This window comes from Pseudophryne corroboree, unplaced genomic scaffold (assembly GCF_028390025.1).
Source record: "Pseudophryne corroboree isolate aPseCor3 unplaced genomic scaffold, aPseCor3.hap2 scaffold_823, whole genome shotgun sequence".
Taxonomy (NCBI): domain Eukaryota; kingdom Metazoa; phylum Chordata; class Amphibia; order Anura; family Myobatrachidae; genus Pseudophryne; species Pseudophryne corroboree.
In genome coordinates, this window is record NW_026970402.1 from 1 (window position 1) to 66,325 (window position 66,325).

General features: G+C 45.1%; 44 non-coding genes and 5 pseudogenes across 44 annotated transcripts; 6 read left to right on the forward strand and 43 right to left on the reverse strand.

Annotated features, from left to right (window-relative positions):
* Positions 1-3,223: 3,223 nt before the first annotated feature.
* On the reverse strand, positions 3,224-3,386 carry LOC135042397 (U1 spliceosomal RNA). Its single transcript, XR_010235537.1, has one exon. It is a non-coding gene; the product is annotated as a U1 spliceosomal RNA (small nuclear RNA).
* Positions 3,387-3,538: 152 nt separating this feature from the next.
* Positions 3,539-3,702, reverse strand: LOC135042363 (U1 spliceosomal RNA). The gene has a single exon (XR_010235506.1). It is a non-coding gene; the product is annotated as a U1 spliceosomal RNA (small nuclear RNA).
* A 674-nt stretch (positions 3,703-4,376) lies between these two features.
* Positions 4,377-4,539, reverse strand: LOC135042398 (U1 spliceosomal RNA). The gene has a single exon (XR_010235538.1). It is a non-coding gene; the product is annotated as a U1 spliceosomal RNA (small nuclear RNA).
* Positions 4,540-4,691: 152 nt separating this feature from the next.
* LOC135042373 (U1 spliceosomal RNA) lies at positions 4,692-4,855 on the reverse strand. The gene has a single exon (XR_010235515.1). It is a non-coding gene; the product is annotated as a U1 spliceosomal RNA (small nuclear RNA).
* A 694-nt stretch (positions 4,856-5,549) lies between these two features.
* LOC135042332 (U1 spliceosomal RNA) lies at positions 5,550-5,690 on the reverse strand (annotated as a pseudogene).
* A 152-nt stretch (positions 5,691-5,842) lies between these two features.
* Positions 5,843-6,006, reverse strand: LOC135042375 (U1 spliceosomal RNA). Its single transcript, XR_010235517.1, has one exon. It is a non-coding gene; the product is annotated as a U1 spliceosomal RNA (small nuclear RNA).
* A 668-nt stretch (positions 6,007-6,674) lies between these two features.
* LOC135042294 (U1 spliceosomal RNA) lies at positions 6,675-6,837 on the reverse strand. Its single transcript, XR_010235450.1, has one exon. It is a non-coding gene; the product is annotated as a U1 spliceosomal RNA (small nuclear RNA).
* Positions 6,838-6,989: 152 nt separating this feature from the next.
* LOC135042365 (U1 spliceosomal RNA) lies at positions 6,990-7,153 on the reverse strand. Its single transcript, XR_010235508.1, has one exon. It is a non-coding gene; the product is annotated as a U1 spliceosomal RNA (small nuclear RNA).
* Positions 7,154-7,827: 674 nt separating this feature from the next.
* Positions 7,828-7,990, reverse strand: LOC135042399 (U1 spliceosomal RNA). The gene has a single exon (XR_010235539.1). It is a non-coding gene; the product is annotated as a U1 spliceosomal RNA (small nuclear RNA).
* A 152-nt stretch (positions 7,991-8,142) lies between these two features.
* Positions 8,143-8,306, reverse strand: LOC135042378 (U1 spliceosomal RNA). Its single transcript, XR_010235520.1, has one exon. It is a non-coding gene; the product is annotated as a U1 spliceosomal RNA (small nuclear RNA).
* Positions 8,307-8,980: 674 nt separating this feature from the next.
* On the reverse strand, positions 8,981-9,143 carry LOC135042303 (U1 spliceosomal RNA). Its single transcript, XR_010235458.1, has one exon. It is a non-coding gene; the product is annotated as a U1 spliceosomal RNA (small nuclear RNA).
* Positions 9,144-9,295: 152 nt separating this feature from the next.
* LOC135042381 (U1 spliceosomal RNA) lies at positions 9,296-9,459 on the reverse strand. The gene has a single exon (XR_010235523.1). It is a non-coding gene; the product is annotated as a U1 spliceosomal RNA (small nuclear RNA).
* Positions 9,460-10,133: 674 nt separating this feature from the next.
* LOC135042400 (U1 spliceosomal RNA) lies at positions 10,134-10,296 on the reverse strand. The gene has a single exon (XR_010235540.1). It is a non-coding gene; the product is annotated as a U1 spliceosomal RNA (small nuclear RNA).
* A 152-nt stretch (positions 10,297-10,448) lies between these two features.
* On the reverse strand, positions 10,449-10,612 carry LOC135042379 (U1 spliceosomal RNA). Its single transcript, XR_010235521.1, has one exon. It is a non-coding gene; the product is annotated as a U1 spliceosomal RNA (small nuclear RNA).
* Positions 10,613-11,286: 674 nt separating this feature from the next.
* LOC135042305 (U1 spliceosomal RNA) lies at positions 11,287-11,449 on the reverse strand. The gene has a single exon (XR_010235460.1). It is a non-coding gene; the product is annotated as a U1 spliceosomal RNA (small nuclear RNA).
* Positions 11,450-11,601: 152 nt separating this feature from the next.
* On the reverse strand, positions 11,602-11,765 carry LOC135042391 (U1 spliceosomal RNA). Its single transcript, XR_010235532.1, has one exon. It is a non-coding gene; the product is annotated as a U1 spliceosomal RNA (small nuclear RNA).
* A 670-nt stretch (positions 11,766-12,435) lies between these two features.
* LOC135042339 (U1 spliceosomal RNA) lies at positions 12,436-12,598 on the reverse strand. Its single transcript, XR_010235485.1, has one exon. It is a non-coding gene; the product is annotated as a U1 spliceosomal RNA (small nuclear RNA).
* A 152-nt stretch (positions 12,599-12,750) lies between these two features.
* On the reverse strand, positions 12,751-12,914 carry LOC135042338 (U1 spliceosomal RNA). The gene has a single exon (XR_010235484.1). It is a non-coding gene; the product is annotated as a U1 spliceosomal RNA (small nuclear RNA).
* Positions 12,915-13,585: 671 nt separating this feature from the next.
* On the reverse strand, positions 13,586-13,749 carry LOC135042309 (U1 spliceosomal RNA). The gene has a single exon (XR_010235464.1). It is a non-coding gene; the product is annotated as a U1 spliceosomal RNA (small nuclear RNA).
* Positions 13,750-13,901: 152 nt separating this feature from the next.
* On the reverse strand, positions 13,902-14,065 carry LOC135042286 (U1 spliceosomal RNA). The gene has a single exon (XR_010235442.1). It is a non-coding gene; the product is annotated as a U1 spliceosomal RNA (small nuclear RNA).
* A 694-nt stretch (positions 14,066-14,759) lies between these two features.
* On the reverse strand, positions 14,760-14,901 carry LOC135042321 (U1 spliceosomal RNA; annotated as a pseudogene).
* A 152-nt stretch (positions 14,902-15,053) lies between these two features.
* Positions 15,054-15,217, reverse strand: LOC135042326 (U1 spliceosomal RNA). Its single transcript, XR_010235478.1, has one exon. It is a non-coding gene; the product is annotated as a U1 spliceosomal RNA (small nuclear RNA).
* A 671-nt stretch (positions 15,218-15,888) lies between these two features.
* LOC135042299 (U1 spliceosomal RNA) lies at positions 15,889-16,052 on the reverse strand. The gene has a single exon (XR_010235455.1). It is a non-coding gene; the product is annotated as a U1 spliceosomal RNA (small nuclear RNA).
* A 152-nt stretch (positions 16,053-16,204) lies between these two features.
* LOC135042360 (U1 spliceosomal RNA) lies at positions 16,205-16,368 on the reverse strand. The gene has a single exon (XR_010235503.1). It is a non-coding gene; the product is annotated as a U1 spliceosomal RNA (small nuclear RNA).
* Positions 16,369-17,062: 694 nt separating this feature from the next.
* Positions 17,063-17,204, reverse strand: LOC135042322 (U1 spliceosomal RNA; annotated as a pseudogene).
* A 152-nt stretch (positions 17,205-17,356) lies between these two features.
* LOC135042315 (U1 spliceosomal RNA) lies at positions 17,357-17,520 on the reverse strand. Its single transcript, XR_010235470.1, has one exon. It is a non-coding gene; the product is annotated as a U1 spliceosomal RNA (small nuclear RNA).
* A 671-nt stretch (positions 17,521-18,191) lies between these two features.
* LOC135042302 (U1 spliceosomal RNA) lies at positions 18,192-18,354 on the reverse strand. The gene has a single exon (XR_010235457.1). It is a non-coding gene; the product is annotated as a U1 spliceosomal RNA (small nuclear RNA).
* Positions 18,355-18,506: 152 nt separating this feature from the next.
* LOC135042380 (U1 spliceosomal RNA) lies at positions 18,507-18,670 on the reverse strand. The gene has a single exon (XR_010235522.1). It is a non-coding gene; the product is annotated as a U1 spliceosomal RNA (small nuclear RNA).
* A 615-nt stretch (positions 18,671-19,285) lies between these two features.
* Positions 19,286-19,448, reverse strand: LOC135042312 (U1 spliceosomal RNA). The gene has a single exon (XR_010235467.1). It is a non-coding gene; the product is annotated as a U1 spliceosomal RNA (small nuclear RNA).
* Positions 19,449-19,601: 153 nt separating this feature from the next.
* Positions 19,602-19,765, reverse strand: LOC135042310 (U1 spliceosomal RNA). Its single transcript, XR_010235465.1, has one exon. It is a non-coding gene; the product is annotated as a U1 spliceosomal RNA (small nuclear RNA).
* Positions 19,766-20,448: 683 nt separating this feature from the next.
* Positions 20,449-20,600, reverse strand: LOC135042333 (U1 spliceosomal RNA; annotated as a pseudogene).
* A 152-nt stretch (positions 20,601-20,752) lies between these two features.
* Positions 20,753-20,916, reverse strand: LOC135042356 (U1 spliceosomal RNA). Its single transcript, XR_010235499.1, has one exon. It is a non-coding gene; the product is annotated as a U1 spliceosomal RNA (small nuclear RNA).
* A 671-nt stretch (positions 20,917-21,587) lies between these two features.
* Positions 21,588-21,750, reverse strand: LOC135042319 (U1 spliceosomal RNA). Its single transcript, XR_010235473.1, has one exon. It is a non-coding gene; the product is annotated as a U1 spliceosomal RNA (small nuclear RNA).
* Positions 21,751-21,902: 152 nt separating this feature from the next.
* On the reverse strand, positions 21,903-22,066 carry LOC135042368 (U1 spliceosomal RNA). Its single transcript, XR_010235511.1, has one exon. It is a non-coding gene; the product is annotated as a U1 spliceosomal RNA (small nuclear RNA).
* A 615-nt stretch (positions 22,067-22,681) lies between these two features.
* LOC135042313 (U1 spliceosomal RNA) lies at positions 22,682-22,844 on the reverse strand. Its single transcript, XR_010235468.1, has one exon. It is a non-coding gene; the product is annotated as a U1 spliceosomal RNA (small nuclear RNA).
* Positions 22,845-22,996: 152 nt separating this feature from the next.
* On the reverse strand, positions 22,997-23,160 carry LOC135042382 (U1 spliceosomal RNA). The gene has a single exon (XR_010235524.1). It is a non-coding gene; the product is annotated as a U1 spliceosomal RNA (small nuclear RNA).
* Positions 23,161-23,832: 672 nt separating this feature from the next.
* On the reverse strand, positions 23,833-23,995 carry LOC135042323 (U1 spliceosomal RNA). Its single transcript, XR_010235475.1, has one exon. It is a non-coding gene; the product is annotated as a U1 spliceosomal RNA (small nuclear RNA).
* Positions 23,996-24,147: 152 nt separating this feature from the next.
* LOC135042357 (U1 spliceosomal RNA) lies at positions 24,148-24,311 on the reverse strand. The gene has a single exon (XR_010235500.1). It is a non-coding gene; the product is annotated as a U1 spliceosomal RNA (small nuclear RNA).
* A 671-nt stretch (positions 24,312-24,982) lies between these two features.
* Positions 24,983-25,145, reverse strand: LOC135042320 (U1 spliceosomal RNA). The gene has a single exon (XR_010235474.1). It is a non-coding gene; the product is annotated as a U1 spliceosomal RNA (small nuclear RNA).
* A 152-nt stretch (positions 25,146-25,297) lies between these two features.
* On the reverse strand, positions 25,298-25,461 carry LOC135042364 (U1 spliceosomal RNA). Its single transcript, XR_010235507.1, has one exon. It is a non-coding gene; the product is annotated as a U1 spliceosomal RNA (small nuclear RNA).
* Positions 25,462-26,132: 671 nt separating this feature from the next.
* Positions 26,133-26,295, reverse strand: LOC135042331 (U1 spliceosomal RNA). Its single transcript, XR_010235482.1, has one exon. It is a non-coding gene; the product is annotated as a U1 spliceosomal RNA (small nuclear RNA).
* Positions 26,296-26,439: 144 nt separating this feature from the next.
* On the forward strand, positions 26,440-26,555 carry LOC135042345 (U5 spliceosomal RNA). The gene has a single exon (XR_010235489.1). It is a non-coding gene; the product is annotated as a U5 spliceosomal RNA (small nuclear RNA).
* Positions 26,556-26,825: 270 nt separating this feature from the next.
* On the forward strand, positions 26,826-26,941 carry LOC135042344 (U5 spliceosomal RNA). Its single transcript, XR_010235488.1, has one exon. It is a non-coding gene; the product is annotated as a U5 spliceosomal RNA (small nuclear RNA).
* A 286-nt stretch (positions 26,942-27,227) lies between these two features.
* LOC135042347 (U5 spliceosomal RNA) lies at positions 27,228-27,343 on the forward strand. The gene has a single exon (XR_010235491.1). It is a non-coding gene; the product is annotated as a U5 spliceosomal RNA (small nuclear RNA).
* A 278-nt stretch (positions 27,344-27,621) lies between these two features.
* On the forward strand, positions 27,622-27,737 carry LOC135042350 (U5 spliceosomal RNA). Its single transcript, XR_010235493.1, has one exon. It is a non-coding gene; the product is annotated as a U5 spliceosomal RNA (small nuclear RNA).
* A 275-nt stretch (positions 27,738-28,012) lies between these two features.
* LOC135042353 (U5 spliceosomal RNA) lies at positions 28,013-28,128 on the forward strand. The gene has a single exon (XR_010235496.1). It is a non-coding gene; the product is annotated as a U5 spliceosomal RNA (small nuclear RNA).
* A 5,361-nt stretch (positions 28,129-33,489) lies between these two features.
* TRNAN-AUU (transfer RNA asparagine (anticodon AUU)) lies at positions 33,490-33,563 on the reverse strand. Its single transcript has one exon. It is a non-coding gene; the product is annotated as a tRNA-Asn (tRNA).
* A 20,951-nt stretch (positions 33,564-54,514) lies between these two features.
* On the forward strand, positions 54,515-54,693 carry LOC135042337 (U1 spliceosomal RNA; annotated as a pseudogene).
* Positions 54,694-57,945: 3,252 nt separating this feature from the next.
* On the reverse strand, positions 57,946-58,108 carry LOC135042330 (U1 spliceosomal RNA). The gene has a single exon (XR_010235481.1). It is a non-coding gene; the product is annotated as a U1 spliceosomal RNA (small nuclear RNA).
* Positions 58,109-66,325: the final 8,217 nt, after the last annotated feature.

Below are 66,325 nucleotides of genomic sequence, written 5' to 3' on the forward strand. Positions count from 1 at the left end.
ATAATGACGGACCTGGTGGACACTGTCAGCAGACTCCTAAACTACTAGTATGAAGAAGATAGAAAAAAAAACCCCACCACAGTTAGGTATACAATTATGGACGAGTGACGACACAGAGGTAGGTACAGCCGTGGACTACCGTACTGCGTCTGCTAGTATAGATAATATACTAAATATATTACTACTGTAGGTATATAATATAATGACGGACCTGGTGGACACTGTCAGCAGACTCCTAAACTACTAGTATGAAGAAGATAGGAAAAAAACACCCCACCACAGGTAGGTATACAATTATGGACGAGCACTGACGACACAGAGATAGCCACAGCCGTGGACTACCGTACTGCGTCTGCTAGTATAGATAATATAATAAATATATTACTACTGTAGGTATATAATATAATGATGGACCTGGTGGACACTGTCAGCAGACTCCTAAACTACTAGTATGAAGAAGATAGAAAAAAAAAACCCACCACAGGTAGGTAGGTATACAATTATGGACGAGCACTGACGACACAGAGATAGCCACAGCCGTGGACTACCGTACTGCGTCTGCTAATATAGAGATGATAAAGATGATAGAGATGAAAAAAAAATATAACACTACTGCAGGTAAATATTTATATAATATAATGTATGACCGACCTGCTGGACACTGTCAGCAGAATGCGTTTATAGAATAAAAAAAAAAACACCACAGGAGTGTTTAACTTTTTCAGGCAGACAATATACTGGTGGTCACACTGGCAGCAAAAGTGTGCACTGTACTCCTGCTATAACTGCTCCCCAGTCTCCCCCACAATTAAGCTGTGTGAGCAGTGAGCACTCAGCACAGTCAGATATACATAGATGATATATCATGCAGCACACTGAGGCTGAGCACATATATGGTATGTGTATCGTTTTTTTTCAGGCAGAGAACGGATTATAAATAATAAAACTGGTGGTCACTATCAGCAAAACTCTGCACTACTGAGTACTCCTGACAAGTTCAACTGCTCCCCAAATTAGTAGTAAATCAAATGTCACTCGTCTCTATCTTCTAATCTAAACGGAGAGGACGCCAGCCACGTCCTCTCCCTATCAATCTCAATGCACGTGTGAAAATGGCGGCGACGCGCGGCTCCTTATATAGAATCCGAGTCTCGTGAGAATCCGACAGCGGGATGATGACGTTCGGGCACGCTCGGGATAACCGAGCAAGGCGGGAGGATCCGAGTCTGCTCCGACCCGTGCAAAAAAGGGTGAAGTTCGGGCGGGTTCGGATTCCGAGGAACCGAACCCGCTCATCTCTAATGGCCACCCAGCATGACGCCTCCCTTCTTGACCATGCTGTAATTGCAGTCGCACTGCAGTTCAGCGTGATCATAAAAAATGGTGTAGCCTCCTGCTGGTGCAGACTGTATGTGCGCGCAGGAAGCCGCCACCATTTTTGTGATCACAGCGGCTGAATGTGATGTCATACAGCCGCTGTGACCACGCCCCCTGTGTCTCCTCCATTGCAGACCCCATTTTGAAGCCTTGCCCCCGCACCGCTCCATCCCTGACTTGGAAATGGAGTGTTGCTGACCCCCCTCTCCCCCCCTGCCCCGATTGACAGGCAGAGGCGATCGCATTCTCTGCGGGGTGCCGCAGAAAATGCAGGCACATGCGTATGCTCTTAGCAATTTTTGCAGTTGGATCGCTTATTGTGATTGCAATCCAACCTGAATCAGGCCCTATTACCTATCACAATGCGCTGCGGGCAGTACAAAATTGGTTTAATATAGGAGAAAAACCCCCAGACCTGTGCTCCTTAACTGTACCTGGTGGCTAGTGGAGCGGCTGCCCAGTAATCAGTGTCCACGCCAGTGCGCACACGGTCCACCCCCTACGGCCACGCTCCCCTTCATCAGCGGCCTCGTGATCCGGAAGGGCGGTGTGTGTGTGACTGACCTTAGGAAGAAACCGGAGCCTCCGCTGCAGTGACCCAGCAACCAGGGCACGGGAGTATACAGCGCCGCTGGGAGTGATGAAGCTGCAGTAAAGATGTCTATTAGACCTAGCCTGCTGCAGCCCTTGTAGATTCTCATAAAACAAGTTCTTCTTTTCTTGTCAAAATTAATAGCTAAGAATAGGCTGCCTGAGGCAGGCCCCTGTTAAGTGGCCTGCTACTGAAGGCACCAACTACAAACTGAGCTCCCTGTTCATGGAAGCGGGGTTATAGAGGAGAATGCACTGAGCTTCTTGGGAACAGTCAAAAGCTTTGAGCCGGTTGGTGCCTCAGATCAAGATCCTACTCTACACCCCAATGTGAATCCTTGTGGAGTCCAGTGTACCCCACAGAAGAAATTAATGTGTCACACCCATTGGCAGCAACCTTAGAATAGCTGCTGACGGGCACAATTGAGAAAGGAAGGTGGGGGGGACATTTGAATCCAACACATAGATGCAATTCAAATATGTAATTTGTACCTTCCTATTTTAAAATATAATGGATGAACCTCACCCTGTGAGAACAATCTTCATGATCAAGAGATCTCATATGCAAAATAAGTATGAGTTGGGATAGGGCTGGGGAGGGTGGCTGCTCGGGCAGCCCCTCCCCCGTCAAGTTAAGGAGATTCAACTGAGGAAGCACAAGGGAACTTTCGTCTGGGGACAACAACTGCAGGGAGACCACATCTTTTCAGATGAACATGGGAGGGCGGAAGGCTGCCTAATACTGAAGCACCATCAAATATCAAACCATATGCAACAACTAGTACAAGCATTCCTGGGGGAAGGTCTGCAGAAGACGGATTTGCATACGGTGATGTCATCCAAGCAGTGGGCCAAAGTTGGCTGGAACCCTCATCTGCATATGAAAAGAGAAAAGGGGCATGCAGGGCATGGCGGCCTTTTGCGGTGCTTGGATGACCCTTAGTTCGCATTAAACACCCCCACCCTCCTTTTGTGTGGGGCTCATGTTGGCTCTGCCCCAGCCCCTGAAGCATTCAAGCTGATTTCTTGCAGCAGCTGGGCACTGTAACAGCTCCAGAGCTGCTCTGTAAGGCAACTAAAAGGGTGTGGGCCCTGCAGCACTACCTGTAGTTCGCATTGTGCGTTTGAAGGCACAAAGTAAGCAGACAGGAGGATAAGTCAGGATAGTGCGCAAGGGCATAGAAGGGAGCGGCTCAAGAAAAGAGAAGTGGAAACAGACAGCAAACTAGGCTGGAGAGAGACCTGAGACAAAGAGATCTGAATTATACGAGAGCCGACCAGGGGAAACACAAATTATGCAGTCAAGTTTCCCACATTTGGGGAAATCGCAGGGGCAGCACACCCAGAGTGCAATGGGTGAGCCTTGCCCTGGGAGAAGCACCTTCATGATCATAGTATCTCACCTGGCAGGTAAGTAGGAGTTGGGCTAGAGCTGGGGAGGGTCGCTGCTCGGGTACCCCCCTGTAAAGTGAAGGAGATCCAACTGAGGCAGCACAAGGGAACTCTCGAAAGAAGAACAAGGCTAGAGGAAAATCTGAGACAAAGAAATCTGACTTTTACCAGAGCTGACCAGAGGAAAGCACAAACACAGTCCCCCACTACCAAAAATAATGCAGTCAAATTTCCCACATTTGGGGAAATCACAGGGGTCAGCATACCCAAAATGCAATGAATGAACCTCACCCTGGGAGAACAATCTTCATGACCATGGTATCTCCTATGCAAAATAAGTATGATTTGGAATAGGGCTGGGGAGGGCCGCTGCTCAGGCACATCTCTGTCAAGTAAAGGAGATTCAACTGAGGCAGCACAAGGGAACTCTCATCTGGGGACAACAACTGCAGGGAGAACACATATTTTCAGATGAACATGGGAGGGCAGAAGGCTGCCTAATACTGAAGCACCCCCAAACAACAAACCAAATGCAACAACTAGTGCAAGCATTCCTGGGGGAAGTTCTGCAGAAGACGGATTTGCATACGGTGATGTCATCCAAGCAGTGGGTCAAAGTTGGCTTCAACCCTCATCTGCATATGAAAAGAGAAAAGGGGCGTGCAGGGCTTGGCGGCCTTTTGCGGTGCTTGGATGACCCCTAGTTCGCATTAAACTCCTCCACCCTCCTTTGGTGTGGGGCTCATGTTGGCCATGCCCCATCCCCTGAAGCATTCAAGCTGATTTCTTGCAGCAGCTGGGCACTGTAACAGCTCCAGAGCTGCTCTGTAAGGCAAGTAAAAGGGTGTGGGCCCTGCAGCACTACCTGTAGTTTGCATTGTGCATTGGAAGGCACAAAGTAAGCAGACGGGAGGAGAAGTCAGGATAGTGCACAAGGGTATAGAAGGGAGCGGCTAAAGAAAAGAGAAGTGGAAACAGACAGCAAACTAGGCTGGAGAGAGACCTGAGACAAAGAGATCTGAATTATACGAGAGCCGACCAGGGGAAACACAAATTATGCAGTCAAGTTTCCCACATTTGGGGAAATCGCAGGGGCAGCACACCCAGAGTGCAATGGGTGAGCCTTGCCCTGGGAGAAGCACCTTCATGATCATAGTATCTCACCTGGCAGGTAAGTAGGAGTTGGGCTAGAGCTGGGGAGGGTCGCTGCTCGGGCACCCCCCTGTCAAGTGAAGGAGATCCAACTGAGGCAGCACAAGGGAACTCTCGAAAGAAGAACAAGGCTAGAGGAAGATCTGAAACAAAGAAATCTGACTTTTACCAGAGCTGACCAGAGGAAAACACAAACACAGTCCCCCACTACCACAAATAAAGCAGTCGAGTTTCCCACATTTGGGGAAATCACAGGGGTCAGCATACCCAGAATGCAATGAATGAACCTCACCCTGGGAGAATAATCTTCATGACCATGGTATCTCCTATGCAAAATAAGTATGATTTGGGATAGAGCTGGGGAGGGCCGCTGCTCAGGCACATCTCTGTCAAGTAAAGGAGATTCAACTGAGGCAGCACAAGGGAACTCTCATCTGGGGATAACAACTGCAGGGAGAACACATATTTTCAGATGAACATGGAGGGCAGAAGGCTGCCTAATACTGAAGCACCCCCAAACAACAAACCAAATGCAACAACTAGTGCAAGCATTCCTGGGGGAAGGCCTGCCGCAGATGGATTTGCATATGGTGATGTCATCCAAGCAGTGGGTCAAAGTTGGCTTCAACCCTCGTCTGCATATGAAAAGAGAAAAGGGGCGTGCAGGGCATGGTGGCCTTTTGCGGCGCTTGGCTGACCCCTAGTTTGCATTAAACACCTCCACCCTCCTTCGGTGTGGGGCTCATGTTGGCTATGCCCCAGCCCCTGAAGCATTCAAGCTGATTTCTTGCAGCAGCTGGGCACTGTAACAGCTCCAGAGCTGCTCTGTAAGGCAAGTAAAAGGGTGTGGGCCCTGCAGCACTACCTGTAGTTTGCATTGTGCATTGGAAGGCACAAAGTAAGCAGACGGGAGGAGAAGTCAGGATAGTGCACAAGGGTATAGATGGGAGGGGCTCAAGAAAAAAGAAGTGGAAACAGACAGCAAACTAGGCTGGAGAGAGACCTGAGACAAAGAGATCTAAATTATACGAGAGCCGACCAGGGGAAACACAAATTATGCAGTCAAGTTTCCCACATTTGGGGAAATCGCAGGGGCAGCACACCCAGAGTGCAATGGTGGGCCTTGCCCTGGGAGAAGCACCTTCATGATCATAGTATCTCACCTGGCAGGTAAGTAGGAGTTGGGCTAGAGCTGGGGAGGGTCGCTGCTCGGGCACCCCCCTGTCAAGTGAAGGAGATCCAACTGAGGCAGCACAAGGGAACTCTCGAAAGAAGAACAAGGCTAGAGGAAGATCTGAAACAAAGAAATCTGACTTTTACCAGAGCTGACCAGGGGAAAACACAAACACAGTCCCCCACTACCACAAATAAAGCAGTCGCGTTTCCCACATTTGGGGAAATCACAGAGGTCAGCATACCCAGAATGCAATGAATGAACCTCACCCTGGGAGAACAATCTTCATGACCATGGTATCTCCTATGCAAAATAAGTATGATTTGGAATAGGGCTGGGGAGGGCCGCTGCTCATGCACATCTCTGTCAAGTAAAGGAGATTCAACTGAGGCAGCACAAGGGAACTCTCATCTGGGGACAACAACTGCAGGGAGAACACATATTTTCAGATGAACATGGGAGGGCAGAAGGCTGCCTAATACTGAAGCACCCCCAAACAACAAACCAAATGCAACAACTAGTACAAGCATTCCTGGGGGAAGTTCTGCAGAAGACGGATTTGCATATGGTGATGTCATCCAAGCAGTGGGTCAAAGTTGGCTTCAACCCTCGTCTGCATATGAAAAGAGAAAAGGGGCGTGCAGGGCATGGCGGCCTTTTGCGGCGCTTGGATGACCCCTAGTTCGCATTAAACACCTCCACCCTCCTTCGGTGTGGGGCTCATGTTGGCTATGCCCCAGCCCCTGAAGCATTCAAGCTGATTTCTTGCAGCAGCTGGGCACTGTAACAGCTCCAGAGCTGCTCTGTAAGGCAAGTAAAAGGGTGTGGGTGCACTACCTGTAGTTCGCATTGTGCGTTGGAAGGCACAAAGTAAGCAGAGAGGAGGAGAAGTCAGGATAGTGCGCAAGGGCATAGAAGGGAGCGGCTCAAGAAAAAAGAAGTGGAAACAGACAGCAAACTAGGCTGGAGAGAGACCTGAGACAAAGAGATCTGAATTATACGAGAGCCGACCAGGGGAAACACAAATTATGCAGTCAAGTTTCCCACATTTGGGGAAATCGCAGGAGCAGCACACCCAGAGTGCAATGGGTGAGCCTTGCCCTGGGAGAAGCACCTTCATGATCATAGTATCTCACCTGGCAGGTAAGTAGGATTTGGGCTAGAGCTGGGGAGGGTCGCTGCTCGGGTACCCCCCTGTCAAGTGAAGGAGATCCAACTGAGGCAGCACAAGGGAACTCTCGAAAGAAGAACAAGGCTAGAATACAATAAGAGACAAAGAAATCTGACTTTTACCAGAGCTGACCAGAGGAAAGCACAAACACAGTCCCCCACTACCACAAATAATGCAGTCAAGTTTCCCACATTTGGGGAAATCACAGGGGTCAGCATACCCAAAATGCAATGAATGAACCTCACCCTGAGAGAACAATCTTCATGACCATGGTATCTCCTATGCAAAATAAGTATGATTTGGAATAGGGCTGGGGAGGGCCGCTGCTCATGCACATCTCTGTCAAGTAAAGGAGATTCAACTGAGGCAGCACAAGGGAACTCTCATCTGGGGACAACAACTGCAGGGAGAACACATATTTTTAGATGAACATGGGAGGGCAGAAGGCTGCCTAATACTGAAGCACCCCCAAACAACAAACCAAATGCAACAACTAGTGCAAGCATTCCTGGGGGAAGTTCTGCAGAAGACGGATTTGCATACGGTGATGTCATCCAAGCAGTTGGTCAAAGTTGGCTTCAACCCTCATCTGCATATGAAAAGAGAAAAGGGGCGTGCAGGGCATGGCGGCCTTTTGCGGTGCTTGGATGACCCCTAGTTCGCATTAAACACCTCCACCCTCCTTTGGTGTGGGGCTCATGTTGGCCATGCCCCATCCCCTGAAGCATTCAAGCAGATTTCTTGCAGCAGCTGGGCACTGTAACAGCTCCAGAGCTGCTCTGTAAGGCAAGTAAAAGGGTGTGGGCCCTGCAGCACTACCTGTAGTTTGCATTGTACATTGGAAGGCACAAAGTAAGCAGACGGGAGGAGAAGTCAGGATAGTGCACAAGGGTATAGAAGGGAGCGGCTGAAGAAAAGAGAAGTGGAAACAGACAGCAAACTAGGCTGTAGAGAGATCTGAGACAAAGAGATCTGAATTATACGAGAGCCGACCAGGGGAAACACAAATTATGCAGTCAAGTTTCCCACATTTGGGGAAATCGCAGGGGCAGCACACCCAGAGTGCAATGGGTGAGCCTTGCCCTGGGAGAAGCACCTTCATGATCATAGTATCTCACCTGGCAGGTAAGTAGGAGTTGGGCTAGAGCTGGGGAGGGTCGCTGCTCGGGCACCCCCCTGTTAAGAGAAGGAGATCCAACTGAGGCAGCACAAGGGAACTCTCAAAAGAAGAACAAGGCTAGAGGAAGATCTGAAACAAAGAAATCTGACTTTTACCAGAGCTGACCAGAAGAAAACACAAACACAGTCCCCCACTACCACAAATAAAGCAGTCGAGTTTCCCACATTTGGGGAAATCACAGGGGTCAGCATACCCAGAATGCAATGAATGAACCTCACCCTGGGAGAATAATCTTCATGACCATGGTATCTCCTATGCAAAATAAGTATGATTTGGGATAGAGCTGGGGAGGGCCGCTGCTCAGGCACATCTCTGTCAAGTTAAGGAGATTCAACTGAGGCAGCACAAGGGAACTCTCATCTGGGGACAACAACTGCAGGGAGAACACATATTTTCAGATGAACATGGGAGGGCAGAAGGCTGCCTAATACTGAAGCACCCCCAAACAACAAACCAAATGCAACAACTAGTGCAAGCATTCCTGGGGGAAGGCCTGCCGCAGATGGATTTGCATATGGTGATGTCATCCAAGCAGTGGGTCAAAGTTGGCTTCAACCCTCGTCTGCATATGAAAACAGAAAAGGGGCGTGCAGGGCATGGTGGCCTTTTGCGGCGCTTGACTGACCCCTAGTTTGCATTAAACACCTCCACCCTCCTTCGGTGTGGGGCTCATGTTGGCTATGCCCCAGCCCCTGAAGCATTCAAGCTGATTTCTTGCAGCAGCTGGGCACTGTAACAGCTCCAGAGCTGCTCTGTAAGGCAAGTAAAAGGGTGTGGGCCCTGCAGCACTACCTGTAGTTTGCATTGTGCATTGGAAGGCACAAAGTAAGCAGACGGGAGGAGAAGTCAGGATAGTGCACAAGGGTATAGAAGGAAGCGGCTGAAGAAAAGAGAAGTGGAAACAGACAGCAAACTAGGCTGGAGAGAGACCTGAGACAAAGAGATCTGAATTATACGAGAGCCGACCAGGGGAAACACAAATTATGCAGTCAAGTTTCCCACATTTGGGGAAATCGCAGGAGCAGCACACCCAGAGTACAATGGGTGAGCCTTGCCCTGGGAGAAGCACCTTCATGATCATAGTATCTCACCTGGCAGGTAAGTAGGAGTTGGTCTAGAGCTGGGGAGGGTTGCTGCTCGGGTACCCCCCTGTAAAGTGAAGGAGATCCAACTGAGGCAGCACAAGGGAACTCTCGAAAGAAGAACAAGGCTAAAGGAAAATCTGAGACAAAGAAATCTGACTTTTACCAGAGCTGACCAGAAGAAATCACAAACACAGCCTCCCACTACCACAAATAATGCAGTCAAGTTTCCCACATTTGGGGAAATCACAGGGGTCAGCATACCCAAAATGCAATGAATGAACCTCACCCTGGGAGAAAAATCTTCATGACCATGGTATCTCCTATGCAAAATAAGTATGATTTGGAATAGGGCTGGGGAGGGCCGCTGCTCATGCACATCTCTATCAAGTAAAGGAGATTCAACTGAGGCAGCACAAGGGAACTCTCATCTGGGGACAACAACTGCAGGGAGAACATATATTTTCAGATGAACATGGGAGGGCAGAAGGCTGCCTAATACTGAAGCACCCCCAAACAACAAACCAAATGCAACAACTAGTGCAAGCATTCCTGGGGGAAGGCCTGCCGCAGATGGATTTGCATATGGTGATGTCATCCAAGCAGTGGGTCAAAGTTGGCTTCAACCCTCGTCTGCATATGAAAAGAGAAAAGGGGCGTGCAGGGCATGGTGGCCTTTTGCGGCGCTTGGCTGACCCCTAGTTTGCATTAAACACCTCCAACCTCCTTTGGTGTGGGGCTCATGTTGGCTATGCCCCAGCCCCTGAAGCATTCAAGCTGATTTCTTGCAGCAGCTGGGCACTGTAACAGCTCCAGAGCTGCTCTGTAAGGCAAGTAAAAGGGTGTGGGCCCTGCAGCACTACCTGTAGTTCGCATTGTGCGTTGGAAGGCACAAAGTAAGCAGACAGGAGGAGAAGTCAGGATAGTGCGCAAGGGCATAGAAGGGAGCGGCTCAAGAAAAGAGAAGTGGAAACAGACAGCAAACTAGGCTGGAGAGAGACCTGAGACAAAGAGATCTGAATTATACGAGAGCCGACCAGGGGAAACACAAATTATGCAGTCAAGTTTCCCACATTTGGGGAAATCGCAGGGGCAGCACACCCAGAGTGCAATGGGTGAGCCTTGCCCTGGGAGAAGCACCTTCATGATCATAGTATCTCACCTGGCAGGTAAGTAGGAGTTGGGCTAGAGCTGGGGAGGGTCTCTGCTCGGGCACCCCCCTGTCAAGTGAAGGAGATCCAACTGAGGCAGCACAAGGGAACTCTCGAAAGAAGAACAAGGCTAGAGGAAGATCTGAAACAAAGAAATCTGACTTTTACCAGAGCTGACCAGAGGAAAACACAAACACAGTCCCCCACTACCACAAATAAAGCAGTCAAGTTTCCCACATTTGGGGAAATCACAGGGGTCAGCATACCCAGAATGCAATGAATGAACCTCACCCTGGGAGAATAATCTTCATGACCATGGTATCTCCTATGCAAAATAAGTATGATTTGGGATAGAGCTGGGGAGGGCCGCTGCTCAGGCACATCTCTGTCAAGTTAAGGAGATTCAACTGAGGCAGCACAAGGGAACTCTCATCTGGGGACAACAACTGCAGGGAGAACACATATTTTCAGATGAACATGGGAGGGCAGAAGGCTGCCTAATACTGAAGCACCCCCAAACAACAAACCAAATGCAACAACTAGTGCAAGCATTCCTGGGGGAAGGCCTGCCGCAGATGGATTTGCATATGGTGATGTCATCCAAGCAGTGGGTCAAAGTTGGCTTCAACCCTCGTCTGCATATGAAAACAGAAAAGGGGCGTGCAGGGCATGGTGGCCTTTTGCGGCGCTTGTCTGACCCCTTGTTTGCATTAAACACCTCCACCCTCCTTCGGTGTGGGGCTCATGTTGGCTATGCCCCAGCCCCTGAAGCATTCAAGCTGATTTCTTGCAGGAGCTGGGCACTGTAACAGCTCCAGAGCTGCTCTGTAAGGCAAGTAAAAGGGTGTGGGCCCTGCAGCACTACCTGTAGTTTGCATTGTGCATTGGAAGGCACAAAGTAAGCAGACGGGAGGAGAAGTCAGGATAGTGCACAAGGGTATAGAAGGGAGCGGCTGAAGAAAAGAGAAGTGGAAACAGACAGCAAACTAGGCTGGAGAGAGACCTGAGACAAAGAGATCTGAATTATACGAGAGCCGACCAGGGGAAACACAAATTATGCAGTCAAGTTTCCCACATTTGGGGAAATCGCAGGAGCAGCACACCCAGAGTACAATGGGTGAGCCTTGCCCTGGGAGAAGCACCTTCATGATCATAGTATCTCACCTGGCAGGTAAGTAGGAGTTGGGCTAGAGCTGGGGAGGGTCGCTGCTCGTGTACCCCCCTGTAAAGTGAAGGAGATCAAACTGAGGCAGCACAAGGGAACTCTCGAAAGAAGAACAAGGCTAAAGGAAAATCTGAGACAAAGAAATCTGACTTTTACCAGAGCTGACCAGAGGAAAGCACAAACACAGTCTCCCACTACCACAAATAATGCAGTCAAGTTTCCCACATTTGGGGAAATCACAGCGGTCAGCATACCCAAAATGCAATGAATGAACCTCACCCTGGGAGAAAAATCTTCATGACCATGGTATCTCCTATGCAAAATAAGTATGATTTGGAATAGGGCTGGGGAGGGCCGCTGCTCATGCACATCTCTGTCAAGTAAAGGAGATTCAACTGAGGCAGCACAAGGGAACTCTCATCTTGGGACAACAACTGCAGGGAGAACATATATTTTCAGATGAACATGGGAGGGCAGAAGGCTGCCTAATACTGAAGCACCCCCAAACAACAAACCAAATGCAACAACTAGTGCAAGCATTCCTGGGGGAAGGCCTGCCACAGATGGATTTGCATATGGTGATGTCATCCAAGCAGTGGGTCAAAGTTGGCTTCAACCCTCGTCTGCATATGAAAATAAAAAAGGGGTGTGCAGGGCAAGGCGGCCTTTTGCGGCGCTTGGATGACCCCTAGTTCGCATTAAACACCTCCACCCTCCTTCGGTGTGGGGCTCATGTTGGCTATGCCCCAGCCCCTGAAGCATTCAAGCTGATTTCTTGCAGCAGCTGGGCACTGTAACAGCTCCAGAGCTGCTCTGTAAAGCAAGTAAAAGGGTGTGGGCCCTGCAGCACTACCTGTAGTTTGCATTGTGCGTTGGAAGGCACAAAGTAAGCAGACGGGGAAGTCAGGATAGTGCACAAGGGCATAGAAGGGAGCGGCTCAAGAAAAGAGAAGTGGAAACAGACAGCAAACTAGGCTGGAGAGAGACCTGAGACAAAGAGATCTGAATTATACGAGAGCCGACCAGAGGAAACACAAATTATGTAATCAAGTGTCCCACATTTGGGGAAATCTTAGGAGCAGCACACCCAGAGTGCATTGGGTGAGCCTTGCCCTGGGAGAAGCACCTTCCTGATCATAGTATCTCACCTGGCAGGTAAGTAGGAGTTGGGCTAGAGCTGGGGAGGGTCGCTGTTCGGGCACCCCCCTGCCAAGTGAAGGAGATCCATCTGAGGCAGCACAAGGAAACTCTCGAAAAAAGAACAAGGCTAGAGGAAGATCTGAGACAAAGAAATCTGACTTTTACCAGAGCTGACCAGAGGAAAGCACAAACACAGTCCCCCACTACCACAAATAATGCAGTCGAGTTTCCCACATTTGGGGAAATCACAGGGGTCAGCATACCCAGAATGCAATGAATGAACCTCACCCTGGGAGAACAATCTTCATGATAATGGTATCTCCTATGCAAAATAAGTATGATTTGGGATAGGGCTGGGGAGGGCCGCTGCTCAGGCACATCTCTGTCAAGTAAAGGAGATTCAACTGAGGCAGCACAAGGGAACTCTCATCTGGGGACAACAACAGCAGGGAGAACACATATTTTCAGATGAAAATGGGAGAGCAGAAGGCTGCCTAATACTGAAGCACCCCCAAACAACAAACCAAATGCAACAACTAGTACAAGCATTCCTGGGAAAAGGTCTGCAGAAGACGGATTTGCATACGGTGATGTCATCCAAGCAGTGGGCCAAGGTTGGCTGGAACCCTCATCTGCATATGAAAAGAGAAAAGGGTTATGCAGGGCATGGCGGCCTTTTGCGGTGCTTGGATGACCCTTAGTTCGCATTAAACACCTCCACCCTCCGTCGGTGTGGGGCTCATGTTGGCTATGCCCCAGCCCCTGAAGCATTCAAGCTGATTTCTTGCAGCAGCTGGGCACTGTAACAGCTCCAGAGCTGCTCTGTAAGGCAAGTAAAAGGGTGTTGGCCCTGCAGCACTACCTGTAGTTTGCATTGTGCGTTGGAAGGCACAAAGTAAGCAGACAGGAGAAGTCAGGAGAGTGCACAAGGGCATAGAAGGCAGGGGCTCAAGAAAAGAGAAGTGGAAACAGACAGCAAACTAGGCTAAAGAGAGACCTGAGACAAAGAGATCTGAATTATACGAGTAGCCGACCAGAGGAAACACAAATTATGCAATCAAGTGTCCCACATTTGGGGAAATCGTAGGAGCAGCACACCCAGAGTGCAATGGGTGAGCCTTGCCCTGGGAGAAGCACCTTCCTGATCATAGTATCTCACCTGGCAGGTAAGTAGGAGTTGGGCTTGAGCTGGGGAGGGTCGCTGCTCGGGCACCCCCCTGTCAAGTGAAGGAGATCCAACTGAGGCAGCACAAGGAAACTCTCAAAAAGAGAACAAGGCTAGAGGAAGATCTGAGACAAAGAAATCTGACTTTTACCAGAGCTGACCAGAGGAAAGCACAAACACAGTCCCCCACTACCACAAATAATGCAGTCGAGTTTCCCACATTTGGGGAAATCACAGGGGTCAGCATACCCAGAATGCAATGAATGAACCTCACCCTGGGAGAACAATCTTCATGACCATGGTATCTCCTATGCAAAATAAGTATGATTTGGGATAGGGCTGGGGAGGGCCGCTGCTCAGGCACATCTCTGTCAAGTAAAGGAGATTCAACTGAGGCAGCACAAGGGAACTCTCATCTGGGGACAACAACTGCAGGGAGAACACATATTTTCAGATGAACATGGGAGAGCAGAAGGCTGCCTAATACTGAAGCACCCCAAACAACAAACCAAATGCAACAAATAGTACAAGCATTCCTGGGGGAAGGTCTGCAGAAGACGGATTTGCATACGGTGATGTCATCCAAGCAGTGGGCCAAAGTTGGCTGGAACCCTCATCTGCATATGAAAAGAGAAAAGGGGTATGCAGGGCATGGCGGCCTTTTGCGGCGCTTGGATGACCCTTAGTTCGCATTAAACACCTCCACCCTCCGTCGGTGTGGGGCTCATGTTGGCTATGCCCCAGCCCCTGAAGCATTCAAGCTGATTTCTTGCAGCAGCTGGGCACTGTAACAGCTCCAGAGCTGCTCTGAAAGGCAAGTAAAAGGGTGTGGGCCCTGCAGCACTACCTGTAGTTTGCATTGTGCGTTGGAAGGCACAAAGTAAGCAGACAGGAGGAGAAGTCAAGAGAGTCCACAAGGGTATAGAAGGGAGGGGCTCAAGAAAAAAGAAGTGGAAACAGACAGCAAACTAGGCTGGAGAGAGACCTGAGACAAAGAGATCTGAATTATATGAGAGCCGACCAGGGGAAACACAAATTATGCAGTCAAGTTTCCCACATTTGGGGAAATCGCAGGGGCAGCACACCCAGAGTGCAATGGGTGAGCCTTGCCCTGGGAGAAGCACCTACATGATCATAGTATCTCACCTGGCAGGTAAGTAGGAGTTGGGCTAGAGCTGGGGAGGGTCGCTGCTCGGGCACCCCCCTGTCAAGTGAAGGAGATCCAACTGAGGCAACACAAGGGAACTCTCGAAAGAAGAACAAGGCTAGAGGAAGATCTGAGACAAAGAAATCTGACTTTTACCAGAGCTGACCAGAGGAAAGCACAAACACAGTCCCCCACTACCACAAATAATGCAGTTGAGTTTCCCACATTTGGGGAAATCACAGGGGTCAGCATACCCAGAATGCAATGAATTAACCTAACCCTGGGAGAACAATCTTCATGACCATGGTATCTCCTATGCAAAATAAGTATGATTTGGGATAGGGCTGGGGAGGGCCGCTGCTCAGGCACATCTCTGTCAAGTAAAGGAGATTCAACTGAGGCAGCACAAGGGAACTCTCATCTGGGGACAACAACTGCAGGGAGAACACATATTTTCAGATGAACATGGGAGGGCAGAAGGCTGCCTAATACTGAAGCACCCCCAAACAACAAACCAAATGCAACAACTAGTAAAAGCATTCCTGGGAGAAGGTCTGCAGAAGACGGATTTGCATACGGTGATGTCATCCAAGCAGTGGGCCAAAGTTGGCTGGAACCCTCATCTGCATATGCAAAGAAAAAAGGGTTATGCAGGGCATGGCGGCCTTTTGCGGCGCTTGGATGACCCCTAGTTCGCATTAAACACCTCCATTCTCCTTCGGTGTGGGGCTCATGTTGGCTATGCCCCAGCCCCTGAAGTATTCAAGCTGATTTCTTGCAGCAGCTGGGCACTGTAACAGCTCCAGAGCTGCTCTGTAAGGCAAGTAAAAGGGTGTGGGCCCTGCAGCACTACCTGTAGTTCGCATTGTGCGTTGGAAGGCACAAAGTAAGCAGACAGGAGAAGTCAGGAGAGTGCACAAGGGCATAGAAGGCAGGGGCTCAAGAAAAGAGAAGTGGAAACAGACAGCAAACTAGGCTAAAGAGAGACCTGAGACAAAGAGATCTGAATTATACGAGTAGCCGACCAGAGGAAACACAAATTATGCAATCAAGTGTCCCACATTTGGGGAAATCGTAGGAGCAGCACACCCAGAGTGCAATGGGTGAGCCTTGCCCTGGGAGAAGCACCTTCCTGATCATAGTATCTCACCTGGCAGGTAAGTAAGAGTTGGGCTTGAGCTGGGGAGGGTCGCTGCTCGGGCACCCCCCTGTCAAGTGAAGGAGATCCAACTGAGGCAGCACAAGGAAACTCTCAAAAAGAGAACAAGGCTAGAGGAAGATCTGAGACAAAGAAATCTGACTTTTACCAGAGCTGACCAGAGGAAAGCACAAACACAGTCCCCCACTACCACAAATAATGCAGTCGAGTTTCCCACATTTGGGGAAATCACAGGGGTCAGCATACCCAGAATGCAATGAATGAACCTCACCCTGGGAGAACAATCTTCATGACCATGGTATCTCCTATGCAAAATAAGTATGATTTGGGATAGGGCTGGGGAGGGCCGCTGCTCAGGCACATCTCTGTCAAGTAAAGGAGATTCAACTGAGGCAGCACAAGGGAACTCTCATCTGGGGACAACAACTGCAGGGAGAACACATATTTTCAGATGAACATGGGAGAGCAGAAGGCTGCCTAATACTGAAGCACCCCAAACAACAAACCAAATGCAACAAATAGTACAAGCATTCCTGGGGGAAGGTCTGCAGAAGACGGATTTGCATACGGTGATGTCATCCAAGCAGTGGGCCAAAGTTGGCTGGAACCCTCATCTGCATATGAAAAGAGAAAAGGGGTATGCAGGGCATGGCGGCCTTTTGCGGCGCTTGGATGACCCTTAGTTCGCATTAAACACCTCCACCCTCCGTCGGTGTGGGGCTCATGTTGGCTATGCCCCAGCCCCTGAAGCATTCAAGCTGATTTCTTGCAGCAGCTGGGCACTGTAACAGCTCCAGAGCTGCTCTGAAAGGCAAGTAAAAGGGTGTGGGCCCTGCAGCACTACCTGTAGTTTGCATTGTGCGTTGGAAGGCACAAAGTAAGCAGACAGGAGGAGAAGTCAAGAGAGTCCACAAGGGTATAGAAGGGAGGGGCTCAAGAAAAAAGAAGTGGAAACAGACAGCAAACTAGGCTGGAGAGAGACCTGAGACAAAGAGATCTGAATTATATGAGAGCCGACCAGGGGAAACACAAATTATGCAGTCAAGTTTCCCACATTTGGGGAAATCGCAGGGGCAGCACACCCAGAGTGCAATGGGTGAGCCTTGCCCTGGGAGAAGCACCTACATGATCATAGTATCTCACCTGGCAGGTAAGTAGGAGTTGGGCTAGAGCTGGGGAGGGTCGCTGCTCGGGCACCCCCCTGTCAAGTGAAGGAGATCCAACTGAGGCAACACAAGGGAACTCTCAAAAGAAGAACAAGGCTAGAGGAAGATCTGAGACAAAGAAATCTGACTTTTACCAGAGCTGACCAGAGGAAAGCACAAACACAGTCCCCCACTACCACAAATAATGCAGTTGAGTTTCCCACATTTGGGGAAATCACAGGGGTCAGCATACCCAGAATGCAATGAATGAACCTAACCCTGGGAGAACAATCTTCATGACCATGGTATCTCCTATGCAAAATAAGTATGATTTGGGATAGGGCTGGGGAGGGCCGCTGCTCAGGCACATCTCTGTCAAGTAAAGGAGATTCAACTGAGGCAGCACAAGGGAACTCTCATCTGGGGACAACAACTGCAGGGAGAACACATATTTTCAGATGAACATGGGAGGGCAGAAGGCTGCCTAATACTGAAGCACCCCCAAACAACAAACCAAATGCAACAACTAGTAAAAGCATTCCTGGGAGAAGGTCTGCAGAAGACGGATTTGCATACGGTGATGTCATCCAAGCAGTGGGCCAAAGTTGGCTGGAACCCTCATCTGCATATGCAAAGAAAAAAGGGTTATGCAGGGCATGGCGGCCTTTTGCGGTGCTTGGATGACCCCTAGTTCGCATTAAACACCTCCATTCTCCTTCGGTGTGGGGCTCATGTTGGCTATGCCCCAGCCCCTGAAGTATTCAAGCTGATTTCTTGCAGCAGCTGGGCACTGTAACAGCTCCAGAGCTGCTCTGTAAGGCAAGTAAAAGGGTGTGGGCCCTGCAGCACTACCTGTAGTTCGCATTGTGCGTTGGAAGGCACAAAGTAAGCAGACAGGAGAAGTCAGGAGAGTGCACAAGGGCATAGACGGCAGGGGCTCAAGAAAAGAGAAGTGGAAACAGACAGCAAACTAGGCTGGAGAGAGACCTGAGACAAAGAGATCTGAATTATACAAGCGCCGACCAGGGGAAACACAAATTATGCAGTCAAGTTTCCCACATTTGGGGAAATCGCAGGAGCAGCACACCCAGAGTGCAATGGGTGAGCCTTGCCCTGGGAGAAGCACCTTCATGATCATAGTATCTCACCTGGCAGGTATGTAGGAGTTGGGCTAGAGCTGGGGAGGGTCGCTACTCGGGTACCCCCCTGTCAAGTGAAGGAGATCAAACTGAGGCAGCACAATGGAACTCTCGAAAGAAGAATAAGGCTAGAGGAAGATCTGAGACAAAGAAATCTGACTTTTACCAGAGCTGACCAGAGGAAAACACAAAAACAGTCCCCCACTACCACAAATAATGCAGTTGAGTTTCCCACATTTGGGGAAATCACAGGGGTCAGCATACCCAGAATGCAATGAATGAACCTCATCCTGGGAGAACAGTCTTTATGACCATGGTATCTCCTATGCAAAATAAGTATGATTTGGGATAGGGCTGGGGAGGGCCGCTGCTCAGGCACATCTCTGTCAAGTAAAGGAGATTCAACTGAGGCAGCACAAGGGAACTCTCATCTGGGGACAACAACTGCAGGGAGAACACATATTTTCAGATGAACATGGGAGGGCAGAAGGCTGCCTAATACTGAAGCACGCCCAAACAACAAACCAAATGCAACAACTAGTACAAGCATTCCTGGGGGAAGGTCTGCAGAAGACGGATTTGCATACGGTGATGTCATCCAAGCAGTGGGCCAAAGTTGGCTGGAACCCTCATCTGCATATGAAAAGAGAAAAGGGGTATGCAGGGCATGGCGGCCTTTTGCGGCGCTTGGATGACCCTTAGTTCGCATTAAACACCCCCACCCTCCTTCGGTGTGGGGCTCATGTTGGCCATGCCCCAGCCCCTGAAGCATTCAAGCTGATTTCTTGCAGCAGCTTGGCACTGTAACAGCTCCAGAGCTGCTCTGTAAGGCAAGTAAAAGGGTGTGGGCCCTGCAGCACTACCTGTAGTTTGCATTGTGCATTGGAAGGCACTTAAGAAAAGAGAAGTGGAAACAGACAGCAAACTAGGCTGGAGAGAGACCTGAGACAAAGAGATCTGAATTATACGAGAGCCGACCAGGGGAAACACAAATTATGCAGTCAAGTTTCCCACATTTGGGGAAATCGCAGGAGCAGCACACCCAGAGTGCAATGGGTGAGCCTTGCCCTGGGAGAAGCACCTACGTGATCATAGTATCTCACCTGGCAGGTAAGTAGGAGTTGGGCTAGAGCTGGGGAGGGTCGCTGCTCGGGTACCCCCCCTGTCAAGTGAAGGAGATCCAACTGAGGCAGCACAAGGGAATTCTCGAAAGAAGAACAAGGCTAGAGGAAGATCTGAGACAAAGAAATCTGACTTTTACCAGAGCTGACCAGAGGAAAACACAAACACAGTCTCCCACTACCACAAATAATGCTGTCGAGTTTCCCACATTTGGGGAAATCACAGGGGTCAGCATACCCAGAATGCAATGAATGAACCTCATACTGGGAGAATAATCTTCATGACCATGGTCTCTCCTATGCAAAATAAGTATGATTTGGGATAGGGCTGGGGAGGGCCGCTGCTCAGGCACATCTCTGTCAAGTAAAGGAGATTCAACTGAGGCAGCATAAAGGAACTCTCATCTGGGGACAACAACTGCAGGGAGAACACATATTTTCAGATGAACATGGGAGGGCAGAAGGCTGCCTAATACAGAAGCACCCCCAAACAACAAACCAAATGCAACAACTAGTGCAAGCATTCCTGGGGGAAGGCCTGCAGCAGATGGATTTGCATATGGTGATGTCATCCAAAGCAGTGGGTCAAAGTTGGCTTCAACCCTCGTCTTTATATGAAAAGAGAAAAGGGGCGTGCAGGGCATGGCGGCCTTTTGCGGCGCTTGGATGACCCCTAGTTCGCATTAAACACCTCCACCCTCCTTCGGTGTGGGGCTCATGTTGGCTATGCCCCAGCCCCTGAAGCATTCAAGCTGATTTCTTGCAGCAGCTGGGCACTGTAACTGCTCCAGAGCTGCTCTGTACGGCAAGTAAAAGGGTGTGGGCCCTGCAGCACTACCTGTAGTTTGCATTGTGCATTGGAAGGCACAAAGTAAGCAGACGGGAGAAGTAAGGATAGTGCGCAAGGCCATAGAATGGAGCGGCTTAAGAAAAGAGAAGTGGAAACAGACAGCAAACTAGGCTGGAGAGAGACCTGAGACAAAGAGATCTGAATTATACCAGAGCCGACCAGGGGAAACACAAATTATGCAGTCAAGTTTCCCACATTTGGGGAAATCGCAGGGGCAGCACATCCAGAGTGCAATGGGTGAGCCTTGCCCTGGGAGAAGCACCTTCATGATTATAGCATCTCACCTGGCAGGTAAGTAGAAGTTGGGCTAGAGCTGGGGAGAGTCGCTGCACGGGCACCCCCCTGTCAAGTGAAGGAGATCCAACTGAGGCAGCACAAGGGAACTCTCGAAAGAAGAACAAGGCTAGAGGAAGATCTGAAACAAAGAAATCTGACTTTTACCAGAGCTGACCAGAGGAAAGCACAAACACAGTCCCCCACTACCACAAATAATGCAGTTGAGTTTCCCACATTTGGGGAAATCACAGGGGTCAGCATACCCAGAATGCAATGAATGAACCTCACCCTGGGAGAACAATCTTCAAGACCATGGTCTCTCCTATGCAAAATAAGTATGATTTGGGATAGGGCTGGGGAGGGCCGCTGCTCAGGCACATCTCTGTCAAGTAAAGGAGATTCAACTGAGGCAGCACAAGGGAACTCTCATCTGGGGACAACAACTGCAGGGAGAACACATATTTTCAGATGAACATGGGAGGGCAGAAGGCTGCCTAATACTGAAGCACCCCCAAACAACAAACCAAATGCAACAACTAGTGCAAGCATTCCTGGGGGAAGACCTGCAGCAGATGGATTTGCATATGGTGATGCCATCCAAGCAGTGGGTCAAAGTTGGCTTCAACCCTCGTCTGCATATGAAAAGAGAAAAGGGGCGTGCAGGGCATGGCGGCCTTTTGCGGCGCTTGGATGACCCCTAGTTCGCATTACACACCTCCACCCTCCTTCGGTGTGGGGCTCATGTTGGCTATGCCCCAGCCCCTGAAGCATTCAAGCTGATTTCTTGCAGCAGCTGGGCACTGTAACTGCTCCAGAGCTGCTCTGTAAGGCAAGTAAAAGGGTGTGGGCCCTGCAGCACTACCTGTAGTTTGCATTGTGCGTTGGAAGGCACGAAGTAAGCAGACGGGAGAAGTCAGGATAGTGCGCAAGGGCATAGAAGGGAGCGGCTCAAGAAAAGAGAAGTGGAAACAGACAGCAAACTAGGCTGGAGAGAGACCTGAGACAAAGAGATCTGAATTATACGAGAGATGACCAAGGGAAACACAAATTATGCAGTCAAGTTTCCCACATTTGGGGAAATCGCAGGGGCAGCACAACCAGAGTGCAATGGGTGAGCCTTGCCCTGGGAGAAGCACCTTCATGATCATAGTATCTCACCTGGCAGGTAAGTAGGAGTTGGGCTAGAGCTGGGGAGGGTCACTGCTCGGGCACCCCCCTCTCAAGTGAAAGAGATCCAACTGAGGCAGCACAAGGGAACTCTCGAAAGAAGAACAAGGCTAGAGGAAGATCTGATATAAAGAAATCTGATTTTTACCAGAGCTGACCAGAGGAAAGCACAAACACAGTCCCCCACTACCACAAATAATGCAGTCGAGTTTCCCACATTTGGGGAAATCACAGGGGTCAGCATACCCAAAATGCAATGAATGAACCTCACCCTCGGAGAACAATCTTCATGAAAATGGTATCTCCTATGCAAAATAAGTATGATTTGGGATAGGGCTGGGGAGGGCCGCTGCTCAGGCACATCTCTGTCAAGTAAAGGAGATTCAACTGAGGCAGCACAAGGGAACTCCCATCTGGGGACAACAACTGCAGGGAGAACACATATTTTCAGATGAACATGGGAGGGCAGAAGGCTGCCTAATACTGAAGCACCCCCAAACAACAAACCAAATGCAACAACTAGTACAAGCATTCCTGGGGGAAGTTCTGCAGAAGACGGATTTGCATACGGTGATGTCATCCAAGCAGTGGGCCAAAGTTGGCTGGAACCCTCATCTGCATATGAAAAGAGAAAAGGGGTATGCAGGGCATGGCGGCCTTTTGCGGCGCTTGGATGACCCTTAGTTCACATTAAACACCCCCACCCTCCTTCGGTGTGGGGCTCATGTTTGCTATGCCCCAGCCCCTGAAGCATTCAAGCTGATTTCTTGCAGCAGCTGGGCACTGTAACAGCTCCAGAGCTGCTCTGTGCGGCAAGTAAAAGGGTGTGGGCCCTGCAGCACTACCTGTAGTTTGCATTGTGCATTGGAAGGCACTTAAGAAAAGAGAAGTGGAAACAGACAGCAAACTAGGCTGGAGAGAGACCTGAGACAAAGAGATCTGAATTATACGAGAGCCGACCAGGGGAAACACAAATTATGCAGTCAAGTTTCCCACATTTGGGGAAATCGCAGGAGCAGCACACCCAGAGTGCAATGGGTGAGCCTTGCCCTGGGAGAAGCACCTACGTGATCATAGTATCTCACCTGGCAGGTAAGTAGGAGTTGGGCTAGAGCTGGGGAGGGTCGCTGCTCGGGTAACCCCCTGTCAAGTGAAGGAGATCCAACTGAGGCAGCACAAGGGAATTCTCGAAAGAAGAACAAGGCTAGAGGAAGATCTGAGACAAAGAAATCTGACTTTTACCAGAGCTGACCAGAGGAAAACACAAACACAGTCCCCCACTACCACAAATAATGCTGTCGAGTTTCCCACATTTGGGGAAATCACAGGGGTCAGCATACCCAGAATGCAATGAATGAACCTCACACTGGGAGAATAATCTTCATGACCATGGTATCTCCTATGCAAAATAAGTATGATTTGGGATAGGGCTGGGGAGGGCCGCTGCTCAGGCACATCTCTTTCAAGTAAAGGAGATTCAACTGAGGCAGCATAAGGGAACTCTCATCTGGGGACAACAACTGCAGGGAGAACACATATTTTCAGATGAACATGGGAGGGCAGAAGGCTGCCTAATACTGAAGCACCCCCAAACAACAAACCAAATGCAACAACTAGTGCAAGCATTCCTGGGGGAAGGCCTGCAGCAGATGGATTTGCATATGGTGATGTCATCCAAAGCAGTGGGTCAAAGTTGGCTTCAACCCTCGTCTGCATATGAAAAGAGAAAAGGGGCGTGCAGGGCATGGCGGCCTTTTGCGGCGCTTGGATGACCCCTAGTTCGCATTAAACACCTCCACCCTCCTTCGGTGTGGGGCTCATGTTGGCTATGCCCCAGCCCCTGAAGCATTCAAGCTGATTTCTTGCAGTAGCTGGGCACTGTAACTGCTCCAGAGCTGCTCTGTACGGCAAGTAAAAGGGTGTGGGCCCTGCAGCACTACCTGTAGTTTGCATTGTGCATTGGAAGGCACAAAGTAAGCAGACGGGAGAAGTAAGGATAGTGCGCAAGGCCATAGAATGGAGCGGCTTAAGAAAAGAGAAGTGGAAACAGACAGCAAACTAGGCTGGAGAGAGACCTGAGACAAAGAGATCTGAATTATACGAGAGCCGACCAGGGGAAACACAAATTATGCAGTCAAGTTTCCCACATTTGGGGAAATCGCAGGGGCAGCACATCCAGAGTGCAATGGGTGAGCCTTGCCCTGGGAGAAGCACCTTCATGATTATAGTATCTCACCTGGCAGGTAAGTAGAAGTTGGGCTAGAGCTGGGGAGAGTCGCTGCACGGGCACCCCCCTGTCAAGTGAAGGAGATCCAACTGAGGCAGCACAAGGGAACTCTCGAAAGAAGAACAAGGCTAGAGGAAGATCTGAAACAAAGAAATCTGACTTTTACCAGAGCTGACCAGAGGAAAGCACAAACACAGTCCCCCACTACCACAAATAATGCAGTTGAGTTTCCCACATTTGGGGAAATCACAGGGGTCAGCATACCCAGAATGCAATGAATGAACCTCACCCTGGGAGAACAATCTTCAAGACCATGGTCTCTCCTATGCAAAATAAGTATGATTTGGGATAGGGCTGGGGAGGGCCGCTGCTCAGGCACATCTCTTTCAAGTAAAGGAGATTCAACTGAGGCAGCACAAGGGAACTCTCATCTGGGGACAACAACTGCAGGGAGAACACATATTTTCAGATGAACATGGGAGGGCAGAAGGCTGCCTAATACTGAAGCACCCCCAAACAACAAACCAAATGCAACAACCAGTGCAAGCATTCCTGGGGGAAGGCCTGCAGCAGATGGATTTGCATATGGTGATGCCATCCAAGCAGTGGGTCAAAGTTGGCTTCAACCCTCGTCTGCATATGAAAAGAGAAAAGGGGCGTGCAGGGCATGGCGGCCTTTTGCGGCGCTTGGATGACCCCTAGTTCGCATTACACACCTCCACCCTCCTTCGGTGTGGGGCTCATGTTGGCTATGCCCCAGCCCCTGAAGCATTCAAGCTGATTTCTTGCAGCAGCTGGGCACTGTAACTGCTCCAGAGCTGCTCTGTAAGGCAAGTAAAAGGGTGTGGGCCCTGCAGCACTACCTGTAGTTTGCATTGTGCGTTGGAAGGCACGAAGTAAGCAGACGGGAGAAGTCAGGATAGTGCGCAAGGGCATAGAAGGGAGCGGCTCAAGAAAAGAGAAGTGGAAACAGACAGCAAACTAGGCTGGAGAGAGACCTGAGACAAAGAGATCTGAATTATACGAGAGATGACCAAGGGAAACACAAATTATGCAGTCAAGTTTCCCACATTTGGGGAAATCGCAGGGGCAGCACAACCAGAGTGCAATGGGTGAGCCTTGCCCTGGGAGAAGCACCTTCATGATCATAGTATCTCACCTGGCAGGTAAGTAGGAGTTGGGCTAGAGCTGGGGAGGGTCGCTGCTCGGGCACCCCCCTCTCAAGTGAAAGAGATCCAACTGAGGCAGCACAAGGGAACTCTCGAAAGAAGAACAAGGCTAGAGGAAGATCTGATATAAAGAAATCTGATTTTTACCAGAGCTGACCAGAGGAAAGCACAAACACAGTCCCCCACTACCACAAATAATGCAGTCGAGTTTCCCACATTTGGGGAAATCACAGGGGTCAGCATACCCAGAATGCAATGAATGAACCTCACCCTGGGAGAACAATCTTCATGACCATGGTATCGCCTATGCAAAATAAGTATGATTTGGGATAGGGCTGGGGAGGGCCGCTGCTCAGGCACATCTCTGTCAAGTAAAGGAGATTCAACTGAGGCAGCACAAGGGAACTCTCATCTGGGGACAACAACTGCAGGGAGAACACATATTTTCAGATGAACATGGGAGGGCAGAAGGCTGCCTAATACTGAAGCACCCCCAAACAACAAACCAAATGCAACAACTAGTGCAAGCATTCCTGGGGGAAGGCCTGCAGCAGATGGATTTGCATATGGTGATGTCATCCAAACAGTGGGTCAAAGTTGGCTTCAACCCTCGTCTGCATATGAAAAGAGACAAGGGGCGTGCAGGGCATGGCGGCCTTTTGCGGCGCTTGGATGACCCCTAGTTCGCATTACACACCTCCACCCTCCTTCGGTGTGGGGCTCATGTTGGCTATGCCCCAGCCCCTGAAGCATTCAAGCTGATTTCTTGCAGCAGCTGGGCACTGTAACTGCTCCAGAGACGCTCTGTAAGGCAAGTAAAAGGGTGTGGGCCCTGCAGCACTACCTGTAGTTTGCATTGTGCGTTGGAAGGCACGAAGTAAGCAGACGGTAGAAGTCAGGATAGTGCGCAAGGGCATAGAAGGGAGCGGCTCAAGAAAAGAGAAGTGGAAACAGACAGCAAACTAGGCTGGAGAGAGACCTGAGACAAAGAGATCTGAATTATACGAGAGCCGACCAGGGGAAACACAAATTATGCAGTCAAGTTTCCCACATTTGGGGAAAACGCAGAAGCAGCACACCCAGAGTGCAATGGGTGAGCCTTGCCCTGGGAGAAGCACCTTCATGATCATAGTATCTCACCTGGCAGGTAAGTAGGAGTTGGGCTAGAGCTGGGGAGGGTCGCTGCTCGAGCATCCCCCTGTCAAGTAAAGGAGATTCAACTGAGGCAGCACAAGGGAACTCTCATCTGGGGACAACAACTGCAGGGAGAACACATATTTTCAGATAAAAATCTTGGTCATGCTCTGGTTTCTCTTCAGAACGAACAAATCTTTCGCCTTTTACTAAAGATTTCCGTGGAGAGGAGCAAAACCGAGTTTTATCTCAATTTTTGCATGCCCCATCTTTTTGGGGTTTCTTTTATCGGTTTAAAGATAGAATGAGTGTGCTTTAATGTAAGCTCATTTGCATAGAAATGACAGTAAATGTTTGTTTCTTTTCAAACAGAACTTTCTTGACCATGCTACTTGCTTGAAAGATCTGGGAGCACATGGAATACAGTACAAACCATGCTTATAGCAAGGAGAAGACAGGTGAGAAATCTGCTTTCTTTCAAATTGGGCGCTCACTTTGATCTGAATGAGGACTGCTGGCACGGCACTCAGGCGACAGGTGGAATCTTGGTCATGCTCTGGTTTCTCTTCAGAACGAACAAATCTTTCGCCTTTTACTAAAGATTTCCGTGGAGAGGAGCAAAACTGAGTTTTATCTCAATTTTTGCATGCCCCATATTATTGGGGTTTCTTTTATCGGATTAAAGACAGAACGAGTGTGCTTTCTTGTTAGCTTTAATGTAAGTTTATTTGCATAACAATGACAATAAATGTCTGTTTCTTTTCAAGCAGAACTTTCTTGACCATACTAATTGCTTGAAAGATCTGGGAGCACATGGAAAAGAGTACAAACCATGCTTATAGCAAGGGGAAGCCTGGTGAGAAATCTGCTTTCTTTCTTTCAAATTGGGTGCTCACTTTGAGCTGAATGAGGACTGCTGGCATGGCACTCAGGCGACAGGTGGAATCTTGGTCATGCTCTGGTTTCTCTTCAGAACGAACAAATCTTTCGCCTTTTACTAAAGATTTCCGTGGAGAGGAGCAAAACTGAGTTTTATCTCAATTTTTGCATGCCCCGTCTTATTGGGGTTTCTTTTATCAGTTTAAAGATAGAACGAGTGTGCTTTAATGTAAGCACATTTGCATAGAAATGACAGTAAATGTTTGTTTCTTTTCAAACAGAACTTTCTTGACTATACTAATTGCTTGAAAGATGTGGGAGCACATGGAAAAGAGTACAAACCATGTTTATAGCAAGGGGAAGCCTGGTGAGAAATCTGCTTTCTTTCTTTCTTTCAAATTGGGTGCTCACTTTGAGCTGAATGAGGACTGCTGGCATGGCACTCAGGCGACAGGTAGAATCTTGGTCATGCTGTGGTTTCTCTTCAGAACGAACAAATCTTTCGCCTTTTACTAAAGATTTCCGTGAAGAGGAGCAAAACTGAGTTTTATCTCAATTTTTGCATGCCCCATCTTATTGGGGTTTTATTTTATCGGTTTAAAGATAGAACGAGTGTGCTTTAATGTAAGCTCATTTGCATAGAAATGACAGTCAATGTTTGTTTCTTTTCAAACAGAACTTTCTTGACCACACTAATTGTTTGAAAGATCTGGGAGCACATGGAAAAGAGTACAAACCATGTTTATAGCAAGGGGAAGCCTGGTGAGAAATCTGCTTTCTTTCATTCAAATTGGGTGCTCACTTTGAGCTGAATGAGAACTGCTGGCATGGCACTCAGGCGACAGGTGGAATCTTGGTCATGCTCTGGTTTCTCTTCAGAACTAACAAATATTTCGCCTTTTATTAAAGATTTCCGTGGAGAGGAGCAAAACTGAGTTTTATCTCAATTTTTGCATGCCCCATATTATTGGGGTTTCTTTTATCAGTTTAAAGACAGAACGAGTGTGCTTTCTTGTTAGCTTTAATGTAAGTTTATTTGCATAACAATGACAGTAAATGTTTGTTTCTTTTCAAACAGAACTTTCTTGACCATGCTACTTGCTTGAAAGATCTGGGAGCACATGGAAAACAGTACAAACCATGCAGTATCACAAGAGCCTTTATTTGATCTTTCATGAAGATAGAGCAGAATTGAGGACACGTCAACAATTTCTGCCAAAGGTGGTTCATCTTTCCACATGGTGCCTTTGGCCACTGACACCTTCGTTGAGTCAAAGTCTCTGGCTGTGGTCAGAACTTTGAAAATTTATGTCACCAGAACGGTTCAGATTAGGAAAACAGAGGCTCTGTTTGTCCTGTATGCTCCCAACAGGATTGGGTGTCCTGCTTACATGCAGACCATTATGCGCTGAATCTGTGGTAAGATTCAGCATGCTCATTCCACGGCAGGATTGCCGTTACTGAATTAGGTGAAGACCCATTCTACTAGAAAGGTGGGTTCATCCTGGGCAGCTGGTCGGGGAGTCTCAGCATTGCAACTTTGCCGAGCAGCTATTTAGTAAACACTTTTGCTAAGTTTTACAAGTTTGATACCTTGGCTGATGATAACCTCAAGTTGGGTCATTCGGTGCTGCAGAGTCGTACGCACTCTCCCACCCGTTCAAGAGCTTTGGTATAACCCCATGGTTCTTAATGTGACCCCAGCATCCTCTAGGTCGTATGAGAAAATAGGATTTTAATACCTACTGGTAAATCCTTTTCTCTTAGTACGTAGAGGATGCTGGGCACCCGTCCCAGTCCATACTGTGTCTGCAGTTATTACTTGTGGTTATACACATGTTGTGTTACGGTTCTGGTCAGCTTTTTGCTGCAATTGTTCATGCCGTTGGCTTGTGTTCTGTTGAATGCCACGTTCTGCGGCATGCTTAAGGTGTGAGCTGGTAAGATGCTCACCTTAGTTTAACAATAAATCCTTTCCTCGAAATGTCCGTCTCCCTGGGCACAGTTCCTATAACTGGAGTCTGGAGGAGGGGCATAGAGGGAGGAGCCAGTTCACACCCTTTGAAAGTCTTAAAGTGCCCATGTCTCTTGCGGATCCCGTCTATACCCCATGGTTCTTAATGTGACCCCAGCATCCTTTACGGACTAAGAGAAAAGGATGCCCTTGTGTACTATCCTGACTTCTCCTCCCGTCTGCTTACTTTGTGCCTTCCAACGCACAATGCGAACTACAGGTGGTGCTGCAGGGCCCACACCCTTTTACTTGCCTTACAGAGCAGCTCTGGAGCTGTTACAGTGCCCAGCTGCTGCAAGAAATCAGCATGAATGCTTCAGGGGATGGGGCATGGCCAACATGAGCCCCACAACAAAGGAGGGTGGGGGTGTTTAATGCAAACTAGGGGTCATCCAAGCACTGCAAAAGGCCGCCATGCCCTGCATGCCCCTTTTCTCTTTTTATATGCAGATGAGGGTTCCAGCCAACTTTGGCCCACTGCTTGGATGACATCACCGTATGCAAATCCGTCTGCTGCAGACCTTCCCCCAGGAATGCTTGTACTAGTTGTTGGATATGGTTTGATATTTGATGGTGCTTCAGTATTAGGCAGCCTTCCGCCCTCCCATGTTCATCTGAAAAGATGTGGTCTCCCTGCAGTTGTTGTCCCCAGACGAGAGTTCCCTTGTGCTTCCTCAGTTGAATCTCCTTAACTTGACGGGGGAGGGGCTGCCCGAGCTGCCACCCTCCCCAGCCCTATCCCAACTCATACTTATTTTACATATTAGATCTCTTGATCATGAAGATTGTTCTCACAGGGTGAGGTTCATCCATTATATTTTAAAATAGGAAGGTACAAATTACATATTTGAATTGCATCTATGTGCTGGATTCAAATGCCCCCCCCCTTCCTTTCTCAATTGTGCCCGTCAGCAGCTATTCTAAGGTTGCTGCCAATGGGTGTGACACATTAATTTCTTCTGTGGGGTACACTGGACTCCACAAGGATTCACATTGGGGTGTAGAGTAGGATCTTGATCTGAGGCACCAACCGGCTCAAAGCTTTTGACTGTTCCCAAGATGCTCAGCGCATCCTCCTCTATAACCCCGCTTCCATGAACAGGGAGCTCAGTTTGTAGTTGGTGCCTTCAGTAGCAGGCCACTTAACAGGGGCCTGCCTCAGGCAGCCTATTCTTAGCTATTAATTTTGACAAGAAAAGAAGAACTTGTTTTATGAGAATCTACAAGGGCTGCTGCAGGCTAGGTCTAATAGACATCTTTACTGCAGCTTCATCACTCCCAGCGGCGCTGTATACTCCCGTGCCCTGGTTGCTGGGTCACTGCAGCGGAGGCTCCGGTTTCTTCCTAAGGTCAGTCACACACACACACCGCCCTTCCGGATCACGAGGCCGCTGATTAAGGGGAGCGTGGCCGTAGGGGGTGGGCCGTGTGCGCACTGGGGTGGACACTGATTACTGGGCAGCCGCTCCACTAGCCACCAGGTACAGTTAAGGAGCACAGGTCTGGGGGTTTTTCTCCTATATTAACCCAATTTTGTACTGCCCGCAGCGCATTGTGATAGGTAATAGGGCCTGATTCAGGTTGGATTGCAATCACAATAAGCGATCCAACTGCAAAAATTGCTAAGAGCATACGCATGTGCCTGCATGCGATCGCCTCTGCCTGTCAATCGGGGCAGGGGGGGAGAGTGGGGTCAGCAACACTCCATTTCCAAGTCAGGGATGGAGCAGTGCGGGGGCAAGGCTTCAAAATGGGGTCTGCAATGGAGGAGACACAGGGGGCGTGGTCACAGCGGCTGTATGACATCACATTCAGCCGCTGTGATCACAAAAATGGTGGCGGCTTCCTGCGCGCACATACAGTCTGCACCAGCAGGAGGCTACACCATTGTTTATGATCACGCTGAACTGCAGTGCGACTGCAATTACAGCATGGTCAAGAAGGGAGGTGTCATACTGGGTGGCCATGCCCTGTCACTGTGCAGGAGCCAGCACCGCTTACACACTAGTCCCCGGGTGCAGCACCCAACCCCCGGGACACCCGGAGCAACAAAATGTAGATTCAGGCCACCAGGCCACGCCCCTACCTATGAAATCATGCCTCCTTTTTACCATTGCGCTGCTTATTTGCACGCACTGCATTACAATCTCCCTCGACACCTCTCTGGGTGTCACCAGTGATAGTGACACCTCTGCCATGCTTGTAGCAGCTAGTCCAAAGATCTATGCCTCAAGCCCTGAGTGTTTGCCCTTGTGACTTGTTGATCATCATAGCGAAGCAGATGCTTACAGAAAACTGCAGGGGCTTAGATTGAAAATAAAAAAAATTGATGGGTATAAGGTAGAGAGGAGCAGGTTCGGTTCTCCGAGAACCGAATTCCCCACGAACTCCACGTGGTTTACACTGGTCTGAGGCAGGCTCGGTTGTTCCCGCCTGACTCGGAAAACCTGAACAAGGGAAAATGTCATCATCCCGCTGTCGGATTCTCGCGAGATTCGGATATTATATATAGAGCAGCGCGTTGCCGCCATTTTTACTCGTGCATTGAAGAGAGAGCGGAGAGGACGTGGCTATGTTCTCTCAGTGGAAATCTCAATATCAGTGCTCAGTATCAGTGGTTACTTATTGCTGCTCAGTAATACTAGTAGTGTGTCTCTCCTGCTCAGTGTCAGTTCTCAGTAGTATCCTCATCAGTGCTCAGTATCACTGCTCATTGTCTTGTGCTGCATTGTGGTGCTCAGCATACTATAGTACATTACTAATAGTCCAGTGCTGCATCTTGCTGCTCAGTGTCAGTTCTAGTATCCTCATCAGTGCTCACTATCACTGCTCATTGCATTGTGGTGTTCTGTATACTACAGTAATATAGTAACATATAGTAACATAGTTTTTGAGGTTGAATAGAGGCAAATTGCCCATCGTGTTCAACCTGTTTTAAGTTGTGATGATTCTACATACTTGCTGAATAATGTTTTATGACTAGTTAGCTACTATAACTCATGTTACCCCCGGATTAACCATGTTGATATTTTAAGTATTATAACCTTGGATAGCTTTTTCATTCAGAAATGTATCCATTCCTTTTTTAAATCCAATTACAGAGTCCGCCATTACCACCTTCCCTGGCAGGGAATTCCACATCCTGATTGCCCTAACAGTGAAGAAACCTTTCCTCCATTGCGTTCTGAACTTTCCTCCAGTCGCAGCGAGTGACCACGTGTTCTTTTAATAAATAATTCCTCTGATAACTCTTTGTTATGTATCTTTACATATTTGAAGATATTAATAATATCTCCTCTTAGGCACCTCTTTTCTAGTGTATACATATTCAGCCTAGTAAGTCTTTCCTTATAGTCCAGTACTTTTAGGCCTTTAATCAATTTAGTCTTCAGGATCTCTCGGACTTCCATGAGCAGCAGAGTAGTGCAATGGAAGGATGCTGGGCGCATAACCCAGAGGTCGATTAATCGAAACTATCCTCTGCTATGTGCATTTTTTTTTATAATTAAAGTAATCAAAAACTGGGATTGATATTTTGGCTCTTTTATTTTTACTTAAAGTACAATAACTTTTATCATTTTAATTTGTTTTAATAGTATATTGACAGCATTGTTTTCTTTAAAAAATCCACTTAATTTTCTTTACCCTATTACTGAAATGGTAATTGACAAAAACAAACTACATTGTCACCAGAAGAGCAATGCAAAATGTACAAGTGATATATTAAAATCATCTTCCATCTTGAATTTCAATGATGCATTGGGACAACAATTTTGTGAGAAACATCTTCACCCATAAAGAAAGATTTTCTTAATTCCTTATCTGTGTGCTGATTAGATATTACCTTGTTTTCACATTAAACAGACTTCCACATGAGAAAGCAGCAAGGATGCAGTAACGTTTATGTTTCCTGGTGTCAACCTGTATTATTTCAGTAGACATTGAAATGAGGATGCATCTTGCTGCCTTTCCAATGTAGCAAGTTTAATTCAGTAATAGGTGAAAAAACATTCCTACAAAGGTGTTAATCAGAGACTTGGCTTTGTGGACACTTTTCAGAGAGCAAATTTGTTAGCATAAAAATAAAGTCAGAAAATGAAGAGCTGTTTAATCACTCAATTGGACTTTTCTGCCAGCATAATTTTTTTTTCTCTGCAACCCACTGCTAAATTGTGCTTCCTAGCTGTTTTTTATAAAATCACTTAATCAAATCTAACTCTGATTACATCAGAGAAGGCCAGGTACCCTACACCATAAGAGGGGGTTTGAAATTTTGACTTGTCTACTTAAAGATCACCAAAATCTGATCACAAGGTCAATTACATCCCTGGGTGGGATTGAACCACCAACCTTTTGGTTAATAGCCAAACATGCTAACCGATTGCACCACAGAGACACCTCGTAAAAGTCCATTCTGACAAAGGCTAATAAGCATTCATCTAGAACGTTTCCTAGAAAAACTTTAAAAAGTCAATAATCTGGAGAGTTTTTGTAAGAAACACATTGCTACTTTCCCATGATGAGTGAGTGCTTCAGGATCTCTTGCACTTACATGAGCAGCAGAGTACTGCAACGGAAGCATGCTGGGCCCATAACCCAGAGGTAGGCAGATTGAAACTATCCTCTGCTATATGCATTGTTTTTTGTTAATTAAAGTAATCCAAAACTGGGATTGATATTTTGGCTCTTTTATTTTTACTTAAAGTACAATAACTTTTACCATTTTAATTTGTTTTAATAGTATATTGACAGTATTGTTTTCTTTCAAAAATCCACTTAATTTTCTTTACCCTATTATTAAAATGGTAATTGACAAAAACAAACTACATTGTCACCAGAAGAGCAGTACAAAATGTACAAGTGATATATTAAAATCATCTTTCCAGCTTGAATTTCAATGATGCTTTGGTGCAACAATTTTGTGAGAAACATCTTCACCCATAAAGAAGGATTTTCTTAATTCCTTACCTGTGTGCTGATTAGATATCACCTTGTTTTCACATTAAACAGACTTCCCCATGAGGAAGCAGCAAGGATGCAGTGACGTTTATGTTTCCTGGTGTCAACCTGTATTATTTCAGTAGACATTGAAATGAGGATGCATCTTGCTGCCTTTCCAATGAAGCAAGTTTAATTCAGTAATAGGTGAAAAACCATCCCTACAAAGGTGTTAATCAGAGACTTGGCTTTGTGGACACTTTTCAGAGAGCAAATTTGTTAGCATAAACATAAAATCAGAAAATGAAGAGCTGTTTCGTCACTAAATTGGACTTTTCTGCCAGCATAATTTTTTTTCTCTGCAACCCACTGCTAAATTGTGCTTCCTAGCTGTTTTTTTATAAAATCACTTAATCAAATCTAACTCTGATTACATCAGAGAAGGCCAGGTACCCTACACCATAAGAGGGGGTTTGAAATTTTGACTTGTCTATTTAAAGATCACCAAAATCTGATTACAAGGTTATTTACATCCCTGGGTGGGATTGAACCACCAACCTTTTGGTTAATAGCCAAACATGCTAACCGATTGCGCCACATAGACACCTTGCAAAAGTAGATACTGACAAAGGCTAATAAGCATTTATCTAGAACGTTTCCTAGAAAAACTTTAAAAAGTCAATAATCTGGAGAATTTTTGTAAGAAACACATTGGTACTTTCCCATGATGAGTGAGTGCTTCAGGATCTCTTTCACTTACATGGGCTATTAACCAAAAGGTTGGTGGTTCAATCCCACCCAGGGATGTAATTGACCTTGTGATCAGATTTTGGTGATCTTTAAGTAGACAAGTCAAAATGTCAAACCCCCTCTTATGGTGTAGGGTACCTGGCCTTCTCTGACGTAATCAGAGTTAGATTTAATTAAGTGATTTTATAAAAAACAGCTAGGAAGCACAATTTAGCAGTGGGTTGCAGAGAAAAAAATAACATTTTAAACCTACCGGTAAATTTTTTTTCTCGTAGTCCGTAGAGGATGATGGGGACTCCGTAAGGACCATGGGGGATAGACGGGCTCCGCAGCAGACATGGGCACTTTAAGAAAGACTTTAGATCTGGGTGTGCACTGGCTCCTCCCTCTATGCCCCTCCTCCATACCTCAGTTAGAGAAACTGTGCCCAGAGGAGACGGACAGTACGAGGAAAGGATTTTTGTTAATCCAAGGTCAAGATTCATACCAGCCACACCAATCACACCGTATAACTTGTGATATACTACCCAGTTAACAGTATGAAAACAACATAGCATCAGTCCAAGACCGATGAAAACTAACATATAACCCTTATGTAAGCAATAACTATATACAAGTCTTGCAGAAGTAGTCCGCACTTGGGACGGGCACCCAGCATCCTCTACGGACTACGAGAAAAAGATTTACCGGTAGGTTTAAAATCTTATTTTCTCTTACATCCTAAAAGATGCTGGGGACTCCGTAAGGACCATGGGGATTATACCAAAGCTCCCAAACGGGCTCCTGCGGATGACTCTGCAGCACCGATTGAGCAAACAGGAGGTCCTCCTCAGCCAGGGTATCAAACTTATAGAACTTTGCAAAGGTGTTTGAACCCGACCAAGTAGCAGCTCGGCACAGCTGTAGTGCCGAGACCCCCGGGCAGCTGCCCAAGAAGAGCCCACCTTCCTAGTGGAATGGGCCTTGACTGAATTAGGCAACGGCAATCCCGCCATAGAATGCGCCTGCTGAATCGTGTTACAGATCCAGAGAGCAATAGTCTGATTTGAAGCAGGGGTGCCAATCTTGTTGGCTGCATACAGGACAAACAGTGCTTCTGTTTTTCTGACTCTAGCCGTTCTGGCCACGTAAATTTTCAAAGCCCTGACCACATCAAGGGACTCGGAATCCTCCAAGTCACGCGTAGCCACAGGCACCACAATAGGTTGGTTCATATGAAAGGATGAGTCCACTTTTAGCAGGAATTGAGGACGGGTCTGCAATTCCGCTCTATCCATATGGAAAACCAGATAGGGGATTTTATGTGATAAAGCTGCTAATTCCGACACTCGCCTAGCGGAAGCCAAGGCTAATAACATGACCACCTTCCAAGTGAGATATTTAAACTCCACCATTTTAAGTGGTTCAAACCATAACCTTAACACCACGTTAAGGTCCCAAGGGACCACCGGAGGTACAAAAGGAGGCTGAATATGCAGTACTCCCTTCACAAAAGTTTGTACTTACTTCAGGAAGAGAGGCCAATTCCTTTTGAAAGAAAATGGATAAGGCCAAAATCTGAACCTTAATAGAGCCTAATTTTAGGCCCAAATTCACTCCAGTTTGTAGGAAGTGAAGGAAGTGGCCCAGGTGGAATTCTTACGTATGAGCATTCCTGGCCTCACACAAAGAAACATATTTTCGCCATATACAGTGATAATGTTTAGATGTCACGTCCTTCCTAGCCTTTATTAGCGTAGGAATGACCTCATCTGGAATACCCTTTTCCGCTAGGATCCGGCGTTCAACCGCCATGCCGTCAAATGCAGCCGCGGTAAGTCTTGGAACAGACAGGGCCCCTGTTGCAACAGGTCCTGTCTTAGAGGAAGTGGCCACGGATCTTCTGTGAGCATTTCCTGCAGATCTGGATACCAGGTCCTTCGCGGCCAATCTGGAACAATGAGAATTGTTCTTACTCCTCTTTTTCTTACTATTATCAACACCTTGGGTATGAGAGGTAGAGGAGGAAATACATAGACCGACCGGAACACCCACGGTGTCACTAGGGCGTCTACAGCTACTGCCCGAGGGTCTCTTGACCTGTTGCAATACCTCTGTAGCTTTTTGTTGAGGCGGGACGCCATCATGTCTATCTGGAACAGTCCCCACCGACTTGCAATCTGTGCGAAGACTTCCTGATGGAGTCCCCACTCTCCTGGATGTAGGTCGTGTCTGCTGAGGAAGTCTGCATCCCAGTTGTCCACTCCCGGAATGAACACTGCTGACAGTGCGCTTTGATAAAGCTAAATATTTATCTTATTTAAAACCCTTTGTGAGGTCTAAGAACACTGTACGCTATTTGCGTATGGAGTACTGTAAGGGTACGCTCGTTGCGTAACAATCGCTTAGCCGTGGTCGAGACGCTCAAGCGTCACGTTCGCTCACGGCCAAGAGATCACAGGCAGGCACGCTATTGGCTGCTGACTAACGTAATGGTTCGCTATAGCATAACGGACGCTGTATCGGGAGCGGGCTGCTCGAGCGATACAGACGCTCACGAGAATACGCTGTTGGTATCGGGCACACTTATAGGTGAGCGACTACCGTAATGCTACGCTATCAGCGTAGCGGACGCTCGAGACCACGAGGAGATCACGAGCGGCGCCGACGCTCACAATGTTAAACCTTTATGTCTAAACCACAAACAATGTAATTTGCTGTAAAACCTTAGTGTAGAGATAGGGTGTAAATGCAACACTGTATAACCTTATTAACTCAAAAGCTGTTCGAGCGTCACCGACGCTCTGAGAATACTTAACACTATAAGAAATACACAAATACCGTGCTTAGGGTCCAACGCCTAATATATATATTATGAATGTTATACTTGCAAAAGAATTAATACAATACAAGTCATACACTACAATATAACATAGACTAACTAACCAGGTAACTACACAGTAAATACAATACAAGTACGTTTAAGAGAAAATGAGAGAAAGAGAAGAGAGAGAGAGAAAGATATGGCCCATAATAACAAGAAAAGACAATATGATTACGGAGAAAACTTACGCACAAAGGAAACGATCGCATGCGCCTCTGGACATCCAGCTCCCGATTTTCAGCAATGATAACCGATGAAGAGTGAGTGCTGGATGTGATCGGCCTGTCTATTTATGCCCCACACACAATACAATTCAATGGTCCCTACAATCTCATTGTTCATTGGACACAGGAATTCGTCTTCGCATTATAACAAAAGGTCATAGGTTGATTCATACAGGTGGGCAGTGACTATTTCCAACAGCTCAGGTGGGAGGGAAACTGGGTTTCCCGCCGCATGGATAAGTAAGTGCAAATACAGTAAATGTTCATAAACTTCTTATGTCCATAACTATTCGCACGAGCGATTGATCCGCTTCAAACCAACACCGGAATATTGCTAATTAAATACTCTTCCGATGGATACTAAACACCACTGTATTACTCCTGTCTGACCCTTCGTATCAAACAATGAGGGATCTCTCTGTCCAGGAACATACTACATTAACTAAACTTTCAGAATCTATCAAAGGGACCATAATCTACAAAATGCATTATATGGTGAAAATATGTAACGAAAGAGTCGCCCGCTAGACGCACACAATCTCTACCGTAAATGTGCATACCGTGCGCCTGCGGGTGCCCGCAACAGTGAGTATGCGCACGCACGGTAGAGCGCACGCATGCGCAGCAGGGACACATATGAGGTGCAAATATGGCAGTGTGCATCGTGATATTTTTCTGACTTTGACAGTCCACCCTTTGGCAGTCAACAATAACTGCCACTTCCTAAAACATTTCAAAAAGAGAAAAATATATGTCAGGGGTTAATACATTTACATGGTTGGGTAGGGGAGGAGAGGAGAAGGTAGGAAAAGGGTATGACCTAGTGAGATAGCAGAAGCATGTGTGTATGAATCCATGTTTGGGGGGTCATGTATCATCGTGCCGTACGTGTTTTAAATCAAGCTTTGAGGTATTGCGAAGTATACATTTGAATTCCTTCTTATCCCGTGGTACGGGTCTGTGGATCGGCTGTCAAACTTTACCGAGCTTTTTTCGGATTTTGGTTGTAACAAAAATGGGGAGCACATTTTAGTTGATGATACATGAATGGGGGAATATGTGATTGCTGATATCTGTGCCTGTATTCCCTATACTATGTGTGTAATTACCTGAAGGTTGTAGAGATGAAGAAAATACATAGTTACGGTAAATGCAGTGGTATTCTATGTCAGGTTAATGAACATTCGTCGATTGAGGTCTTGTTTGGTGTCTGTTGAATGCAGTCTTCTTTGTGCTTTTGCCCATAAGGTGCGAGCAAAAAGCTTTGTCAATGTCCATAGATTTACAAAAGTGTTGGGCTAGAGTAATTTTAAAATTTCTAGGGAAACTGGGGATCTATGGCATAGTTCATCAAAAATCTGTGTATAAGGTTGTCAAAACTTCTTCTTTAATCCATCTGTTGTCTGTATATCGGCTCATCAAATTCCTCGTCCAAGTGGGTCTTTTTACCTCAGAGGAAAACGGAAAAACAGGTGAAAGAAACGGACCGTAGAAATCGCATTACAATTTCCTCACTCCTTAAACTCATCACCCTGGTACTTCGTTTGCACTTCGTTAAAGCCTGACCGCATCTAAATATCAAGCCAATCGTTATGATAACACCTAAGATACATAGGAGAAACTTCCCTACATCCATTATAACTCCTTGAGCCCATTCTCCTAAACCGGAGAACCAATTTCGCGGGTTCAACCATGACACCCAACTAGTCAGCTCATTACTCACAGCAGCAAGGGTGAGATTGTGTCTCCTGCGAAATTCCCACTTCAATTGGAGAATATCGTCCATCTTTTGGTCTATGACCTCGACCGGGTCCTCGGTACTATTCGTTATATATGTGCAGCATTTCACGCCGTACTGCGTTGCCAGTGTGACACAATATCCACCTGTTACTGCTGTGAGATAATTGAGAATCATTCTATGCTGAACTAGTTCTGTTTTATAAGCTTGAAGTTCTCTTCCAGTATACCTAAACGTGTCATCATACATTTCTGTGATATTGTCTAACAAATTTGCGAGCGCAGATATGTATTTATAATTCAACACTCCTCTGGCGGTGCGAGTGAGGTCTAACGCAAGTAGAAACTGAATCCCGGTGGATTCATGGATCATGTCAGAGGCCGGGTGCTCTGTTCTTTCTATCAGGTGCCGTTTAACTACGTGCTCGTAATGGGTGTGAGTATAAGGAGTTTGGGCAACACGGTGTATGTCTTTCATTTTGGCATGTGATACAGTCATTACCTCAGGCAATACTTTTCCAATATAACACAATCCTTCAGAGTTTGGGGCAAGCCACTTATACGCCTTCCTCCCGCATATGAAATATGCATCATCGGGGAGAACATATGGGACGGAGTAGGACATAACCATATTACACATTTTCCATGTGAAATCTCCTAACCCTAATTCTCCCATCTGTCTAGTACACGTATCAGCTTGTACGATATGTGCACAGTATCCTGGTGATACCTCTCCAACTCTCGTAATCCTACTTCCTAGGGTATACCTATACCGGAAAGATTTTCCTCTACTGGCTATGTGGCGTATAAGCTCTGTATCTGTCGGCATTCTATCTGCTCTATATGAAAAGGTCATGGTTTGGTTACTCCATGACACTTCCCAATTTCCCGGCTTTCGGGGATTGGAAATGTTAAAACATATGAGGGATCTATCCACATGATATTGGTGGAGCTTCAAACTAGGAGGACTGGAGATATTAAACCTCCTGTCCACCGGTCTCCCACCACTTAGCTCAAGTACCTCCCCTATCGTTAAAGGAAATGGTACTAGTCCTGATTTGCTATGACCTTGAGGTACTTGAGAGCATACCCAACAATCTGTTTGATTTAACACGCTACCCACTAAGGAGTGATAGTCACTCAAGGGATGCCGGTCCATGTGGATATTAAAACTGGATTGGCATTTCTTAATGCACCCATCCTCGACTACGTTGTCACAGAGCCTACAGATACAGTTTTCTTCAGCTAACAATCCTTCACAATTCCTTCTATTGTCAATGCTATCGGATCGTTTTCTGATACTCGCCTTTGCTTGTTGATTATGTTGTTCTCGGAAAACTACGCCTCCATCTCTGTCATCAGAACCCATTCCAGAACCTCTCTCGACCTCCATGGTACTCTCGCCGGAACAGACTGCTCTGGTCAACATCATGGTCAACAGGAAAATCCGGATCACAGTCTCTTGGGGCAAGTCCATCTTATAGGAGGAAACGAAGAAGAATGAGAAGGGGGGGAAAATAATTTGAGGGAGAGGGGATGGGAAGTTGGAGAAAAACAATAAAAGGGAACAGGGAATCGACAACTGCTTTTGATCTTGTGATTTTCAATGCTCAGGTGCCGCCTCAGTCCTCCTGGAACAGACACTCCAGTGATACAACGTCCTCTACCGTCTGTTCCTTATCACGGGACCTCTCTGGATCAGCAACCTTCTTACAATGGGACGAATGAACCCAAGTCTCTCTCTCGGCAACTTTCAATGCTGTAGTGCTAGTCAATAAGACTTGGTATGGTCCTTCCCATCTGTCAATAAGGCAACCTGAGCGTAGAAAATTTTGTATCATTACATACTCCCCAGGTTCAATGTCATGACAATTACTTTCTGGTAAATCAGGAATCACCAACTTCAAATTATTATTTTGATTCCTTAGCTGTTTACTCATATTAACCAGGTACTTTACAGTCACTTCATTGTTACACTTCAAATCATCCTGAGGGTTAATCATAACATGCGGTTGTCGACCAAACAAGATTTCAAAAGGGGACAGATTAAGAGGGGACCTGGGAGTGGTTCTGATGCTGTACAGTACAATGGGTAAAGCTTCTGGCCATGTCAATCCTGTTTCTGCCATAACTTTGCTCAAATTATTTTTAATAGTGCTATTCACTCTTTCCACCTTCGCACTCGCCTGTGGACGGTATGGAGTGTGCAGCTTGCTATCAATTCCCATCAACTTACACATTCCTTGAAAGACATCACCTGTAAAATGGGTACCCCTATCACTTTTGATAATTCTAGGGATACCATATCTACATACAAATTCCTGCACAATTTTCTTAGCAGTAAACATAGCGGTATTTGTGGCCGCCGGGAATGCTTCAACCCAATTTGAGAACACATCTATACAAACAAGTACATATTTCAAATTTCGACAAGGGGGTAATTGAATGAAGTCAATCTGTATTGCCTGGAAAGGACCGCCTGCAGGTGGGATATGAGATGGTTCTGTTGGTATTGCCTTTCCGATATTCTTTCTCAAACAGGTAAGGCATGACATTGCTCTCTTACTTGCATGAGATGAAAATCCTGGGGCGCACCAATATGCTCTTACCAACTTGCACATTCCTTCCTTGCCCAGATGAGTCAGCCCGTGAGCTGCCTCAGCTAAACATGGAAGATATGCTCTGGGGGCCACCGGTTTACCTTGTCCATCCGTCCAGAGTCCTGAGGACTCCTGGCCATATCCCTTCGCCTTCCAGACTGCCTTTTCCTGTGTGGAACACAAATTTTGCATTTCACACAACTTCTGTGTGTTGATGGTATTAAATACCATCAGTTGTGTGGTGTCTGTCTGTCTGGGGGTACCAGCTGCTAACTTAGCTGCTTCGTCTGCTCGGCTGTTACCAAGTGATACTGGGTCCTAGCTATATGTGTGTGCTTTACACTTGATAACAGCCACTCTGTCGGGTTCCTGTATCGCTGTTAGAAGCCTTTTGATGTGAGCTGCATGCGCTACCGGTGTACCAGCTGCCGTCATGAAATTTCTGAGGCGCCATAGGGCTCCGAAATCATGGACTACCCCGAATGCGTATCTAGAGTCGGTGTAGATATTGGCTGATTTGCCCTTAGCCAATTCACATGCTCTGGTTAGGGCGACCAGTTCAGCAACCTGGGCTGAGTGAGGTGGGCCTAGCGGTTCCGCTTCTATGGTGCCTTGGTCATCTACGACTGCGTATCCAGTACACAAGTCTCCCGAGTCTGACTGTCTGTGACAACTACCGTCCGTGTAGAAAGTTAGATCTACATTTTCCAGCGGGTTGTCACTGATGTCAGGCCTTGCGGTAAAATTTTGGGTCAAATATTCCATACAATCATGTGTGTCCTCCTGTGTGTTAAATTCTCCTTCCCCACCACTCTCATCCTCCACCCTTTGTGCCTGTCCAGGCACACCTGGGAGATATGTTGCAGGATTTAATGCACTGCATCTCCTTATGGTGATGTTTACGGGGGCCATTAGTGCCAATTCCCATCTTGTAAACCGCGCTGATGAGACGTGCCTGGTTTGGGCAGAATTTAGCAAGGCTGACACTGCATGTGGTGTATGAATTGTGAGGTTGTGACCTAGCACTACATCTTCGCTTTTCGTTACTAGCAATGCTATCGCAGCGACGCTTCGCAAGCATGTGGGGAGGGATCGCGCTACCGTGTCTAGCTGAGCGCTGTAGTATGCTACTGGCCTGCTGGCATCACCGTGCTTTTGGGTTAAGACGCCTGCCGCGCAACCAGCACTTTCTGTTCCGTACAGCTCAAAGGGTTTCCCATAGTCTGGCATACCTAATGCTGGTGCCTGCGTTAGGCACTGTTTAAGTCTCTCAAATGCCATCTCGGACTCGTCTGTATGCGAAATCCGATCAGGTTTGTTTGAGGAGACCATCTCCTGCAGAGGTAACGCTAGAATGGAAAACCCTGGGATCCAGTTACGGCAATACCCACACATTCCTAAAAATGTTCTGATCTGTTGCTGGGTTTTTGGCAGAGTCATGTCTCTAATTGCTTGAATTCTATCAGTGGTCAGGTGTCTCAGTCCTTGTGTTAGACAGTGTCCCAAATATTTTACCTTAGTTTGGCATAATTGCAACTTGTCTTTGGAAACCTTGTGTCCTGTGTCTGAAAGATGAAACAGGAGCTGTTTCGTATCCTTCAGGGATGCTTCCAATGAATCAGAACACAGTAGTAGATCATCCACGTACTGTATTAATACTGATCCACTCTCTGGTTGGAAAGACTGTAAACAATCATGCAAAGCCTGGGAAAATATACTTGGACTGTCTATGAAACCTTGTGGTAATCGAGTCCATGTGTATTGGACTCCTCTGTATGTGAATGCAAACAAATATTGGCTGTCAGGGTGCAGAGGTACCGAAAAGAAAGCGGAGCAGAGGTCAATAACAGTGAAAAATTTCGCAGTGGGAGGGATTTGCATAAGGATGACAGCTGGATTTGGCACTACGGGGAACTGACTCTCAACTATTTTGTTGATCCCCCTTAGATCCTGCACTAGCCGGTAACCCCTCCCCCCACTCTTTTTCACAGGGAAGATGGGACTATTGGCAGTGCTGGACGTTCTTACCAGAATACCCTGTTGTAGCAAGCGCTCTATTACGGGATACACTCCTAACTCCACCTCTGGCTTCAGAGGGTACTGTGGGATTTTTGGAGCTATCCTACCATCTTTTACTTGTACAACTACTGGAGCTACGTTTGCCATTAATCCAGTGTCCTGTCCATCTTTAGTCCAAAGTGACTCTGGTATCTGGGATGTCATTTCTTCTACTTTGGATGGAGTCCTATTTGTCATAATGGTATGTGACATTAATTTTGATGGGGAGTCTAACATGTCTCGCACTTCCTGAGCGTGATTCTCAGGTATGTCCAAGAATACACCTTCAGGAGTACAATAAATGACGCACCCCATTTTACACAATAAGTCTCTTCCCAGGAGATTAGTCGGTGCCGATGCAGCCAGCAAAAAGGAATGCTTGGTATGTAAAGGCCCTACTGTAATCTCGGCTGGTTTGCTAACAGGGTAGTGCTGGACTACTCCCGTTACCCCTATGGCTGGAATTGTCTTACCAGTGGTTCTCATGCCCACTGTCGAATTTATCACTGATTTGGCCGCCCCTGTGTCTACAAGAAAGTTTAATGATTTACCAGCTACATTGATTGCAATTTCAGGTTCACTCCCAAGGCTTGCAATCAATTTTACTGGCTGCAGATTACAGGTATGGCTACACCCCTATTGGGTATGGTGACCTCCCTGAATCCCGCTGGCAGCAACTACTTGTGAAGGGGTTAAATGGGAACTGCCAGGAGTTTGCCAGTCTCTGTTCGGGGGGTATCTTTTTGTTTCTCCTGCATGTGGCTCATAACTCCGTCTCTGCGGACCTTGCTCCCAATGTCGTGTGTCGTGTCGTTGTCTAGGGGGTTGGTAAGATCTTTGCGAATTTTTCGCTCTACAGTCTCGTGCTATGTGTCCCTGTTTATGACAAAAATAACATGTTACCACATTTGACTTACCCACAGGGTTTGGTGATATAAACACAGGCTGTTTTGTGGTCAGGGCCTGTATACTTACTGACATTAACTTATCACCTTGCGACTCCCTGTGTCTGGTGATATTCCGGTCGTGATCAATAGCAGCCTCTCTCAAAGTAGCCACTGACAGACCTCGCCAACATGGTTGCGTGGTCTGTACCCTTGTCTTTAATGCTTCTTTTAAACCATCCATTAGCACAGATACTGCTACTTCTTGATGGTTTGCATTGGTCCTAATGTCCTCTATGCCAGTGTACTTTGCCATTTCTAATAATGCCCGGTGAAAATAATCAGCAGCTGTTTCTGTCTCTTTTTGTTTAATGGAAAAAATTCTATTCCATTTGGCTACAGCTGGGAAATACTCCTTTAACTGTAAATTTATTCTTTTTACGTTATCTTTGTTGTACACATCTGTAAGAGGTACATCCAGATCCAATCCACAGTCAGCTAAAAATTGAGCTGAGTCGACATTGGAGGGTAAACATGCCCTCAGCAATATCTGCCAGTCTTTGTTATTGGGCTCTAAAGTGTTTCCTAGGTCTCTGATGTATTTTTGGCTAGCAACTAAGTCTTTTCTGGGGTCAGGGAATTCAGACACTATGGTCCTTAATTCCATTCTGGAAAATGGGATATACATGGCAATGTTCCTGATAGGAGTGACTCCTGATGTGTCAGTTTTCCCATTTGGAACAGCTATTACCCTAACAGGATTAAGTCTACTAACATCATTCTGTGTAGATTCTACAGCCTGTGGTGAAATGGTTTCAGCATAGTGTAAGGTGCCGTACTTACCCGTTGATACGACCTCACCTGTCCCTCCGCTAGGGGGCTTTGTTACTAATCTTATGGGTTGGGCCGTGCCTACTGTCGTTTCTGATATAGTGGCTGCTAGAGAGAGCACCGATATTGTTGCCGATTCGTCCTCTTGATCACACTCCTGGGGAAAGTTCAAAACAGGGTACAACTTGCACGGGTTAATGCTTGCATTGGTTAACTTATTAACATTATCCTTAACATTTATACAGTTGCTAAGTGCCTGTTTGTTACCCCCTGATGCGTCATTCTCCGCAACCAATTTCTCTCCTGATATGTATGGTGGCGGCGGGGCCGTGGCTATCAGTTTCCTGATAGGGCCAGATCCCGCCGCCAGAGCCAATCCTCTCTGTATTTCACCCTCCTGTTGCCATAGCTGCAAATAATCATAATGTTGGATTCGTCTCTTTGTTGATTTAATGAGACATATCCTCCTCCTTAAATTCATTAACACTTCTGGGCTGAAGCTACCTACTCTTGGGAATTTCTCCCCGTCATGTACTGTCATTCTCTCCCATTCATCACATAAAATTTCTGTATGTAAACCATATTTTTCACACATTACATACCTTGCCGACCCGACTGGTCGGTTTACTGAATCAACCCGAACCGAGGTTGATCGCCCCCTTCCTGAACAACTGGCCCCCATAATTTGCAGGTGTTGCTTGCTCTACCTCTGACCTTTATCTCAGGGTCTTCAGCGAACCCTTACAAAAAAACAAAATATTAAAAGATAGGTTGACGGTGAAGTTTACCGAGCACCTCACTCACTCGCCCACGCCGACCAATACGCCCACACACTGATATAGCGCTGGCGTACTCGACCCAGGGCCCCTATGAACCTCTATTTACTGGAACATGCGAGAGATATCCGAAGAACACTTACTCTTTCCAGTAACTATTGGTTGTTGGACAATTCCTGAGTGACCAGCGAACTTCCCTTCAGAAAATAAAAAATTACACAAATAACGTCAGAATGTACAAATAGTTTTATGACCGGGTTTGTACACAAATGGTACTGGTCAGACTAACTTAATGCACACAATTACGTGCGGTACAATCGTTCAGCACATAAGCAACTAATCTTATGTACGGAGCGACCAGTGGAATCGACATTCAGCAGCTGCGAATTCCTTCAGCCTGAGCTTTTTATGGCCTATATGGGTGTCGCACCAACCCTTCTTGGTGTTGTGCCTTGTCTCTATAGCGGACTTCCTTGTCTGCTGTACTTGGACCTCCTGGTCTGTTATGCGACCTCCTGGTCTGACCTCCTGGTCTGTTACAGTATGACCTCCTGGTCTGCTACACTCTAATGCTCAAATTTTATGTTTAACCAGAGATGCCTCCCTAGCCACCACGTATGTCACTTACACGTATGTACTTCACGAGAACTCGATGATTTCTGTGGTTCAATCCCCAAAATTGTAAAAACAAACACTCACTCACCACATACACACTTTTGTTTCTATTTCTATTTCTGCGCAGAAATTTTTCTTTAGACCAGATGTGTTGTAAATTTGGAGAAGGATCTGTTAATTTAAATTTCGGATTTAAAATAGATTTGCGCTATTTATCGCCTGTTGCGCTATTTATCGCTTGTTGCGCTATTTATCGCCTGTTGCGATATTTATCGCTTATTGCGCTATTTATCGCTTATTGTGCTATTTAAAAATCAACACTATCGTGTGATTTGAGTTACGTGGGCGTACCCAGACGCTCCGTTGCATAATTTACGCTGCGTGCGTCGGCCTTTGCGTACGCGAGTCTCAGCCTTTTGTTAGAGACACGTGTATACAAAACCAATGTCCACCGTAACACAACTAACACGTTTTATCAATGTAGATGATCCTCAGTCGTCTACCGTGCAACACACCAATCTCTCCTTTTACCTTTAGGTAGAGCTGCGTGTGTGCTTTACACTTTATCCCTTAACGCATTACTTTTACACTTTAACTATGAAATAGCGACAAATCTCTCTTAGCACGTTTTATCAATTATAAAATGGCAAACAGGAGAGTGATATATGAAAATACACGAATGAAAAAGAAATGCAGATATGCGTGTGTGCGTACGCAAGATAGAAATAAACAGTTTTAAAAGACACTAGTGTGTTGTTCTTACCTCCGGTTCCCGGATTCCTTCAGCACCCTTTACTAAGCGAAACAGACGCTTATCCCGTCAGCACTGCGAAGAATATGATCTCCCGCCCTTTGCTGATGGATAATGTCTGCTGAAATTACCTAGCAGAGATATGTGAAGGACAGGACGAGCCGCCAATTGATAAAGCTAAATATTTATCTTATTTAAAACCCTTTGTGAGGTCTAAGAACACTGTACGCTATTTGCGTATGGAGTACCGTAAGGGTACGCTCGTTGCGTAACAATCGCTTAGCCGTGGTCGAGACGCTCAACCGTCACGTTCGCTCACGGCCAAGAGATCACAGGCAGGCACGCTATTGGCTGCTGACTAACGTAATGGTTCGCTATAGCGTAACGGACGCTGTATCGGGAGCGGGCTGCTCAAGCGATACAGACGCTCACGAGAATACGCTGTTGGTATCGGGCACACTTATAGGTGAGCGACTACCGTAATGCTACGCTATCAGCGTAGCGGACGCTCGAGACCACGAGGAGATCACGAGCGGCGCCGACGCTCACAATGTTAAACCTTTATGTCTAAACCACAAACAATGTAATTTGCTGTAAAACCTTAGTGTAGAGATAGGGTGTAAATGCAACACTGTATAACCTTATTAACTCAAAAGCTGTTCGAGCGTCACCGACGCTCTGAGAATACTTAACACTATAAGAAATACACAAATACCGTGCTTAGGGTCCAACGCCTAATATATATATTATGAATGTTATACTTGCAAAAGAATTAATACAATACAAGTCATACACTACAATATAACATAGACTAACTAACCAGGTAACTACACAGTAAATACAATACAAGTACGTTTAAGAGAAAATGAGAGAAAGAGAAGAGAGAGAGAGAAAGATATGGCCCATAATAACAAGAAAAGACAATATGATTACGGAGAAAACTTACGCACAAAGGAAACGATCGCATGCGCCTCTGGACATCCAGCTCCCGATTTTCAGCAATGATAACCGATGAAGAGTGAGTGCTGGATGTGATCGGCCTGTCTATTTATGCCCCACACACAATACAATTCAATGGTCCCTACAATCTCATTGTTCATTGGACACAGGAATTCGTCTTCGCATTATAACAAAAGGTCATAGGTTGATTCATACAGGTGGGCTGTGACTATTTCCAACAGCTCAGGTGGGAGGGAAACTGGGTTTCCCGCCGCATGGATAAGTAAGTGCAAATACAGTAAATGTTCATAAACTTCTTATGTCCATAACTATTCGCACGAGCGATTGATCCGCTTCAAACCAACACCGGAATATTGCTAATTAAATACTCTTCCGTTGGATACTAAACACCACTGTATTACTCCTGTCTGACCCTTCGTATCAAACAATGAGGGATCTCTCTGTCCAGGAACATACTACATTAACTAAACTTTCAGACTCTATCAAAGGGACCATAATCTACAAAATGCATTATATGGTGAAAATATGTAACGAAAGAGTCGCCCGCTAGACGCACACAATCTCTACCGTAAATGCGCATACCGTGCGCCTGCGGGTGCCCGCAACAGCGAGTATGCGCACGCACGGGAGAGCGCACGCATGCGCAGCAGGGACACATATGAGGTGCAAATATGGCAGTGTGCATCGTGATATTTTTCTGACTTTGACAGCTTACATGATTCTCCGCCCAGCGAAGAATTCTGGTGGCTTCCGCCATCGCCACTCTGCTCCTTGTGCCGCCTTGGCGGTTTACATGAACTAGTGCGGTGACGTTGTCTGACTGGATCAGAACTGGTTGGTCGCGAAGTAAGGTCTCCGCTTGACATAGGGCGTTGTATATGGCCCTTAGCTCCAGGATGTTGATGTGAAGACAAGTCTCCTGACTTGACCAAAGACCTTGGAAATTTCTTCCCTGTGTGGCTGCTCCCCAACCTCGGAGGCTCGCGTTCGTGGTCACCAGGATCCAGTCCTGAATGCCGAACCTGCGGCCCTCTAGAAGGTGAGCACTCTGCAGCCACCACAGGAGAGATACCCTGGCCCTGGGGGACAGGGTGATCAACTGATGAATCTGTAGATGTGACCCGGACCACTTGTCCAGTAGGTCCCATTGCAAGATCCTCGCATGGAACCTGCCGAAGGGAATGGCCTCGTATGATGCCACCATCATTCCCAGGACTCGAGTGCAGTGATGCACTGACACCTGTTTTGGTTTCAATAGGTTCCTGACCAGAGTCATGAGTTCCTGGGCCTTTTCTATCGGAAGATAAACCCTTTTCTGGTCCGTATCCAGAATAATGCCCAAGCAAAGTCAGGCGAGTCGTAGGAACCAACTGCGACTTCGGGATATTGAGAATCCAGCCGTGTTGCTGTAACACCTTCAGTGAAAGTTATACGCTGTTCAGCAACTGCTCTCTTGATCTCGCTTTTATGAGGAGATCGTTCAAGTACGGGATAATTGTGACACCTTGCTTTCGCAGGAGCACCATAATTTCCGTCATTACCTTGGTGAAAATTCTCGGAGAAAATTCTGGAGAGACCAAACGGCAACGTCTGAAATTGGTAATGACAATACTGTACCGCAAATCTTAGGTACGCCTGATGAGGTGGATAAATGAGTACATGAAGGTATGCATCCTTTATGTCCAGAGATATCATAAAATCCCCCCCTTCTAGGCTGGCGATGACCGCTCTTAGCGATTCCATCTTGAACTTGAACCTTTTCAAGTATAGGTTCAGGGATTTTAAATTTAATATGGGTCTGACCAAACCGTCCGGTTTTGGGACTACAAACAGGGTCGAATAATTTCCATTTCCTTGTTGAAGCAGGGGAACCTTGACCACCACCTGTTGAAGATACAATTTGTGAATTGCATTTAACACTATCTCCCTTTCCTGGGGAGAAGATGGTAGGGCCGATTTGAAAAACCGGCGAGGAGGCACCTCTTCGAATTTCAGCTTGTAACCCTGAGAAACAATTTCTATTGCCTAGGGATCCACCTGCGAATGAACCCAGATGTGGCTGAAAACTCGAAGACGTGCCCCCAACTGGGCGGACTCCTTTAGCGGAGCCCCAGCGTCATGCGGTGGATTTTGTAGAGGCCGGGGAGGACTTCTGTTCCTGGGAACTAGCTGTGTTGTGCAGCTTCTTCCCTCTGCCCTTACCTCTGGCAAGAAAGGACACACCTCGTACTTTCTTGTTTCTCTGTGATCGAAAGGACTGCATTTGATAATGTGGTGCTTTCTTAGGCTGTGAGGGAATATAAGGCAAAAAATTTGATTTACCAGCTGTAGCTGTGGAGACTAGGTCCGAGAGACCTTCCCCAAACAATTCCTCACCCCTGTAAGGTAAAACCTCCATATACCTTTTTGAGTCGGCATCACCTGTCCATTGCCGGGTCCATAGGACTCGTCTAGCAGAAATTGACATAGCGTTTATTCTAGAACCCAGTAGACTAATGTCACTTTGAGCATCTCTTATATATAGGACAGCATCTTTTATATGCCCTATGGTCAATAACATAGCATCCTTATCTAGGGTCTCAATCTCTGCTGATAAGGTATCTGTCCATGCTGCCACCGCGCTACAACCCCGGCCGACGCAATTGCCGGTCTGAGTAAGGTACCAGAATGTGTGTAAATGGACTTTAGGGTAACCTCCTGCTTGCGGTCAGCATGGTCCCTGATGGTAGCCGTATCCTGGGATGGCAGCGCTACCTTTTTGGATAAGCGTGTCAATGCTTTATCCACCCTAGGGGAGGATTCCCACCGTATCCTGTCCATTGGCGGGAAAGGATACGCCATAAGAATCCTTTTGGGAATCTGCAGCTTTTTGTCTGGAGATTCCCAAGCTTTTTCACATAATTTGTTCAACTCATGTGAGGGGGGAAAGGTTATCTCAGGTTTCTTTCCCTTATAGATGTGTACCCTCGTGTCAGGGACAGGGGACTCTGTGATGTGCAAAACATCTTTTATTGCAATAATCATATATTGAATACATTTAGCCAATTTTGGCTGTAACTTTGCATCATCGTAGTCGACACTGGAGTCAGAATCCGTGTCGGTATCTGTGTCAACTATTTGGGATAGTGGGCGCTTTTGAGACCCCGAAGGTCCCTGCGACATAGGGACAGGCATGGGTTGACTCCCTGACTGTTCCCTAGCTTCAGCTTTGTCTAATCTCTTGTGTAATAAGTTTACATTAGCACTTAAAACATTTCACATATCCATTCAGTCAGGTGTCGGCGTTGTCGATGGAGACACCACATTAATTTGCTCCTGCTCCTCTCTAGGAGAGCCTTCTACCTCAGACATGTCGACACACGTGTACCGACACACCATACACTCAGGGAATCCTCTTATCTGAGGACAGTTCCCCAACAAGGCCCTTTGGAGAGACAGAGAGAGAGAGAGTATGCCAGCACACACCCCAGCGCTATATGACCCAGGAAAAAAACACAATAATTTTATGTTTACCCAGTAGCGCTGTATTTCCATATATATATGCGCCTAATTATGTGCCCCCCTCTTCTTTAAGACCCTCTTTCTACCGTGGTATAAGCAGGGGAGAGTCCGTGGAGCTTCCCCTCAGCGGTGCTGTGGAGAAAATGGTGCTGGTGAGTGCTGAGGGAGAAGCCCCACCCCCTCAGCGACGGGCTTCTGTCCCGCTCAAATATAGTAAAAAAATGGCGGGGGCTCTTATATATATATATACAGTGCCTAGCTGCATATATATTTATTTTGCCAAAGAGAGGTCTATATTGCTGCCCAGGGCGTCCCCCCTGAGCCCTTCACCCTTACACTGACTGCCGTGTGTGAGGTGTATGGGAGCAATGGAGCACAGCTTTACTGCTGTGCGTTACCTCAGTGAAGATCATGAAGTCTTCCGCCGCCTCTGAAGTCTTCTTTTCTTCTCATACTCACCCGGCTTCTATCTTCCGGCTCTGCGAGGGGGACGGCGGCGCGGCTCTGGGATGGACGGCGAGGGTGAGACCTGCGTACCGATCCCTCTGGAGCTAATGCTGTACAGTAGCCTAAGAAGCAGAGCCTATCAACTCACAGAAGTAGGTGTGCATCTCTCCCCTCCGCCCCTCGATGCAGGGAGTCTGTTGCCAGCAGGCTCCCTGAAAATAAAAAAATCTAACAAATATACTTTCTGTCAGGAAACTCAGGAGAGCTCCCTGAAAAGCACCCAGTCTCCTCTGGGCACAGTAGTAAACTGAGGTCTGGAGGAGGGGCATAGAGGGAGGAGCCAGTGCACACCCAGATCTAAAGTCTTTCTTTAAGTGCCCATGTCTCCTGCGGAGCCCGTCTATCCCCCATGGTCCTTACGGAGTCCCCAGCATCCTCTAGGACGTAAGAGAAAAATTATGCTGGCAGAAAAATCCAATTGAGTGATTAAACAGCTCCAGAGCTGCTCTGTAAGGCAAGTAAAAGGGTGTGGGCCCTGCAGCACTACCTGTAGTTTGCATTGTGCATTGGAAGCCTAGTTTGCTGTCTGTTTCCACTTCTTTTTTCTTGAGCCCCTCCCGTCTATACCCTTGTGCACTATCCTGACTTCTCCTCCCGTCTGCTTACTTTGTGCCTTCCAATGCACAATGCAAACTACAGGTAGTGCTGCAGGGCCCACACCCTTTTACTTGCCTTACAGAGCAGCTCTTGAGCTGTTACAGTGCCCAGCTGCTGCAAGAAATCAGCGTGAATGCTTCAGGGGCTGGGGCATGGCCAACATGAGCCCCACACCGAAGGAGGGTGGGGGTGTTTAATGCGAACTAGGGGTCTCGCACAATGCGAACTACAGGTAGTGCTGCAGGGCCCACACCCTTTTACTTGCCTTACAGAGCAGCTCTGGAGCTGTTACAGTGCCCAGCTGCTGCAAGAAATCAGCTTGAATGCTTCAGGGGCTGGGGCATAGCCAACATGAGCCCCACACCGACGGAGGGTGGAGGTGTTTAATGCAAACTAGGGGTCATCCAAGTGCCGCAAAAGGCCGCCATGCCCTGCACGCCCCTTTTCTCTTTTCATATGCAGACGAGGGTTGAAGCCAACTTTGACCCACTGCTTGGATGACATCGCCATATGCAAATCCATCTGCTGCAGGCCTTCCCCCAGGAATGCTTGCACTAGTTGTTGCATTTGGTTTGTTGTTTGGGGGTGCTTCAGTATTAGGCAGCCTTCTGCCCTCCCATGTTCATCTGAAAATATGTGTTCTCCCTGCAGTTGTTGTCCCCAGATGAGAGTTCCCTTGTGCTGCCTCAGTTGAATCTCCTTTACTTGACAGAGATGTGCCTGAGCAGCGGCCCTCCCCAGCCCTATCCCAAATCATACTTATTTTGCATAGGAGATACCATGGTCATGAAGACTGTTCTCCCAGGGTGCGGTTCATTCATTGCATTCTGGGTATGCTGACCCCTGTGATTTCCCCAAATGTGGGAAACTCGACTGCATTATTTAATGCGAACTAGGGGTCATCCAAGCACCGCAAAAGGCCGCCATGCCCTGCATACCCCTTTTCTCTTTTCATAAGCAGACGAGGTTTGAAGCCAACTTTGACCCACTGCTTGGATGACATCACTTGCTGCCTTTCCAATGAAGCAAGTTTAATTTAATAATAGGTGAAAAACCATCCCTACAAAGGTGTTAATCAGATACTTGGCTTTGTGGACACTTTTCAGAGCACAAATTTGTTAGCATAAAAATAAAGCCAGAAAATGAAGAGCTGTTTAATCACTCAATTGGATTTTTCTGCCAGCATATTTCTTTTTCTCTGCAACCCACTGCTAAATTGTGCTTCGTGGCTGTTTTTTTTATAAAATCACTTAATCAAATCTAACTCTGATTACATCAGAGAAGGCCAGGTACCCTACACCATAAGAGGTGGTTTGAAATTTTTACTTGTCTACTTAAAGATCACCAAAATCTGATAACGAGGTCAATTACGTCCCTAGGTGGGATTGAACCACCAACCTTTTGGTTAACAACTGAACACGCTAACTGTTTGCGCCTCAGAGACACTTTGCAAAAGTACATACTGACAAAGGTTAATAAGCATTCATCTAGAACGTTTCCTAGAAAAACTTTAAAAAGTCAATAATCTGGAGAGTTTTTGTAAGATGTTCCTTCCATCAACCAATGAAGAAACACATTGGTACTTTCCCATGATGAGTGAGTGCTTCAGGATCTCTTGCACTTACATGTGCAGCAAAGGACTACAATGGAAGCATGCTGGGCCTATAACCCAGAGGTAGGCAGATTGCAACTGTCCTCTGCTATATGCATTTTTTTTGTTAATTAAAGTAATCCAAAACTGGGATTGATATTTTGGCTCTTTTATTTTTACTTAAAGTACAATAACTTTTACTGTTTTAATTTGTTTTAATAGTATATTGACAGTATTGTTTTCTTTCAAAAATCCACTTAATTTTCTTTACCCTATTATTAAAATGGTAATTGACAAAAACAAACTACATTGTCACCAGAAGAGCAATACAAAATGTACAAGTGATATATTAAAATCATCTTTTCAGCTTGAATTTCAATGATGCATTGAGGTAACGATTTTGTGAGAAACATCTTCACCCTTAAATAAAGATTTTCTTAATTCCCTACCTGTGTGCTAATTAGATATCACCTTGTTTTCACATTAAACAGACTTTCACATGAGAAAGCAGCAAGGATGCAGTGGCGTTAATGTTTCCTGGTGTCAACCTGTATTATTTCAGTAGACATTGAAATGAGGATGCATCTTGCTGCCTTTCCAATGAAGCAAGTTTAATTTAGTAATAGGTTAAAAACCATCCCTACAAAGGTGTTAATCAGAGACTTGGCTTTGTGGACACTTTTCAGAGAACAAATTTGTTAGCATAAAAATAAAGCCAGAAAATGAAGAGCTGTTTAATCACTCAATTGGATTTTTCTGCCAGCATTTTTCTTTTTCTCTGCAACCCACTGCTAAATTGTGCTTCCTAGCTGTTTTTTTTATAAAATCACTTAATCAAATCTAACTCTGATTACATCAGAGAAGGCCAGGTACCCTACACCATAAGAGGGGGTTTGAAATTTTGACTTGTCTACTTAAAGATCACCGAAATCTGATAACAAGGTCAATTACGTCCCTGGGTGGGATAGAACCACCAACCTTTTGGTTAATAGCCTTACACACTAACTGATTGCGCCACAGCGACACTTTTCAAAAGTACATACTGACAAAGGCTAATAAGCATTCATCTAGAACGTTTCCTAGAAACATTTTAAAAAGTCAATAATGTGGAGAGTTTTTGTAAGATGTTTCTTCCATCAACCAATGAAGAAACACATTGGTACTTTCCTATGATGAGTGAGTGCTTCAGGATCTCTTGCACTTACATGTGCAGCAGAGTACTGTAATGGAAGCATGCTGGGTCCATAACCCAGAGGTAGGCAGATTGAAACTATCCTCTGCTATATGCATTGTTTTTATTAATTAAAGTAATCCAAAACTGGGATTGATATTTTTGCTCTTTTATTTTTACTTAAAGTACAATAACTTTTACCATTTTAATTTGTTTTAATAGTATATTGACAGTATTGTTTTCTTTCAAAAATCCAATTAATTTTCTTTACCCGATTATTAAAATGGTAATTGACAAAAACAATCTACATTGTCACCAGAAGAGCAGTACAAAATGTACAAGTGATATATTAAAATCATCTTTCCAGCTTGAATTTCAATGATGCCTTGGTGCAACAATTTTGTGAGAAACATCTTCACCCATAAAGAAAGATTTTCTTAATTCCTTACCTGTGTGCTGATTAGATATCACCTTGTTTTCACATTAAACAGACTTCCCCATGAGGAAGCAGCAAGGATGCAGTGACGTTTATGTTTCCTGGTGTCAACCTGTATTATTTCAGTAGACATTGAAATGAGGATGCATCTTGCTGCCTTTCCAATGAAGCAAGTTTAATTCAGTAATAGGTGAAAAACCATTCCTACAAAGGTGTTAATCAGAGACTTGGCTTTGTGGACACTTTTCAGAGAGCAAATTTGTTAGCATAAACATAAAATCAGAAAATGAAGAGCTGTTTAATCACTCAATTGGACTTTTCTGCCAGCATAATTTTTTTTCTCTGCAACCCACTGCTAAATTGTGCTTCCTAGCTGTTTTTTATAAAATCACTTAATCAAATCTAATTCTGATTACATCAGAGAAGGCCGGGTACCCTACACCATAAGAGGGGGTTTGAAATTTTGACTTGTCTACTTAAAGATCACCAAAATCTGATAACAAGGTCTATTACGTCCCTGGGTGGGATTGAATCACCAACCTTTAGGTTAATAGCCATACACACTAACTGATTGCGCCACAGCGACACTTTGCAAAAGTACATACTGACAAAAGCTAATAAGCATTCATCTAGAACGTTTCCTAGAAAAACTTTAAAAAGTCAATAATCTGGAGAATTTTTGTAAGAAACACATTGGTACATTCCCATGATGAGTGAGTGCTTCAGGATCTCTTGCACTTACATGGGCTATTAACCAAAAGGTTCCCACCCAGTGATGTAATTGACCTTGTGATCAGATTTTGGTGATCTTTAAGTAGACAAGTCAAAATTTCAAACCCCCTCTTATGGTGTAGGGTACCTGGCCTTCTCTGACGTAATCAGAGTTAGATTTAATTAAGGTGCACAAGGGAATAGAAGGGAGCGGTTTAAGAAAAGAGAAGTGGAAACAGACAGCAAACTAGGCTGGAGAGAGACCTGAGACAAAGAGATCTGAATTATACGAGAGCCGACCAGGGGAAACACAAATTATGCAGTCAAGTTTCCCACATTTGGGGAAATCCCAGGAGCAGCACACCCAGAGTGCAATGGGTGAGCCTTTCCCTGGGAGAAGCACCTTCCTGATCATAGTATCTCACCTGGCAGGTAAGTAGGAGTTGGGCTAGTGCTGGGGAGGGTCGCTGCTCGGGTACCCCCCTGTCAAGTGAAGGAGATCCAACTGAGGCAGCACAAGGGAACTCTCGAAAGAAGAACAAGGCTAGAGGAAGATCTGAGACAAAGAAATCTGACTTTTACCAGAGCTGACCAGAGGAAAGCACAAACACAGTACCCCACTACCACCAGGAAACATTAACGCCACTGCATCCTTGCTGCTTTCTCATGTGGAAGTCTATTTAATGTGAAAACAAGGTGATATCTAATTAGCACACAGAAAAGAAAATTAAGTGAATTTTTGAAAGAAAACAATACTGTCAATATACTATTAAAACAAATTAAAATGGTAAAAGTTATTGTACTTTAAGTAAAAATAAAAGAGCAAAAATATCAATCCCAGTTTTGGATTACTTTAATTAACAAAAAAAATGCATATAGCAGAGGATAGTTTCAATCTTTCTACCTCTGGGTTATGGGCCCAGCATGCTTCCATTGCAGTACTCTGCTGCACATGTAAGTGCAAGAGATCCTGAAGCACTCACTCATCATGGGAAAGTACCAATGTGTTTCTTCATTGGTTGATGGCAGAAACATCTTACAAAAACACTCCAGATTATTGACTTTTTAAAGTTTTTCTAGGAAACGTTCTAGATGATTGTTTATTAGCCTTTGTCAGTATGTAATTTTGCAAAGTGTCGCTGTGGCGCAATCAGTTAGTGTGTATGGCTATTAACCAAAAGGTTGGTGGTTCAATCCCACCCAGGGATGTAATTGACTTTGTTATCAGATTTTGGTGATCTTTAAGTAGACAAGTCAAAATTTCAAACCCCCTGTTATGGTGTTAGGTATTTAGACTTCTCTGATGTAATCAGAGTTAGATTTGATTCAGTGATTTTATAAAAACAGCTAGGAAGCACAATTTAGCAGTGGGTTGCAGAGAAAAAGAAATATGCTGGCAAAAAAATCCAATTGAGTGATTAAACAGCTCTTGGATGGTTTTTCACCTATTACTAAATTAAACTTGCTTCATTGGAAAGGCAGCAAGATGCATCCTCATTTCAATATCTACTGAAATAATACAGGTTGACACCAGGAAACATTAACGCCACTGCATCCTTGCTGCTTTCTCATGTGGAAGTCTGTTTAATGTGAAAACAAGGTGATATCTAATTAGCACACAGGTAAGGAATTAAGAAAATCTTTATTAAAGGGTGAAGATGTTTCTCACAAAATCGTTGCCCCAATGCATCATTGAAATTCAAGCTGGAAAGATGATTTTAATATATCACTTGTACATTTTGTATTGCTCTTCTGGTGACAATGTAGTTTGTTTTTGTCAATTACCATTTTAATAATCGGGTAAAGAAAATTAATTGGATTTTTGAAAGAAAACAATACTGTCAATATACTATTAAAACAAATTAAAATGGTAAAAGTTATTGTACTTTAAGTAAAAATAAAAGAGCAAAAATATCAATCCCAGTTTTGGATTACTTTAATTAACAAAAAAAAAATGCATATAGCAGAGGATAGTTTCAATCTGCCTACCTCTGGGTTATGGACCCAGCATGCTTCCATTACAGTACTCTGCTGCACATGTAAGTGCAAGAGGTCCTGAAGCACTCACTTATCATGGGAAAGTTCCAATGTGTTTCTTCATTGGTTGATGGAAGAAACATCTTACAAAAACTCTCCACATTATTGACTTTTTAAAATGTTTCTAGGAAACGTTCTAGATGAATGCTTATTAGCATTTGTCAGTATGTACTTTTGCAAAGTGTCGCTGTGGCGCAATCAGTCTGTGTGTATGGTTATTAACCAAAAGGTTGGTGGTTCAATCCCACCCAGGGACGTAATTGACCTTGTTATCAGATTTTGGTGATCTTTAAGTAGACAAGTCAAAATTTCAAACCCCCTGTTATGGTGTAGGGTACCTGGCCTTCTCTGATGTAATCAGAGTTAGATTTGATTCAGTGATTTTATAAAAACAGCTAGGAAGCACAATTTAGCAGTGAGTTGCAGAGAAAAAGAAATATGCTGGCAAAAAAATCCAATTGAGTGATTAAACAGCTCTTCATTTTCTGGCTTTATTTTTATGCTAACAAATTTGTTCTCTGAAAAGTGTCCACAAAGCCAAGTCTCTGATTAACACCTTTGTAGGGATGGTTTTTCACCTATTACTAAATTAAACTTGCTTCATTGGAAAGGCAGCAAGATGCATCCTCATTTCAATGTCTACTGAAATAATACAGGTTGACACCAGGAAACATTAACGCCACTGCATCCTTGCTGCTTTCGCATGTGGAAGTCTGTTTAATGTGAAAACAAGGTGATATCTAATTAGCACACAGGTAAGGAATTAAGAAAATCTTTATTTAAGGGTGAAGATGTTTCTCACAAAATCGTTGCCCCAATGCATCATTGAAATTCAAGCTGGAAAGATGATTTTAATATATCACTTGTACATTTTGTATTGCTCTTCTGGTGACAATGTAGTTTGTTTTTGTCAATTACCATTATAAAAATAGGGTAAAGAAAATTAAGTGGATTTTTGAAAGAAAACAATACTGTCAATATACTATTAAAACAAATTAAAATGGTAAAAGTTATTGTACTTTAAAGTAAAAATAAAAGAGCAAAAATATCAATCCCAGTTTTGGATTACTTTAATTAACAATAAAAAATGCATATAGCAGAGGATAGTTTCAATCTGCCTACCTCTGGGTTATGGGCCCAGCATGTTTCCAATGCAGTACTCTGCTGCACATGTAAGTGCAAGAGATCCTGAAGCACTCACTCATCATGGGAAAGTACCAATGTGTTTCTTCGTTGGTTGATGGAAGAAACATCTTACAAAAACTCTCCAGATTATTGACTTTTTAAAGTTTTTCTAGGAAACGTTCTAGATGAATGCTTATTAGCCTTTGTCAGTATGTAAGTTTGCAAAGTGTCTCTGTGGCGCAATCGGTTAGTGTGTTTGGTTATTAATCAAAGGGTTGGTGGTTCAATCCCACCCAGGGATGTAATTGACCTTGTTATCAGATTTTGGTGATCTTTAAGTAGACTAGTCAAAATTTCAAACCCCCTGTTATGGTGTAGGGTACCTGGCCTTCTCTGATGTAATCAGAGTTAGATTTGATTAAGTGATTTTATAAAAAAACAGCTAGGAAGCACAATTTAGCAGTGGGTTGCAGAGAAAAAGAAATATGCTGGCAGAAAAATCCAATTGAGTGATTAAACTGCTCTTCATTTTCTGGCTTTATTTTTATGCTAACTAATTTGTTCTCTGAAAAGTGTCCACAAAGCCAAGTGTCTGATTAACATCTTTGTAGGGATGGTTTTTCACCTATTACTAAATTAAACTTGCTTCATTGGAAAGGCAGCAAGATGCATCCTCATTTCAATATCTACGGAAATAATACAGGTTGACACCAGGAAACATTAACGCCACTGCATCTTTGCTGTTTTCTCATGTGGAAGTCTGTTTAATGTGAAAACAAGGTGATATCTAATTAGCACACAGGTAAGGAATTAAGAAAATCTTTATTTAAGGGTGAAGATGTTTCTCACAAAATCGTTGCCCCAATGCATCATTGAAATTCAAGCTGGAAAGATGATTTTAATATATCACTTGTACATTTTGTATTGCTCTTCTGGTGACAATGTAGTTTGTTTTTGTCAATTACCATTTTAATAATCGGGTAAAGAAAATTAATTGGATTTTTGAAAGAAAACAATACTGTCAATATACTATTAAAACAAATTAAAATGGTAAAAGTTATTGTACTTTAAGTAAAAATAAAAGAGCACAAATATCAATCCCAGTTTTGGATTACTTTAATTAACAAAAAAAATGCATATAGCAGAGGATAGTTTCAATCTGCCTACCTCTGGGTTATGAACCCAGCATGCTTCCATTACAGTACTCTGCTGCACATGTAAGTGCAAGAGATCCTGAAGCACTCACTCATCATGGGAAAGTACCAATGTGTTTCTTCATTGGTTGATGGAAGAAACATCTTACAAAAACTCTCCAGATTATTGACTATTTAAAGTTTTTATAGGAAACGTTCTAGATGAATGCTTATTAGCCTTTGTCAGTAAGTACTTTTGCAAAGTGTCGCTGTGGCTCAATCAGTTAGTGTGTATGGCTATTAACCAAAAGGTTGGTGGTTCAACCCCACCCAGGGACATAATTGACCTTGTTATCAGATTTTGTTGATCTTTAAGTAGACAAGTCAAAATTTCGAAAACCCCTGTTATGGTGTAGGGTACCTGGCCTTCTCTGATGTAATCAGAGTTAGATTTGATTCAGTGATTTTATAAAAACAGCTAGGAAGCACAATTTAGCAGTGGGTTGCAGAGAAAAAGAAATATGCTGGCAAAAAAATCCAATTGAGTGATTAAACAGCTCTTCATTTTCTGGCTTTATTTTTATGCTAACAAATTTGTTCTCTGAAAAGTGTCCACAAAGCCAAGTATCTGATTAACATCTTTGTAGGGATGGTTTTTCACCTATTACTAAATTAAACTTGCTTCATTGGAAAGGCAGCAAGATGCATCCTCATTTCAATATCTACTGAAATAATACAGGTTGACACCAGGAAACATTAACGCCACTGCATCCTTGCTGCTTTCTCATGTGGAAGTCTGTTTAATGTGAAAACAAGGTGATATCTAATTAGCACACAGGTAAGGAATTAAGAAAATCTTTATTTAAGGGTGAAGATTTTTCTCACAAAATCGTTGCCCCAATGCATCATTGAAATTCAAGCTGGAAAGATGATTTTAATATATCACTTGTACATTTTGTATTGCTCTTCTGGTGACAATGTAGTTTGCTTTTGTCAATTACCATTTTAATAATCGGGTAAAGAAAATTAATTGGATTTTTGAAAGAAAACAATACTGTCAATATACTATTAAAACAAATTAAAATGGTAAAAGTTATTGTACTTTAAGTAAAAATAAAAGAGCAAAAATATCAATCCCAGTTTTGGATTACTTTAATTAACAAAAAAAATGCATATAGCAGAGGATAGTTTCAATCTGCCTACCTCTGGGTTATGGACCCAGCATGCTTCCATTACAGTACTCTGCTGCACATGTAAGTGCAAGAGATCCTGAAGCACTCACTCATCATGGGAAAGTACCAATGTGTTTCTTCATTGGTTGATGGAAGAAACATCTTACAAAAACTCTCCACATTATTGACTTTTTAAAATGTTTCTAGGAATCGTTCTAGATGAATGCGTATTAGTCTTTGTCAGTAAGTACTTTTGCAAAGTGTCGCTGTGGCGCAATCAGTTAGTGTGTGAGGCTATTAACCAAAAGGTTGGTGGTTCAATCCCACCCAGGGACTTAATTGACCTTGTTATCAGATTTTGTTGATCTTTAAGTAGACAAGTCAAAATTTCAAACCCCCTGTTATGGTGTAGGGTACCTGGCCTTCTCTGATGTAATCAGAGTTAGATTTGATTTAGTGATTTTATAAAAACAGCTAGGAAGCACAATTTAGCAGTGAGTTGCAGAGAAAAAGAAATATGCTGGCAAAAAAATCCAATTGAGTGATTAAACAGCTCTTCATTTTCTGGCTTTATTTTTATGCTAACAAATTTGTTCTCTGAAAAGTGTCCACAAAGCCAAGTCTCTGATTAACATCTTTGTAGGGATGGTTTTTCACCTATTACTAAATTAAACTTGCTTCATTGGAAAGGCAGCAAGATGCATCCTCATTTCAATGTCTACTGAAATAATACAGGTTGACACCAGGAAACATTAACGCCACTGCATCCTTGCTGCTTTCGCATGTGGAAGTCTGTTTAATGTGAAAACAAGGTGATATCTAATTAGCACACAGGTAAGGAATTAAGAAAATCTTTATTTAAGGGTGAAGGTGTTTCTCACAAAATCGTTGCCCCAATGCATCATTGAAATTCAAGCTGGAAAGATGATTTTAATATATCACTTGTACATTTTGTATTGCTCTTCTGGTGACAATGTAGTTTGTTTTTGTCAATTACCATTATAATAATAGGGTAAAGAAAATTAAGTGGATTTTTGAAAGAAAACAATACTGTCAATATACTATTAAAACAAATTAAAATGGTAAAAGTTATTGTACTTTAAGTAAAAATAAAAGAGCAAAAATATCAATCCCAGTTTTGGATTACTTTAATTAACAATAAAAAATGCATATAGCAGAGGATAGTTTCAATCTGCCTACCTCTGGGTTATGGGCCCAGCATGTTTCCAATGCAGTACTCTGCTGCACATGTAAGTGCAAGAGATCCTGAAGCACTCACTCATCATGGGAAAGTACCAATGTGTTTCTTCGTTGGTTGATGGAAGAAACATTTTACAAAAACTCTCCAGATTATTGACTTTTTAAAGTTTTTCTAGGAAACGTTCTAGATGAATGCTTATTAGCCTTTGTCAGTATGTAAGTTTGCAAAGTGTCTCTGTGGCGCAATCGGTTAGTGTGTTTGGTTATTAATCAAAGGGTTGGTGGTTCAATACCACCCAGGGATGTAATTGACCTTGTTATCAGATTTTGGTGATCTTTAAGTAGACAAGTCAAAATTTCAAACCCCCTCTTATGGTGTAGGGTACCTGGCCTTCTCTGATGTAATCAGAGTTAGATTTGATTAAGTGATTTTATAAAAAAAACAGCTAGGAAGCACAATTTAGCAGTGGGTTGCAGAGAAAAAGAAATATGCTGGCAGAAAAATCCAATTGAGTGATTAAACAGCTCTTCATTTTCTGGCTTTATTTTTATGCTAACTAATTTGTTCTCTGAAAAGTGTCCACAAAGCCAAGTGTCTGATTAACATCTTTGTAGGGATGGTTTTTAACCTATTACTAAATTAAACTTGCTTCATTGGAAAGGCAGCAAGATGCATCCTCATTTCAATATCTACGGAAATAATACAGGTTGACACCAGGAAACATTAACGCCACTGCATCTTTGCTGTTTTCTCATGTGGAAGTCTGTTTAATGTGAAAACAAGGTGATATCTAATTAGCACACAGGTAAGGAATTAAAGAAAATCTTTATTTAAGGGTGAAAATGTTTCTCACAAAATCGTTGCCCCAATGCATCATTGAAATTCAAGCTGGAAAGATGATTTTAATATATCACTTGTACATTTTGTATTGCTCTTCTGGTGACAATGTAGTTTGTTTTTGTCAATTACCATTATAATAATAGGGTAAAGAAAATTAAGTGGATTTTTGAAAGAAAACAATACTGTCAATATACTATTAAAACAAATTAAAATGGTAAAAGTTATTGTACTTTAAGTAAAAATAAAAGAGCAAAAATATCAATCCCAGTTTTGGATTACTTTAATTAACAATAAAAAATGCATATAGCAGAGGATAGTTTCATTCTGCCTACCTCTGGGTTATGGGCCCAGCATGTTTCCAATGCAGTACTCTGCTGCACATGTAAGTGCAAGAGATCCTGAAGCACTCACTCATCATGGGAAAGTACCAATGTGTTTCTTCGTTGGTTGATGGAAGAAACATCTTACAAAAACTCTCCAGATTATTGACTTTTTAAAGTTTTTCTAGGAAACATTCTAGATGAATGCTTATTAGCCTTTGTCAGTAAGTACTTTTGCAAAGTGTCGCTGTGGCGCAATCAGTTAGTGTGTACGGCTATTAACCAAAAGGTTGGTGGTTCAATCCCACCCAGGGACGTAATTGACCTTGTTATCAGATTTTGTTGATCTTTAAGTAGACAAGTCAAAATTTCGAAAACCCCTGTTATGGTGTAGGGTACCTGGCCTTCTCTGATGTAATCAGAGTTAGATTTGATTCAGTGATTTTATAAAAACAGCTAGGAAGCACAATTTAGCAGTGGGTTGCAGAGAAAAAGAAATATGCTGGCAAAAAAATCCAATTGAGTGATTAAACAGCTCTTCATTTTCTGGCTTTATTTTTATGCTAACAAATTTGTTCTCTGAAAAGTGTCCACAAAGCCAAGTATCTAATTAACATCTTTGTAGGGATGGTTTTTCACCTATTACTAAATTAAACTTGCTTCATTGGAAAGGCAGCAAGATGCATCCTCATTTCAATATCTACTGAAATAATACAGGTTGACACCAGGAAACATTAACGCCACTGCATCCTTGCTGCTTTCTCATGTGGAAGTCTGTTTAATGTGAAAACAAGGTGATATCTAATTAGCACACAGGTAAGGAATTAAG